This window comes from Tiliqua scincoides, chromosome 7, assembly GCF_035046505.1.
Source record: "Tiliqua scincoides isolate rTilSci1 chromosome 7, rTilSci1.hap2, whole genome shotgun sequence".
NCBI classification, from domain to species: Eukaryota; Metazoa; Chordata; class Lepidosauria; order Squamata; family Scincidae; genus Tiliqua; species Tiliqua scincoides.
The window spans coordinates 7,191,726-7,252,673 of NC_089827.1; the positions used below are offsets into that span (position 1 = coordinate 7,191,726).

The 60,948-nt window shown below is 45.2% G+C and overlaps 1 protein-coding gene and 1 pseudogene across 1 annotated transcript; both read right to left on the reverse strand.

The window, feature by feature from the left end:
• Positions 1–21,919: 21,919 nt before the first annotated feature.
• On the reverse strand, positions 21,920–55,156 carry IL17REL (interleukin 17 receptor E like). The gene is made up of 6 exons (XM_066633646.1): positions 55,061–55,156; positions 51,071–51,185; positions 44,985–45,124; positions 43,890–43,944; positions 42,128–42,291; positions 21,920–22,036 (listed from the first exon to the last, which is right to left on the reverse strand). Exons 1-6 carry the CDS (start codon positions 55,154–55,156, stop codon positions 21,920–21,922), a joined length of 687 nt encoding a protein of 228 aa, XP_066489743.1.
• LOC136658084 (5S ribosomal RNA) lies at positions 42,909–43,025 on the reverse strand (annotated as a pseudogene).
• Positions 55,157–60,948: the final 5,792 nt, after the last annotated feature.

Genomic DNA, 60,948 nt, shown 5'->3' on the forward strand with positions numbered 1-60,948 from the left:
TTAAAGCCAATGAACTGGTTTCTGACACCCAACAGTTTGAAGATACTGATTTAAAATATGGGTCTTGAGCATCAGAACCATAAATTTGTATATTTATAGGATATTTATGCCCTGATTCAAAAAACGTGCGCACGGTTTAACAACCATTCATTATGTTTGCAGTTTATGGGCAAGAGATAACAGTGCTTAAAAACATTTCTCTTACCGTATAAAATACTTGGGTTGGGTTGATCCGCTTGCCGGGATAGAACAAAGACATGTGTTTAATGCAGCTGAGGGGCTTTGGCATTTCTACCACTAGCTAGGTAAGGAATTACACCTATAAAAGAAGTATTTTATGCGTCGTTCTTCCAGAAGGTTGTAATTGTGTTACAGAATTGGTAATGGCTTCGATCAGCTTCTAGGGGGGAAGCTTGGCTGTGTAGCCAAGTGGATTCGGGTCCTTACGCTTGCGCAGAATTGTTCAGGGAAATTCCATCACTCGCCCGTCCGCCCTCCAGACAACATCCAGCCACTGCTTCCATTCTTCAAAGTTGTTTTTCTAGTTTTTGCCTTTTTCAACCACATGTTGTGCTTGAAGCCATTTTTTAACCATAAACTGTGGCCAGCCCACAAGAGATACAGGCATCCCCCTGGATCCGGGAGCGTGGTGGGAGGGCCTGTGGGTGGACTGGACCTGGCAGGGGAGTGGAACCAGCCTCAGCACCTTCGGCCAAATCCTAACCCCCTCCCAGCCACCAGGTTGCTTGGATTTGCACCAGCCATTCAACTGGAGCAGATTTGAGTAACCCCATAGTGTCACAAACAACACCCTTGGGGTAGGGAAGGACCAAGGGAGATTCCCAAGCCAACCAGGATTTAACCCTCCTCCGCCTACACCATCCTCCACAAACCCCCAAGAGCAATGTTTATTTATTTAGCTTACTCCAAGCCCCAGGCCCTATTAACATACATGTCCTTGGTTAATTATTGCACTCAATTTTCATGTAAAAGATTTTTATTATAGCTTTAAGGGAGCTTCAATTGCTCCAATAACATATTTACATGAATTACAGTAGCTTAAAAACAAGAAAAGATCATATCTAAAAAGAGGCTAAAATTACCATCTTACAGGTCTCTCAGCATTTCTTCCAGTATAAAAGATGTTAACCCCCGGCTCCCTTCCTCCTGCCGTGTGTTTTCAGGCACCCATGCCCAGGTTTTATTTTTTAAATTACTAATGCACTACACCTGGGTAACAAACACCCAACTTAATCCATTTTAAAGGGAAAGGGACTTGCCCCACCCCGTGACACATATGGGGTGACTGGTGCACAACATGAGGTAAGGGGATAAATATCCCCTTACTCTGAATTGTACCACAGCCATCTCCTAACCGGCACTGGATATGGGGCAGGCTGGTCTGCCTGCCTGTTCCAGCACAGGTTAGGATTGGGCTGTTAGTCCAACAATGTATTTCAGCAGTAGAACTTTTAAAGGAAAATGTATTTTATGTACATACCTTGCACACATGTACATATACACACACCCCTACATACCTACCTACATATATACATACACAAACAGTGGATTCTCTTTATCCGCAGGACTTGACCTCCCCACACCTCAGAAGTCCTTCCAGACATGACTGAAAAGCACATCCAGTTTGCAGGGGCACCTCCCCCACCCCTTGCAAATTTAATTATCCACAAATTCAGTATTTTGAATCCACAGGGGTTCTGGAATGGATCCCCTACAGAAACTAAGGGTCCACTATATAGATCAGTGATTTTCAACCAATGTGCCATGGTACACTGGTATGTCGTGATTGATCAGCAGGTTTGCAACAGGAGTTTGGGAGAGGATCATTTATTAGTAGGGCCATTGGGGGATAAGCTAAGCAGGGTCAGGCCTGGTTAGTACTTGGATGGGAGACCGCCTGGGAATGCCGGGTGCTGTAGGCTTATACCATAGTCTTTCGAGACTGAAGGTTGCCAACCAACTGGGGGATATGAGCCCCTAGCTGGCTGTGCCCTGTCAGTTATTCAACTGATGATGTGCCTTGACAATTTGAGCACCTTGTCAGTGTGATGTGAGATGAAAAAGGTTGAAAAATGCTAATAAGATAGATAGATAGATAGATAGATAGATGAGCAGTTGAATCTAGCTGTACAAGAATCCAACACAATACTAATAATAAATTCAAGAGCTTTCTAATTTCCAAGGGAAGAGAAACTTTCATAGCCACCCTGAGAAATAGAGGGTGTGAATACAGTTATGGTGAAATAATCAAACACCGTGGATATTTCAGGAAGCAAGTTATTTAATAAAACTGTCAGCACTGAATTGATTTTATGTCTCTCCAAACAGGGAGAACTGCACTTGCAAGATTTGACCAGGTATTGTGTGAATGTTCAGTCCAGAACACAAGGCAGTAACTTAACAATTATATGTTAACCCATTTCAGACCACAGCTGCGATACAAGGACTTCTGCAAGAGGGATCTGAAGGCCTTAGGAGTGGACCTCAACAAGTGGGAAACCCTGGCCTCTGAGCGGCCCGCTTCGAGGCAGGCTGTGCAGCATGGCCTTTCCCAGTTTGAAGAGACACTTGGCCAACAGTCTGAGGTTAAGAGGCAAAGAAGGAAGGCCCATAGCCAGGGAGACAGGCCAGGGACAGACTGCACTTGCTCCCAGTGTGGAAGGGATTGTCACTCCCAAATCGGCCTTTTCAGCCACACTAGACGCTGTTCCAGAACCACCTTTCAGAGCGCGATACCAGAGTCTTTCGAGACTGAAGGTTGCCAACTAACTTCTGCCCAGCCCACAGGTGTCCACATTCCATCCCTGTTGCACATATGCTACGCTGGGCAGAAATGGTTTAAGTCTTTGATGTATTTTTTATAAAATAGATGAGGTTGTAAAATGCAATGCGTTGGTGGCACTAATCTGGAAGCAAAACCAAGTAATTCCAAATTCCAAATCCAGAGAGAGATTCAGAGATAATTTCTTAAGCGTTCTTATTTAGAAATGATATAATTACGGTCATCATCATTTCAGCAACCGCAATTATATGTGTTATGCTGCGAAGTATACACTGGTTATAGTAGGAGTTGCTGCAATAGAGATATAAGTTGGCAACCTTCAGTCTCGGAAGACTATGGTATCGCGCTCTGGATGGTGGTTCTGGAACAGCGTCTAGTGTGGCTGAAAAGGCCGATTCGGGAGTGACAATCCCTTCCACACTGGGAGCAAGTATAGTGTGTCCCTGGTCTGTCTCCCTGGCTGTGGGCCTTCCTTCTTTGCCTCTTTGCCTCAGCCTGTTGGCCAAGTGTCTCTTCAAACTGGGAAAGGCCATGCTGCACAGCCTGCCTCGAAGCGGGCCGCTCAGAGGCCAGGGTTTCCCACCTGTTGAGGTCCACTTCTAAGGCCTTCAGATCCCTCTTGCAGATGTCCTTGTATCGCAGTTGTGGTCTACCTGTAGGGCGCTTTCCTTGCACAAGTTCTCCATAGAGGAGATCCTTTGGAATCCAGCCATCATCCATGCAATAGATCATCATCAATGCAATAGAGATATGGGCAGCCCAATATTAGTGGTAGTGCCGCTGGGTGCAGAAGAACCAAAAGGGTTACCGCTGCATCACGGAGAAGGGGACTTTTGTCTCCTTCCTCTGGGGAAAGCTCCAAGCCCCACAATGGGGCTTCTCAAGTCTATGCCGGTTATTTTGCAGGTGCAGAGTTAAGAGACTCTGGGTCGGGCCGGAAGAGACTCTATGTCCTGCCCCAATTCCTCCTCCCTTCTTGCCCTCCCCCAGCCCTAGAATGCCTCCCCCTGACCCTGAAGCCTTCACTGCCACTCAGAGCTCTTACCTAGCTCCAAGCAGCATCTAGCCAGCGCTGGCAGACCCTCCTTTCTGGATGCCGCAGGCATGCTTTACGGTATATTTGCAACATCCAGTGCCAGCGGTACGCTCGTACTGCTGGCGCTAAAGAGCTCAGGATTAGGCTCTTAAACTACCAGTTTGTCAGTTGAATTATTCCCTTATAAGCAGACCCCATAATTCTTTCCCCTCCTTAAAAAAAAAAAAACAAGTACTCCAGTGCAGCAGCTGAACAGCCAGCTTGAGCCCAGATGTGGGGTAAAAAAACATGTTGTGAGTTTGCCACTGTGTGCAAACTTCAATTCAGAGCATTGTTTTGTCAGACAGAAGAGACAGATATCAAAGCATTTCGCTTTAAGCTACTGATTGAGCAGAAGAAAACATGGAGGTTGACGGGGTGAGTTTAGCCAGGGGTGGTTCAAAATGCATAGCGAGCATCTAACCCAGAACACCCACACTGTGCAATGTACACAACTGCAATGCTCACAGATGGACACAAGAGGGTAGTATAACCCCAACTCTTGTTCAGTTCTCTTGTCGGTAGGCGAGTCCAAGTATCCTTCTGGAGCACACAGTTCAAGTTTCATCGGTCCAGGTGAAGCAGTCCTTGATGCTACAGGAATCGGGAATCACTAGAATCAGACCTTTATAGCTTTCCACAGTTGACAGTAGAAGACATTGGGAGTCCACAGTGTGCTCGATTGTCTTCCCCTCGATTGCTGCCAACACAGTTACAATTCAGGAAGGTCTTTGTGCATCCCTGGATCCCGGCGCCAGCACTGGGATGCTATCCCATCTTTAATTGCCCCGTCACGCCCCCTTCCTCTCCTCAGACTTAAACCAGCAAAATAGCTGGCAGGGATCCAAGGAGACCTATATCTAACCAGGTGGCAGGGCCTAGGAGAGGGGGTAAAAGGGGTAATTTGTACCCAGGCCCAGGGTCAAAAGGGGGGCCCGGGAGCTCAAGGGGGGGCCAGAAATTTGCTGGGATCTGATATTTTCCTATCTACTCAGACTTGTTGCCCGTAGGGGATGCTGGGAACACTACTGATGCCACATGGGTGGGTAGACCTGGGCTCCAAAGGCTTTTCCAGCTGTCTCTACCCTCCCCTCATCCTGCTTCACCCCTCCCTGCCCCTATTCTGCTCACCCGTCACCACCCTCCCCTGCTCTGTTTCACTCCCTCCTTTGCAAAGGGGCCCAAAAGAATCTTTTCACCCCCTGATAAAATTCCTCTTAGAGGCCCTGCTGGGCGGCATACTGACAAGTAAGTAAAAAAGTATCTTACTTACCTCTCTTTGGCCTTCTGGTCTCTCCCACCCCCAAATACAGCACGCAATGTATACTCCGTTGGTGCAGACGCATGCCACAGACTGGAGGGGAATAGGGTTGTTTGAGTAGCCACAGTATAGATTTGAGCATCTGCAGAGGCTGAGCCCATAGCTGGAGAGCCTGAGAGGACCTCCTGAACGTGACTGGGATTGGCTTCTGGTCAGGTCCTGGAGGTGTTCTGAGGTGCAGGGAGGCCACGCACAGCCTCATGTGCACCCATGTGCTTCAGAAGGCCTCCCGGACATGATGGGAAGTCACTTCCTGTTCACACCAACAACATCCTGTCACGTCCAGACAGTGACGTCGCTTGGGTTTGTGTCACCCGCTTGCAGGAGGCCAGTACGTTAGCCCTATGGTTAACCCCCTCTCATGCAGTGGGTGGGGCAACACTCCGGGTGGTGGGCATGATGATGTAGCATTGCCCGCGCCAGCTGTTTTTTTTTTGGCTATAACATTTAATAGAATAATTTCCACACGGTTTCTTTCATTGCATTTGGCCCGAAATTATACATCAACTGATGTACACCATGATGGTATTATTAAAAAATACCAAGATTTTAACAAGTGTGGCCAGTAGTGTTGTCACCCCCCCCCCTTGTGCACGTCACTCATAGGCTAACATTGAAGGTCATTTTAATATTTAACCCGTAAACCAAATTGAGGGATTTGGGGCTGACATGAGATGTCCCAAAGAGGCATGTCAACAGTAGACTTATTCTCAATTCCTTTCCTAATAACTCCAGCATAGAATTTGCAACCTCCTGATTTTAGAAATGGGTTATGTCAGAATGCCAGGTGCAAGGGAGAGCACCAGGATGAGGTCTCTTGTTATCTGGTGTGCTCCCTTGGGCATTTGGTGGGCCGCTGTGAGATACAGGAAGCTGGACTAGAGGGGCCTTTGGCCTGCTCCAGTGGGGCTGTTCTTATGTTCTTAACTACAATTCCCAGGAAGCCTTGCAGGTCTCTTGTTATCTGGTGTGCTCCCTTGGGCATTTGGTGGGCCGCTGTGAGATACAGGAAGCTGGACTAGATGGGCCTCTGGCCTGATCCAGTGGGGCTGTTCTTATGTTCTTAACTACAATTCCCAGGAAGCCTTGCAGGTCTCTTGTGATCTGGTGTGCTCCCTGGGGCATTTGGTGGGCCGCTGTGAGATACAGGAAGCTCGACTAGATGATCCAGTGGGGCTGTTCTTATGTTCTTATGCCTTCTTCACAGCTGCTACACACTGGTTCAACGTTTTCATTGAGCTATCCCACCACACCCCCCAAGATCTCTTTTCTAGTTTGAGCTGAGCAGGGGCTGAAGCTACACATGGCTTCCAGGACTACCAAACTATATATCCCATCATTGGTTCAACACACACCCCAATTGCTGTCTCCTCCCTAGCACTGTCTATAAGCCTGGCTAGATGATGCACTGTGTCTACAAGCTTTGCACCAGCCAGGCAAGACACCAGTCTGCACACCCACCACATCTCTCTAGCTCTACCTCTCTCTATTTTCTAACAATCAAATCATCCACTACTAGACCCTGTCCAACCTCGGCACAAGATGATATGCGTTCATCACCCAAGGAATGAGTCCCTTCTAAAGGCTCATTTCCCTCTTCCACAGAACGATGTCCTACTTACCTGAGACTTTCACTCTCCATGACAGCAGCAAAACTGTCAGGCCAGGGGTAGAAGGCCTCTATCATATCCCTGAAGGTCTCGTCCACACATCTCCCTAGTGCAGCCATTTTCAATGACTGTGCCGTGGCACATGGGTGTGCCGCAAGTGGTCCTCAGGTGTGCCACAGGAATTTGGGAGAAGGTCATTTATTAGTAGGGTAAATGGGGATGGGTGCGAACATAAGAACATAAGAACAGCCCCACTGGATCAGGCCATAGGCCCATCTAGTCCAGCATCCTGTATCTCACAGTGGCCCAACAAATGCCCCAGGGAGCACACCAGATAACAAGAGACCTCCATCCTGGTGCCCTCCCTTGCATCCGGCATTCTGACGTAGCCCATTTCTAAAATCAGGAGGTTGCACATACACATCATGGCTTGTAACCCATAATGGATTTTTCCTCCAGAAACTTGTCCAATCCCCTTTTAAAGGCGCCCAGGCCAGACGCCATCACCACATCCTGTGGCAAGGAGTTCCACAGACCAACCACATGCTGAGTAAAGAAATATTTTCTTTTCTCTGTCCTAACCCTCCCAACACTCAATTTTAGTGGATGTCCCCTGGTTCTGGTGTTATGCAAGATTGTAAAGAGCATCTCCCTATCCTCTCTGTCCAGCCCCTGCACAATTTTGTACGTCTCAATCATGTCCCCCCTCAGGTGCCTCTTTTCTAGGCTGAAGAGGCCCAAACGCCGTAGTCTTTCCTCATAAGGAAGGTGCCCCAGCCCCGTAATCATCTTAGTCGCTCTCTTTTGCACCTTTTCCATTTCCACTATGTCCTTTTTGAGATGCGGCGACCAGAACTGGACACAATACTCCAGGTGTGGCCTTACCATCGATTTGTACAACGGCATTATAATACTAGCCGTTTTGTTCTCAATACCTTTTCTAATGATCCCAAGCATAGAATTGGCCTTCTTCACTGCCGCCGCACACTGGGTCGACACTTTCATCGACTTGTCCACCACCACCCCGAGATCTCTCTCCTGATCTGCAGAGTCATGCATATGGTTCTCTAGTCAATGCTCTGGAAAGCACTACGCAAACACACACGTTAACTTTCTACCTTCATAACTAGTTCCTGTATCTGTTTATGTTTCCTTCCTCGGTACTTTCTAAAACTGAATCCGGTAAGCCAAGGACTTACCTGGATTAAGTGCCAGTAAGTCTAGGGAATTTTAAAAATAAAACAGCCATAAAATTGCCTGCAGTTTTCCGATGCATTGTCAATAGAGATAAAAAAAAAAAAAAGCTTGCAATGAGGAAATTCCCTAGAGCATGTTATCTAATAATAAACACACAACTGTCTTTGGAGTCAATAAGGCTGCAGCGTTTGTTTGAAGGCCCACTCAAATTGCTTCTTTATCACCCCCATGATTTATTACATACCAGAGAACATTTTCCGGCTTGGCAGCCACAGGTTTGAATAACCACAGACGCTGAGCCTGCAGCTGGAGGGCCACAGAGGACCTCCTGGATGCAACGTGAAGGCACTTCTGGGTTCCTGGTGCTGACCATTCACAGATTTTGTTATTGGCAGAATTCGGTATCCACGAGGGGGGATGTCCTGGAACGCATCCTTTACAGATCCTGAGGATGTACTGTACACATGATGTGAAGATCTACAATTAATGCTCATGGGCCTAACCTTTCCTTTGCGCATTGCAGCCAGACCTGCATATCAGGACTGTGGGAAGATGGCTTTAACCATGGCTGCCCAAAAATCCATTATGGGGTACAAGCCATGATGTGTATGTGCAACCTCCTGATTTTAGAAATGGGCTATGTCAGAATGCCAGATGCAAGGGAGGGCACCAGGATGAGATCTCTTGTTATCAGGTGTGTTCCCTGGGACATTTGGTGGGCCGCTGTGAGATACAGGAAGCTGGACTAGATGGGCCTATGGCCTGATCCAGTGGGGCTGTTCTTATGTTCTTAACTACAATTCCCAGGAGGCCTTGCAGGTCTCTTGTTATCTGGTGAGCTCCTCGGGGCATTTGGTGGGCCGCTGTGAGATACAGGAAGCTGGACTAGATGGGCCTATGGCCTGAGCCAGTGGGGCTGTTCTTATGTTCTTATGCCCACGTTGGGCTTCTATGGGATTTGCATGGCAGCTCCTTGCTCCAACCACCGCACTAGCCAATGGGGAACTAAATCTATAACAGCTAAGTCAACAATCAACTTTTTTTACCCCTACAGCAACTAGAAAATAGCAACAGTTGAACTGCATTTGCTGATATTGTTTTGGAAGGAGAAAAAATAAGTGACTAAATTTAGAGCAAACTTTTCCCACTCACTTCTAGAACATAAATATTTGTTCTTGGTCACCCCCACCCCCTATGTTATCATGTCATTATGTCACTCCCCTGCGTCCCCATGCCTCCCCCCTGGCCGGCTCCTGGAGCAGCTCCAATTTGGAGCCAAACAGAGCCAGGGGCAGGTGGGAAAGGCCCTTCAGCACTCCAGGAGTGCTCCTGCCAGAAGCTCCGTTATTTCCATGGAGCCACACCTGACACACATATCCAAAAGACTCCCAACTTGAGTAAATTGAGTCCCAGAAATGCACTGGGCAAGTCCCCACTAAACCCATTAAGACTCGTGCATGAGTCAGATCAAAGGAGGTGAGGACTCTGAACTTTGGTGGACTCTGGACTAGTTTTGGTGGATTCGCACATCCCTGCTTTTTCACACCACTCTTTACTCCTCGTCTCCTTCCAATTGCTCTGGAAGGAAAGCAGGGGCAGAAAAATAGCATGTGTTGATGGGGTGCCACTTGGTAGAGGAAAAAAAAAAAAAAACTATGACTTTTCACTTGCCCATCCCTTTTGCCTGCTCGGCTCTCAGAGATGGATGCCAAATTGCACACTGCTCTATCAGATAGGAAATATATGACTTACATCACTGTTGGGACTCCCATTCTTTTTCTTGGCCGGGCTCCTGGGACTTTATAGCAATCTGACTCTCAGAAATTAAAAACCCATTTTTGCATGGCCCACAGGTGTACACATTTGGTCCCAGTTGCATATATGCAACATTGGGCAGAAATGGCTTGAGAAAGTGAAACTTTCTACACATACAAAAGATGGCATACCGCTTTGGGTGTTGGACTTAAGACCTGGAAGATTCGGGTTCAAATCCTCACTCAGCCGTGAAGCTTTCCATTTCCAGGCAAGTGTAAATTTGTATTTGTGCTGCAACAAAGGAGTAGGACCTTTTTTGATTAAGATTTGGGGGGATGTTCATATTGGATCATTTGCCCACAGGAATCATGCAGGACCAACCATTTCCCCCAAAATTCCCCATCCCTATTGAAAAACCTCCTGGTCGAGATAACCCGGCACGTTTCAAGGGAAAGAAATTCCCCACCTACACAAGAAGAGAAAGTGCCAACAGGAAACTCTCTAGGCTAGAAAGAACTACTGATTTAAGAGAGTCTTACTGATTTAAGAAGATTACACCTTTCATAGAGCAGGCAATTCCTTTTCAGACCAGGCTACTGCAGAAGAACTCTTTATGTTTGTGACAAAGCAGCACATTACCATATACTAACGTTCTCAGTCAACCAGAGTACCGCAAGCAGCCCTTCAGTGTTGATACTCCTCCTATCATTCATAAAATACTCATAGAACCACTACTGATACAGTCCTATCATCCCCCAGCCTCACCCCACTGGCACAACTAGAGAAGGCTGCTTTATGGCAGTCACAATGACCCACTGGCAGGGAGGCCGAAGTGACTTCCCACACACCAGCAGACTCCTGAAGATACACCAGAGCATAAGAACATAAGAGCCTCGCTGGATCAGGCCAAAGGCCCGTCTAGTCCAGCTTCCTGTGTCTCAAAGTGGCCCACCAAATGCTTCAGGGAGCACACAAGATAGCACGACACAAGCTGCGTCCTGGTGCCCTCCCTTGCATCTGGCGTTCTGAGGTATCCTACTTCTAAAATCAGGATCTTGCCCATACCTATCATGACTTGTAACCCGTGATGGACTTTTCGGTGATGGAGCAAGTAAGCCTGGAAGGGAGGGGGGGTTGCAGGGAGGTGAGGGTTGAACAGGATAGGGATGGGCAGAACAGGAGAGGAATTGGGGCAATAGGGCAGATGGGTGGGGTGGAGGATGAATCAGGCAGCTGCTCCATGAGTAGAGGCCCCACAGCGGGATCCACAGGAGCGGCGGTCCCCACAAAAATGTTTTACATTGGGCCCCACCACTCCTGGGGCTGGCCTTGAGTACCAGCTCCATCCCACCACCTTGAAGCTGGTTGACAGAGGGAGGGGTGCCAATGCTCAAAAAAGCCATGAGGATCACACCGAACTGCAAGGAACCCAAAATACGTAGAAAGGATGAGAAGCACACAGAAAATATAGTGATTTTATGAAATAGCACTTTGGAAATGAGATGGTTGGAGAATGTTCCCAAGGGCAATAGTAGGCTCTGGCCTAGAATTATATCAGGTTTTAGGATTATTTCATCCTGTTTGTTTAAAACAAGAAAAAAAATCATGTACCATCTGACTGACTCTTTAAGTGTGAATAGGAATTGTTTACTGGAGGATATAAACTTTACTTCATTTGAGACAAAGCAAACATTTTGGGAGAGAATGTTGCTGATGATGTGCGGTTGATAGTACATGCAAATGACCTCGTGGCAGCTCAGTTCAGTATCAGTTTTGAACTCTTGTCCAAATTATTGGAAAGGAAACTCCAAAAATATTTACTAGACCCCCCCCCCATTAGCATTTGGAAGAAGAGGGGACAATGAAAGCGTCTAGTCTGAAATAAACTCACTGTGTAACTCTAGAAGAAGTCATGCTGGTTGCTTCTCCAGCACTGTCAATATCCTTTGGCTGTCTTCCTACGTCTGCGTGATTCCCAGCCACATGCGCCCACTGAAAGGGGCTGAGTTATCCCTGGAGGGTTTGCCTTTCCGAGGCAGTAAATACCTTGGTCCTGCAAACACTTCTGTGGGGACAGCCTAGGAGGCAGCTTCACATTCTCTGAGCGCTCAGAACTCCTGGGAGGGCAGACAAGCACTTGAGTTCTCCAAGCAGACATTCAAAATCCACATGGAACATTCCAGACTCATGCACTGAACAAGGTAGTTGGCATATCCCATGGGGGAAAACTCATGAATAAGGTAGTGGAATTGCCAGTGCAGGCATCATCCAGAGTGGGTGTAGACACCCCCCCACCATGTTGAGTGACCACCACCACCCCCTGTACTCACCTGGAATGACTCACAACCCCAGGAAGTGCTTCAGTGGCGACGCTATGATGTCATTGCATGCACCACCAAATTGCTTCCAGGGTGGCCATTTCTGGAGTTTGGGATCAGGAGGGCCCATCTGCCATGAGACACAGCATGGTACCCCACTCAGCAGAAGATCAAGTGGCACGCCCATCACCCCACCTCCCACAGCACATCACCTGGGGTGGACCACCCCATCCCCCACTTGCTACGCTACTGGAATAAGGAAACCAATGTGGGTTTTGCACCCAAACATGTGCTATGTTCATGGAAAACGCCGATTACCACATGGGTTTTTGCACATGGCCCTCTGTTCAGCGCTACTGCGACCATCAAAAACAGGCAGAAGAAGTACAGTGATGCCTCGCAAGACGAATGCCTCGCGCAACAAAAAACCCGCAAGACGAAAGCATTTTGCGATTTTTTGGTGACTCGCAAGACAAATTTTTCTATGGCCGTGCTTCGCAAGACAAATTTTTTTGCATTTTTTTTTTGTTTTGGTTTGTTTTAAATCGCACAACCGTTAATACCCAGGATGCATTGAAGTTTTGTGCTTGAAATTTTTGAAATCCTCTGTACAGTATGTATGCCTTTAAAGAGCACTTAATAAACACTTTGTAAACCAAATTTGACTTTGTTCTGACTTTTTTTGCCCGTAGGAACGCATTAATTAAATTTCAATGCATTCCTATGGGAAACCGCGCTTCGCAAGACGAAATTTTCGCAATACGAAACGACTCGCGGAACGAATTAATTTCGTCTTGCGAGGCATCACTGTAGTGCCTCTTCATCTAGAAAAACAGTGAAATTGTGCACAGGGTTTAGGCCCTGCCCAGATCTGCTGCCATTGCCAGAGGGCATGTATACAATGCACATCCCTCATGTATAGTCTGCAGAGGGGCAATGCCCCACATAATCCCATGCCTTGTCCTTCCTGTATATGATTTTTTACTTCCACAAAGCAAGCAAGAACAAGATACCATTTCCAACCTATTCATCTCCAAGTGTCTACAAAGAGCTCGCTGGATCAAGCCAGACTCCCAACGTGAAGTTGAAAACTGCCATGCGCCAAGCATTTTGTTTACCTCTATCAAAGGGCTTTTCTTCACAGCAGTCCCGGGGATTCTCAGAGGAGCACTGCCTGATCAGCTCAGAAGAGGAAGTGTCACTTCCGCACATCCACCCACACGAGAGATGACAGGCAGCCGTGGCATTTGCTCAGGTCTGGTGTTTGCCTGAGCTCATGCTGTTATCACCCTCTAATTCTCATTCAGTCTGGCAGCTGCCCACAGTACGCCAAGATGATCTGTCCATCTTTTGTAATCTAAATTGTACGCTGAAGAATTTCAGAGGGGGGCGGGTGACATAAGTAAATATACATGAACGTTGCTGTAAATGTCAGGTGTTTGCGGGAAAGGAGTGGGCACAGGTATCAAGCTGGCACTTGCAGTGATTTGCTAGCAGGAACTTCTGGATTTTGAACCTACCAAGTCCGCCATATTACCAGTTCGCCACCTCCTGAGCATTTTGCACAGATGTTAAACAGACGGGACCCTCATTTTCATGGCAGTTGTTCAATTCTATCTCATCCATGAACAGCGCAAGTGGCTATCAAAATCAGTCAGGGCCCAGACCCATTAAGAGACTCACAACTCATCCCGCTGATGCAATTGCACCACCAGAGAAAGCGCCATCATTCTCTAAGTCCCCTCCAGGTAAGGGAGCACTTGTTTCCTTGCCTGGAGGTCAGCCTGTGCTGCTGCAATGGTCTACTCAGACCTGCACCAGCTATTTTTCTAGTGCAAGTGCAGTGGACCTGGGAAGGTGTATCAAGGCCAGAAAGAGGGATAGGATATCAGCGGAGCTACTTTTACCGATATCACCCCCTTCCCAGCCTTGACACGCACTCCTCCCTACCCTGGGCCCTGCCCAGTTTCTCCCCCTTCCCTCCTCATTCTGCCCACCCACTGTCCACCCCTCAGACCAACTTAAAGGTGCTGGGACTTTTCTAGAGGCTGCTGGTGTTTTCCCACAGCACTGTTGGAACTCAGTGATTAATGGCCCAGCTCTATTCCCAGCTGGCCTGCAGGGCACAGTGGTATTGACACAGTCTCCATGGCATCTTGTGGGCCCACTGGGGACTATGGCACAATGCAAAGTTAAGGAAACAAAACTCTTACTTCCCTACTCTACTGTAGTCCTCAGGCTTGGATCTGCACCGGCTCTTCAGCTGGTGCAAGTCCTAGTGGACTTACCCAGAAGGCCGCGCAACAGGACGCCCAGGCAGACACAACTTCCCAGAGCATCCCTGTCCTCTGAACAAGGAGGACATTGCATGGCGGCCATGTGGAACCAAAAGATCTGCTCACTGGCAGATGGATCCACGCAGAAACTGGATCCAGCCCTTAGGCCGAGGTTTGCCCTCCCCTGTTCTAACCCACCAGTCTCTTCTCCTTCATCCTTCTTTTTCCATTCCATCCCCACGGTTCCTTTTCTAGTCCAAGTAGTGAAAGACAGAGGCTTCACATCACCAGGCAAGGAGGGAACAGGATTTGGCCATGCTACCTCAGGTCTTGGCCCGTCCTGAGTCTGTTTACTCTGCTTTGTTGTTCAGTCTTGAAATATTGAGCCAAAGGAATGTGGATTCCCCAGCCGTTCGTTTGCAGAAAGAGGCTAGCCTTTGCTGTCGAAAGGGCAAAAAGGTGACTCATTAAGTCAAATAATGCTTTGCATAAATTAAGGAAGCGATTGTCCTAATACCACCATGCCTTTCCCTTTGGAGACCAGCTCTGAGGACAAAATGTCAGCTGCCATTTGCTGACCCATTCTAGCACTTGAGTGTTGTTGTGTCAAATGTCACCCATAGTATTTCTGTGAAGTAATCTGTATAATTAGGGCTCAGGAGAATAATTAGAGTTGGCACGGACCATGGGGATAAAAAGCCCAGTTGTCAAGGGTGAGAAGGGAACTGCACTTTTGGGGGGGGGGGAATATCCCTACTTCCTCCTGCAAGACCAACACAAAAGGGAAGGGAGGAGATGAGGGTAATGTTGGCATTTTGAATTGGCTTATTCTGAAGAGACGAATGGATGGGCACTTGGAGCCAGAGAGAGTGTGGGGCACTGGCTGAAGCCTGGCACTTGTGCATGAAGTCTTGGTGTTGTGGATGCAGGAAGGGCGGGCACAGAGGAGGTGACCACAAATCAAAGGTTTGCCTCGCTTTCCCCAGTCAGTGTTTCCAGTTTATGCTGGTCTCAGAAGGTTCCCAGCCCAGAACAGCTGGGGATACAGGGCCAGTTGAGTCAAAGGGCCAGCAGGAGGCCAACATGTCACCCCTATGAAGCATCTCTTCCCATGCAGTGGGCAGGGCAATGCCCCGGATGGTGGCAGTGGTGATGAACCCTTGCTCTGCCCCTGCGGTTTTTTTGGCTATAACTTTTGATAGAATTGAGGTTTGTTTCACTGCGTTCTGCATGAAAGTACACATCAATTGATATATAACCTGTCATTATTCAAAAATACTTTAAAACATTTTGACCAGTAGTGGTGTCACCCTCCTCCGTGCAAGTCACCCAGTGTGGCCCACATCCCCCACACCCTCCTAGCAGCACCACTGCATAGTGCCAAATCCTATCCAACTTTGGTATGGAGGCCACTAATTTAAGAGAAAAATTTCCCTTTTCCTAGTTAATCAGCGCTGAAGGAAATATGTTTTGCGCATGTTCAGAAGCACATATCTCTTCCTTAACATGTTCCAAGGTTTCACCACGAAGACACTGATAGTTTCATCATCTGATGCGCTTCACAAACTGTCCCCTCACAAGCAATCAACTAAACCTAATGGGAGGTACCAGAAAATGTGACAGGCGTGAGTAATCACATAGGCCCTGCTGGACCGGAAAATATTGTCAACTGACCCACTGAAAAGTAGTTTCAGCAACTGAGCCCTGGGGAACACAAGAAGATCTGTTACAAATGATTGACAAAGAAATGTTCCGCTTTGATCCTCCACTGGGATGCGGTAAACAAGTTTGCCAGAAGTAAGCGGCATGTTTTTTCGACTGAGACTAACGATCATTTCAAATAATGGTGGGAACTGTCCAGGCACACAGACAAAAATCTTGTGTTTCTTAATGGAACGAGGGGCAATATACAGGTCAGTGCACCCATCCAAGGTTGCCACATAAAACGAGCATGGTAATTGGGGAGAAGATGTGGAATATTGTTTGCTCTCCAGACCACAGCAAATGTGGTCTCACATCATCTCACTAGGGGTTTGGTTTTAAAATACCAGCAGCTTGGATCTCTCTCCAGAACCAGAATGTAGAGTTTGGGGTGCTGAACTCTTTATTCCTGCACTGTTTTCTTGCCCAAAAAATCCCCTTCCCCCTCCCCAAAGAAGCTGTAGGCTCCCAAAGTGCAATTTTCTGCAATGGCAGCTTTGTAGTTAAATAGCCACTCGCTTGTGGGAGGGATTTTTCTGCAGGAACATGACAGAGAAAATGGATAAACACCTCCCTACCGTCACATTATGGTCCCAGGATAGTTCAGATGCCCACACAACTGCCCTTTTTAAGGAAAAAGAAGCTCCCAGCTAGACAATGAAGCATTTATTGTCACGTCTGGTCTGGCCCTCTGTTTTCTCCTCTGTAATATACAGGCGTGCCCCTGTATCCGCAGGGGATCCGTTCCACAGACATCACCCCTGCTGATCTGGAAACCGTTGATATGGGGGAAACCTGTTTCTGTGGCTCCCCCACATCCCCATGCGCCCCCCACGCACCCAACTTGGTTGAGAGACTTACCACAGTGAAAATGGCTTGCTTAACAGCCTGGACACTTGAAGAAGAAAAAAAAAAAACTAGATTGAGGTTAAGAGGAAGCAGTTAATTTCTGCTTCCTATTAATCTCTATCTAGTTTTTTTTTTTTTTTTATCACATGCCCAGGTTGCTGGGAACATTTCTATAAGCTTGTAAGCTTATACCAACCTTGTTAAACAGGCAGGGGGTATGTGGCAACAGCTGGAATAGTCTTTGGAGCCCAGGTCTACCAGTCTTCCCAATGCAGAGCTCAGGTCTACCTGCCTGCCCAGCATTGGCAGCTAGATACAGTAACATGGAAAACCAAACACCCTCCTAAGTCTCTCTAAAATCTTTCAAATATAGAAAATCATTGCAGGAGATAAGTAGAATTGTATTAGGCTCACTCTAGAATGGAAAGTGTCCTGTGTACACCAAAACTGACTTCTGCGGCAGCTGCGGTCCCACAGCTGTGTTGTGGAGCTCCTCTATACTCCTTCATGGGAAGTGGATCCACAAGCCAAAGAGCTACTGTAACAGATCTGTTTCTTCCCAGATGTGACACTGTTAAGGAATTTATCCATTCCTGGGCCTGGTGTGTACGAGTGGCCTGTGATATTATAATGCCGTTGTACAAATCGATGGTAAGGCCACACCTGGAGTATTGTGTCCAGTTCTGGTCGCCGCATCTCAAAAAAGACATAGTGGAAATGGAAAAGGTGCAAAAGAGAGCGACTAAGATGATTACGGGGCTGGGGCACCTTCCTTATGAGGAAAGGCTATGGTGTTTGGGCCTCTTCAGCCTAGAAAAGAGACGCCTGAGGGGGGACATGATTGAGACATACAAAATTATGCAGGGGATGGACAGAGTGGATAGGGAGATGCTCTTTACACTCTCGCATAACACCAGAACCAGGGGACATCCACTCAAATTGAGTGTTGGGAGAGTTAGAACAGACAAAAGAAAATATTTCTTTACCCAGCATGTGGTTGGTCTGTGGAACTCTTTGCCACAGGATGTGGTGATGGCATCTGGCCTGGACGCCTTTAAAAGGGGATTGGACAAGTTCCTGGAGGAAAAATCCATTACGGGTTACAATCCATGATGTGTATGTGCAACCTCCTGATTTTAGAAATGGGTTATGTCAGAATGCCAGATGCAAGGGAGGGCACCAGGATGAAGTCTCTTATCATCTGGTGTGCTTCCTGGGGCATTTGGTGGGCCGCTGTGAGATACAGGAAGCTGGACTAGATGGGCCTATGGCCTGATCCAGTGGGGCTGTTCTTATGTTCTTAAACTACAATTCCCAGGAGGCCTTGCAGGTCTTCTTGTTATCTGGTGTGCTCCCTGGGGCATTTGGTGGGCCGCTGTGAGATACAGGAAGCTGGACTAGATGGGCCTATGGCCTGATCCAGTGGGGCTGTTCTTATGTTCTTATGACAGTAGTCACTGCCATGTGCCCATGGTAATGCTCCCAGCATACCATTTGGGCAGTGAGTCTGGGTGAGATGGGAAAATGTAAGTTCCCAGGAAATTTCTGGGCCCCCTCCTTTGGCTCCTGGGCCACCCTTTTGACCCTGGGCCCATGTACAAATTACCCCCTTTACCACCCTCTCATAGGCCCTGGTCAAACATAAATTGCGCGTGCTACTCAACACATGCACAATATGTCCTGAGCATAGGGGTGAGGAAAAAATAAATGCAAGAGGACTTGTTTAGAAACTGGCTATCAGATTTCCTGGCGTGTCTCAAAGACCTGCATTCTTCTTCCAAAGAAGCCATTCAACATCTACTCTCTTGGGGAAAAAACCAGCACTCCGGTAAAGCTACTGAGAAACAGTGAATGGAAATACTGATCCATACAGCAATAGCTAGCCCAGGTCAGTCAATGCATTTCACAAATGCCCCCCGCCAACCTTCACCATGCGATTAACAGAATGGACTGGGAAGAGAGAGAAAAGGTATTCAGCATGAGCACACCTATCCAATCACAGGGGGCCAGGCCAACAATCAATGTATCACGAGAACTGGCCCACAGATGCAGTGGCTTTGCCACCATGGGTGCCACCCAAAGCAGGTGGCACACCCTTGTGGCATACAACACCCCCTTTGCTCACCCAAAGTGACATGCAGCACTCGGAAGTGGTTTAACAGTTATGCAAAGGCATCATCATGTGTGCCACATAATTCCTTCCATGGTGGTCATTTGGAGCCTGGGGGGGGGGGCGGAAGGCCTCCACACGGCAAGGGCTCAGGTAGCGCACCCTCACCCCCCCTTAAGGCACATCACCTCCGGCAGACCTCTTGCTCACTACGCTGCCATACAGATATTATCTACAGCTATTTGCTACTGAATGTGACGGCTCGTGGAGTTGCTGGAGGTTGAGGCACACGCATTTTAACATCCAAGCACGCTTCTTCAGACCATTCTGATGGCAATGTGCATTTCGACAGCATATGACCTCAATGTACACATTCCTCTGAAATGTGCCCTCCAAAAATGCAAAGACAAGATTTCATGCAGATGGAAAATGGTTTTTTTTTTTAAAGCCTGGCCTCCTATCCTTCTCTTTCCCTTTCATCTTTTCTGATGCCCTACATGAACAGCTCTCTGTGCAAATAAATGAATCCGGCATGGGTTCAAACACCACCATTTCTATGGCTTTTAACTCCTCCCCTTGTTCGACATCAGAAATCAGGAATGCCTGGCAAGGATCTGGACTGCCATGAAAAGAAAATAAATGACAGACATTTGGCACAGGCCATGGTATAATTTTCAGTTGTATATATAAATATCAGCAGTGATACATACATAACAAGGACATTTCACTATATCCTTTGGGTCTCCATAAAACATTAAGAACTCTAGATGGATGATCAAGAACAGGCCTCGATTGCCCCTTCTGGCTGGAACCAATGAAGGGTTGTTCTCAATTATATGAGTAAAAGGGGATAGATGCAATGACACCCTGCCAATGCAAATTTTTTTAACTCTCAAAGGGAAGATGGTGGCCAAGTGTTCTGTGTTGTCCTCTGGCAATTGCACCCACATGTTCTGACTCTTCAAAGGGACCCTGAATGAAACATCCTGATGGCACCCTATGCGAACTTGACCATGAAGGGCAGCTTTGTTGATGTGCCTTGCCTATCTCCTAATGGCATTACACCTTTAATATTAACTACAAGAAGCACACTGGATCTCAGCCGGCCTCTGCCTCCCACTTCTTATTTTAATTGTCCATGCTCCTGCAGACTCCTCTGCTGGCTACTGGTATCCAGTCATCCTGTCCCTTTATAGTATAGTGCATCCCCAGTATCTGCAGATCTGGCATCCATGGATTTGACTCACCACAGATGGCATGGATACTAGGGAAAAGCAATTTCTTGTTTGCTTATCAAATGGAAAGTGGCTTCCAGAGGCCTCCGGGAGGCCTTCTGCTCGTCTGCTGCTTGCTCATCAAACAGGAAGTGGCATGGATTCAGGTGTCCACAGATTTGCTTAGATACAGGGGTGGGTGGATTCCTGGAAGAGATACCTTGTGGATAATGAAGTTGCACTCCACTTCAGATTTGTACGGCCAATATGACAAATGGCAGTGACCATGGGTATCTATAGGAATCGTCATACTGTATTTGTTTGCATATGGTGACTTTTTTAAAAAAGTCATACATGGAAAGAAAGTTGCTTCTAGATGCTTCTGGGGCCATTCTAAAGACCCCAGAAGCCAGCCCAACCCCGTGACAACCTCTGGGGCCACCTAAGGACAACACCAACACCACACAAAGGTGAGGCTCACACAACGATGAAATCACAACAGGATTCAAAGAACGTAGTTAAATAACCTATACCTGTATAAGCACAAATATAATTACCAATGCTTGAACAACATATGCAGGATGGTCTGCTCCTTGGCTTCAAATGGCATGCCTACATCTTTAAATGCTCCAGTGACTGAGCAAGTTGGCAGCTTCTACCCCCAGCCTCCTGATCCTCGTGCCCATCTCCCTATCTAGTAGCCCATATTCTGTTACTAACAGGACTCTCATTTTATCTTGCAATAGGATTGCATAGAGGATGGATGACAGGACCCAGGGAGAAAGGGAAGTGTAATCATGGAGGCATTTTTCAGTGCCTCTAAGCAACTGATTCCCATGATCCACAGATCACAGGTGGTCCACAAGACCCTGAGAAGTGGTTTGCGAGGTCTCAGGAAGAAAAGATCACACTCAATCACTTCTAGTGAAAAGATCACTCAATCACCTCAATTCACGACGAGGCTCCCTGCAAAACATAGTGCTTTGTACACCCTCTATCTACACCAACCACATTCCATCTTTGGCTGCATTAGTCCAGCTGTCCAAAATAAAAATTTAAAAAAAAACTCTTAGAATTGTCCAAGGGTTAGATTTACCAGTCCATGGCAGGACTTCCTCAGTAATAAAAAAAAGTAACAGCTCCTAGGTAGAGGTGTTTGAAAATGGTGTTATTTGACTCAGAAGTAAACCCACTGGGTTCAGTAAGACTTGGGCTTACTCACCAGAAACAAAACACCTCTACTCATAAGAAAATAAAAACACTACAAACAAAACTGCACATTAACAAATAGATACAAAATCTCTTCCATTCAATAACTCTTGAGAAGACTTATTTGAGAATTGCAAAGAACGGCAGATTCTAACTGGGATGATCCTCAAGCAGTGGGATTTGGCATGTCAAAATCATCTGCTCCATGAGGTTCCTTAGGTACCCTTAACGCAGGAGAGTAACACTGTAGGAGGTGCTTTACCTCAGGTTCATCCCATAGTGCTGGTATAACCTTCCAAGGGCCACATGGGGGGAGGCCCTATGGTGAGGATAATAGCGCAACACTGGCCAGATCCAGGGACAGATCCTGTGGGCCAGACCCAAGCGATCTTCCTCACCTAAATGCTTGTGAGTTATGTTAAAACAGCACTGTGGGATGAACCTTCCTTAGCACATGCTCTAATGCAGGGACATGTCAAACTCATTTCATACAGCAGGCCGAGTCGCATTCCTGGCACCTGCTGAGGGCCGGAAATGACGGCACTAAGCAGACGATGGCCAGAAAGAAGCCCGTTCTTCTCACGTAGAAGCTCATTAGCTGCAAATGGCAGAGAGAAAAATGTGCACATCTCGATAGCACTTTCAAGATATGGGAGAGCCCAATTATTACGCAGGCCTGCCCTACAGCAGCGTCACTTTGCAGCTCAGCAACTGAGAGGTGCTCTGCAAAGTGACACCCCGGCAGAAGTGGCGCTGGTGAAAGGGTGGCCGGTGTGATAACTGGGCTCTCCCAGCACCTTGGCAGTGTCTCCTGCTCTCGCCCTCTTGGTCTGCCCCTAGCATCCCTCACTTTCTGACACCTCTCCCTCCCAGAGCCTCGGTAGAAGCAGCACTGCTGAAAGGGTGATGCTGGGGGATACCAGTTATCATAGGGGACCGGATAAAGAGCTTCTGGGGGGGGCACACCTGGCCTGCAAGCTTCATGTTTGACACCCCTGCTCTAATGTGTAAAAGGCACCATGGTTGATACAGAAGAAAACTGAATGGTTTTTTGTTGCCATTGCAAAGTCTTTTTTCCCCCATTTTTGTATTGAAATATCAGGCCAGAGTTTAGTCCTTCAAAAACTTTTCCCCTGTGGGCACAGTCTTTTTGAGGTCAGCAAGGAATAAGGACAACATGTGAGAATCATTCACGTAGGTAACAGATTTCAGGACAGCAGCAGTGATGCTGTAACCTAGAAGACTGCGGAGGAATCTGGAAGTATTTTGTGAAATCCTATTGCTTTTCTTCTTCCTCAGTGCAAAGAACAGATTCTCTTCATGCTGGAGAAAGGAGAAAAAAAAAAGGGAGACATGAGACTGGCTGAATTTTCTCAGTTTGTAAAGGTGATCATGACTTCTGACTTTATCAACCACTACTGCAGGATTGCAATCCTGTACACACTTAGCTGGGAATAAGTCTCAGGGCCCAATCCGGTACAGCTTAACAGTGCTGATTCAGCTGTGCCAATGGGGTGTGGGCACTGCATGGGGGGGGTCAGGTTTGTTCCCTTACCTTGGGGCTGTATCTACTCTGTAAAGTGGGATAGGATTGGGCCCTCTTTGACTTACAACTCATTTACTTAGGACTTACTACCGAGCAGACATGTATAAGACTGTGCTGTAGGTTTATCAGCTAACAGCTTGATATGCCAACATTAGCAGGTAGTGATAGTAGCACTTGGAATTTATGCGTTAAAATCAGGGGTTCCCAAAGTACATGTTGCTATGTTTTAGGGTATCATGGTACATGAGATCTCATGAGATCCAAGAAGCAGCACCCAAATTTCACATGATTTAGATGCTGCTATCTTGGATCTCATGAAATTTTGCAAGATTTGGGCACCACCATCTTGGATCCCACAAGATTTTGTGAGATCCAAGATGGTGGCACCCACCGGAGGCTGAGAGAAGAGGCTACGGGGGTGTTGTGACCCAAATAAGTTTGGGAACCACTGGTTTAGACCATAAAGACATAGAAAACATACTGGTTACACACAGAAAACATTATTTTTAAAATGTTTTCTTATTGTTACTTATCAAAATAATGACAAATTGCTTAGCAATTAACTATATTAAACAACCTACTACATGTATAGGTAAGAAGCTGGCTAAGCACAGAGCCCCAAAAGTAATAATCTATCAGTGCTGGCAAGCAGGAATACATTTGCTGTTAATTTGACTCATGGGAAATTTCCAAGTATTTATGTCTCATGTATAGATGAAGCAGTTCAACAAACAAACAAAGGCAGATATCTTTGGTTACATCCTCCCTAAAGACAGAATGCCTCTGGCTACATGTTTCCAAATTGATCATCCAAGAGAGCTGAATACATTTAATGGAAGTGGGAAGCTCCAAACTCTTAATTTTCCCGTTCACTGGGTTGTGCATGGAGGACAAAGTAGTAGATAGTTCAGGATAGGAATTCCTCAACAAGATTTCAGAATCCCCTCATGGATTAAGTTGCTGGTCAGATACATCCAAAATCCTCAGTTTCTAAAGCAGGGCCTCATGATGTCACAAGACCAGTGGCATCACTAGAGGGGTGTGAACAGTGAGGGGTGATACCACTAGTGGTCAAAATTGTGAAGATCTCAGTATTTTCAAATAATGACATCATGTTATATGTCATTCAATGTGGAATTTCATGCAGAATGGAATGAAACAAACAGCAACAAAATATCTGCATTCTATCACAAGTTATGACCAAATAATCAGAAATGTAAAACACAACTGCCTTATGTAACAAAAAGTGGGTTTCTTCAGTTCAAAACTGACCAATGAGACTGATTGTTCTGAGAGCCAATGAGGTGCTATTATGACATGGAACCAATAAAATGTTAATATAGGCCAGCTCTCGTTTCCATGTATCAGAACTGATACTAGAACTCTTACTCAGTTGGGCAAGTGTCATCAAGTTAGCTAGTGGTTTTTGTTGGTTAAAAAAAAACCAATTGATTGGTTGGAATGACCTGTACTATTATATATATATATATTAAAATAAAGTTAAGAGGGGTTATACCAACCCTAGTGTTGTCACTGCATGGAGATTGTGTAAATGATTTTGTAGTTTATTCTGTATGGTCTGGTACTGAAAGAGGTCCATCACATGGGTGATGAAATGAGCTCTCACATGGGGTGATGTAAAGTGAGGCCTCTGCACAAGACTGCTAACCCTTAAAATATAGGAGGGAATTCTCTGACTGGAGTGTTGGTACCTTGAGCACAGAAGCATGATAAGGAAGGCATTGGAGGGGCACCAAGAGTTCTGTGAATTTATACTATATTCTTTCCCTATGTGCCCAATGACTCCAGATTTGAACACTGGAGGAAAACAGCTGGGAATGCACTTAAGGCTCCATTACCCTAAACATGGGACAGTTTTGTTGACCACTTCTTGCCCCCAGAAGTTCAACATATGGACAGATTGTTCAGAAGTGCTATTATTCTCATGAAAGGGTGAGAATGTTCTCTCCATGCTATGAGAAGCTACAGCTGGCTCATTTTCTGCAGAACCACCTTCTGGTAAAAGCCTAAGGTTATTGTGAGCAGTTGGTAACCCTACCAACAACTCAGAAAATTTATTATTTCAGCAACCAGACTGTGTTCTATAACAGAAAATTGCACAACTGGGGGCTTTTTACTCCAGAAGTTTTTTTTGTTTTGTTTTTTTGTTTTTTTAGCAGCTGACAGGAATATACACATGTACTGGAGGAGAAGTCCATCACAGCTTATAAACCATGATGGGTATGTGCAACCTCCTGGTTTCAGAAGACCATGCACAAAGGAGTAGCAATATAAGCCCAGGATACAGTTATCTTGTTTTGTGCGTTCCCCAAGGTGGAACCTAGTGGGGTACTGCGAGATACAAGAAACTGGATGGGCCTTTGGCCTGATTCTGCAGGACTCTTCTTGGGTTCTTATACTCTAAAGCAGCAGCATTCAAATACCTAATGACCTCCAATGGTCATTTCTACAATTCCATTAATTCCCAAGAAAGCAACCGCAGCTCCATTTATTGCAGGAAAGAATTTGTTACGTTTTCACCCAATTACATATGCCACTCAATTCTCTGGGCACAGGCTACTGAATTCAGTGGGACTTGCGCCCAAGTAAGTATATAGATCGAGACAGAACTGTGTGTGGAAAAGTCTGCAATTTAAAGGATTGTGATCTAAAATCCTCCCAAGAGTCTTTTCAGACTGACAGTTCTAGGGAAAAGAGAGCAATCAGCGAGGAGGTAATTGGTGATTTATTTAACAAGCACAACTAAGGCAATTTTCTGATAGAGAACTGATGGAGTTCCCCCCCACACACACATTGTAAAATGTGAGTCTTCTCAACTGAAACAATGCTGTGAACTTTGAAATGTCCAACCTATCAATTATTACCTCTTTAACTCTATCTCAAATCTATCTATCAAAAGTTAAATGTTATCTATATGTTAAATTTTACAAAAGCAAAAGCTAGGGGGGAAGGTATATGCTTCAAATATGTCCCCCAAAATTGTGATTCCTAAAAATTAATAGAGGCTTTAAATATTTCACATAGGCAAAATTAGTTATGAGCAGGAAAAGTGGGGTCATTCTCTTTTCCTCATTTTTGCAGACTTTGGAAGCTACTTGGTCTGTGTTGAAGAAGCTGGCAAAAGAATGACAGATATGAAACCAGCAATATATATGCTGTCTGTAGATCTTTAAATGCAGCTTTTTCCAATTCCATGTGTCATATTGACATTTTGGTTGTCTTTTTGCTACTTGAAATTAATTTTGAAATTATATCCCATCTTTGAATGGAGTGCTCCAAGGTGGCAGACAACAGGGGAAAAAGAAAGATGCAAAATATGAAGTTCCATAATCATAAAATACAATTATAAAAAACACTTATTAAAGCAAAATGCATCCACAAAATCCCATAGCAACTAATTAAGAAGATCAGGCTGAAAATGTGATTATTTTGCACCGATCGCTAAATCAAATGCCTGAATTCATCACCTCTCATTTATGCGACTGTTTTAACACCAATTCATCAACAAGCACAATGGTCTTCTGGATGTCAAAAAGAACAGGTGCCCACCTCTGTGATCTGTTGTGTGACGCCTTTCTCTTTTCAAATTTCTTTCTGTGAAAAACTGCAAAAACAAATGCCATCAGTTAAAAATCTCTCACTCCAGTTACGTATTTGTTACATTTTTATTCTGCTCATCCTTCAGAGAACTCAGGGCAGCACAGATGGATCTCCCCCTGTCCCTCATTTGATCCTCACAATAAGTCTGCAAGCCAGTTAGATGGGGAGATATTGACTGGTGCAAGTCTGTCCAGTGAACTTCATGGCAGGGCAAAAATTTGGATCCGAGACACCATAGTCCTATTCCAACATGCTAACTACAGCACCAACCGGTTCTTCAGGGTTGTCTTTGGGGTGATTGGGCCAAGGGAGCGCAGTTGGGCCCTGTGCCTGATGGGGGCTCCCACTAGAGCAGTGAGCAGATCACCTGCAGCCTGCACTTCACTGGTCACCTCACATTCCAACATGGAATCCTTCATGTCAAGGCATCATGAGGCTGGTGCGGTGAGTGGTCAGAGGGCCCTCCTACCTTCCCCTGCTTCCAATTGGCCTGAAACTGCCCCCTCTGGAAGCAGTTGGCAGTGACAACAGCAAGTCACCGCCACCGACATTTGAACACCACACGTCCTCCAGGCACCGCAGCTTCTAAGGCCAGCCCTGTGGTTCCCAGTTTCATTCATGTTTCTCCCTTTCATGTATATCCTGCCTCTCTTCCATGCTAAGATTCCTGATGAGATTCCCAGGCTGTCTCTCATCCAGGCACTGACCTGGCCCAAACTTACTTCCTTTCTGCAAAGACGACTCTGTCACGTCTCCTTTGATCATACCTTGTTGCCATCTTTCTGACCCATTACAAACCCAGATAAACCAAACTGCCATCAGGTTTTGGAAGGACTGTATGACTGGGTCCTGAATGGCAATTAATTAGTTTGTGGAACTCTTTGCCACAAGAAGTAGTTATGGCATTTTGCCTGGATACCTTTAAGAGGGGGATTGGACAAATTTCTGGAGGAGAAGTTCATTATGGGTTACAAGTCATCGTAGGTATGTGCAAGCACTTAGTTTTAGAGGCAGGCTGCCTCTGATTACCAGATGCAAGGGAGGGCACCGGGACACAGATTGTGTCTGTTGTGTTGCGTGCTCCCTGGGGCATTTGGTGGGCCACTGTGAGATACAGGAAGCTGGACTAGATGGGCCTTTGGCATGATCCAGTGGGTCTCTTCTTATGCAAGTTCACTGAGCTGCCAGGAACGTGTGGTGGGTGGGGAGGCAGGGGCTCCCCCCCAGAGTTCTCCAAAAAGCGCTGCCTCCCTATGATACACCCAAGCACCCACAAGGACTCCGGTGGGGAGGCCCTACGTCACCTGCCTCCCCACAGACCGCTCATCCCTGCTATCTACAGCCTAAGGTCTTCTGGGCATGAGTCATGAAAATGCACTTGTATGATCTGAGTGAGTTCACCCATCCATGTACATCATGCAACTGCTAAACATCCATGACTGCTCGCATGTGGGGAAACAGTCATTTCAGATCATTGAGTACAGACAGTGTTTACTACTTCAAAGTACAAATACTTTTGGACAGAGAAAGCTTGTGTTTTGGCTGGGAGTGGTAATTTTGCTGAGCAATGGTTTATTGGGTGATGAAGTGCTCAAATTATGCAGGAAGAGGAAGGGAGGTCCTTAATGAAATCCACATCCCTACTTTGACTCTTCCCAATTTTAATCAAATCAAGCGCCTGCTCCCCCACCCCTGGAATCTTCTAAAAATCATCACTAAGACAATGCATGAGGGAGCCAGACTCTCTCTGGTCTTCCTGTAATATAAACATGGGGATGATTGACACAGTCCTGAATCACTCCATGAGTCACTTAATGAGGATTGGTTACATTTTTATTCCCTATGACAATTAAGTGCAAAAATCCAATAGGACAAACCTGGACACAATTTCACAGTTTACTATTTCTGGGAACCAGTTGCATTTCAAGTGACAATCAGAAGGTTGCTTCACATATTCTAGTAGGTGCTGAAAAGAGGATGCACATGTGACTTGAGCATCCTCCTTTGCTGTGGCCTCAGTGCCATGTGCCCTGAATTTGCATTCTTCCTCTCAAGGCAATGAGATCACAGCCGATGCACCTCTTCTCAGAAATGCCAAAAAAGACGCATGAATTCATTGTGCAGTTCCTGTAATTTGTAAAGCTGTCCTAACAGTGAACCACCTACTTCCTAGTATGGATGGAGATAGGTGTCACTGCCTGATACTTCCTCTAACTAAAGAGAAATTTACAGCAGGGAGGTGTTATCAGTCTGTGCCCACAATCCTTACCCTCTACTTCCTCATGTTCTATAGAAGATAGCTATTGCAACCGTCACAGGGAACCCAATAAAACCTACCATGAACACCACATCAACCAATCTAAAGCCCTAGCCAAATAAGGAATAAAATGATTGCAGAGCAATCAGAATGGAGAACACTTTCAACATCCAAAGCTGCTCCCTGTTATCAGTAGAGGTGGGGGAAAAACAGGTTTTATTTTGTCGTGGATTTTGGTGTTTTCCAAAAATTACATGAGTTTTGATTCAAAATTTACATTATAATTATAACTGCTTTAAAAGTGTTCTAGGTAGGAGATACAGTGTCAGCAGATGTAGCCATTAAATGTCATTACCCATGTACCCCAGCCATTAAATAATAAATAAAAACAAAATAAGTTTTTTAAAATGAAAAGTTCAGTGTTTTTTATTTTATCACAGTTTTCTCCTACTCTAGTTTTCAGAAGTATAATGCTGTCATTGTAATGCCCAAAAAAGAAATTGCATGGTGGGCAGACCCAATCCTAAGCTGCTCTAGCACAGCCAAGCTGCATGGCCTACGTCAGGGGTGTCCAAAGTTTTTGGCAGGAGGGCCACATCATCTCTCTGACACTGTGTCGGGGGCCGGGGGAAAAAAAGAATTTACATTTAAAATTTGAATAAATTTACATAAGTTTACAGAAATGAATATATTAAAGATGAACTTATATGAATGAATGAAGGTCTTGCAATAGCTCAAGGCCTATAAAAGGCCTTGCACAAAGCAAGGCTGGCCTTTCCTTTGCTGCTGCTACTGCATCACAGATGTGAAACAACAAGCAGTGGAAGGAGCCCTCATCCCACAGCTCACGCGAGAGGTCAAACAGTCACACTCACGCCGAGAGCAGTTGTGTCGGGCCAGTGTGGGCTCCAACAAATCTCCAGAGGGCCAGAGTCTCATTGGAGACCGTGGGCTCCCAGAGGGCCGCATTGAGAGACCTCGAGGGCCGCAAGTGGCCTCAGGACCGGGGTTTGGGCACCGCTGGCCTATGTTGTATTCAGCACAGATAAGGAGCAGGCTAGAGGTCTCCTCAGGGTAAGGGAAAGATATCCCCTTCCCCCGAGTTATGCTCCAGCCTGCCCAATGAGGTTAAATCTCTGGCACAAGTTCTGAGCAGCCCCATGTAGGGCATTCAGGTCCAGGAGGGAGAATAGGATGAGGCCTCCTCTACCGAGCCTTATCCAGCCCTTATCTGTCCTCCCCTGCCCTGAAATGCCCCCCTCCCTACCTCCAAGCCCTTGTACCACTCCGTGCTGCTCTTTTAGCAAACAAGAAGTTATTCATTATTGGTTGGCAACCTTCAGTCTAGAAAGACTATGGTATAAGCCTACAGCACCCAGTATTCCCAAGCGGTCTCCCATCCAAGTACTAACCAGGCCTGACCCTGCTTAGCTTCCAAGATCAGACGAGATCAGGAATGTGCAGGGTGACAGTTGCATAGTAAATAAAGCCGTTCTACACAACAATGCCCCCTTTTTTTTCATTCTCTCCTTCAATGGGAACTCATTCCATACAAAGTATTTCTATTTTCTTTTTTTTAATTTGTACCTGACAGAAGTTGATGCCCAAGAAGAGTCATCATAATGATAACTATGGCAAGTAGTGCAACTACAGATATCATACTTAAGGAACTTTCATGATGTTCTTGACTCCGAATAGAAGCGACTGGAAAAAAAAAAAAGAGTAGTGTTTATCCTCAGTAGGTACATTTGGAATAAGTCATCTTAATGCCGATTCTCTCTATTAGCATATTTGGTACAGTGGTTTCCTTGTTTCTTGTTGAATCCAAATAGCGGAAAATGTGAACTGCAGGGCTGATAGTCTCACCAGCCAAAATCACGAAACAGTTCTTATCAAACCACTTCCTTCTCTCTCTTTTGTTTCCTCTTCTGCTTTCCAAGTGATCCAGAAATAGATGCAACCTAATCTGCTAGCACATGGGAGGCATCTTGTACCCCTGAAGCCATACTGAACTGCCAAGGTTTCCCCATTCTCAAAAACACATTTTTCCCCCAATGTAACCAACCCACCAGTGAGTCATCACAGCTGCATGGATCTCTACAGATCAGTGCAAAAAGGCTCTGCTCTAACATTCAGTATCATAAGTAACTGCATTTGGGTACAGTTCACACTAGGAGGATCCCTAGATGCAAACACCTTCAGAATTCTTGGGATCATCACCATATTCACAGTCTTGCTGTGCTTGTATGATGGTCCATTAGTATAAGCCAGGGGTGTCCAAAGTTTCTGGCAGGAGGGCCACATCATCTCTCTGACACTGTGTTGGGGGCCAGGGAAAAAAAGAATTAATTTACATTTAAAATTTGAATAAATTTACATAAGTGAATATATTAAAGATGAACTCATATGAATGAATGAAGGTCTTGCAATAACTCAAGGCCTATAAAAGGTCTTGCAAAAAGCAAGGCTGGCCTTTCCTTTGCTGCCACTACTGCATCACAGATGTGAACCAGCAAGCAGTGGAGGAAGCCCGCATCCCACAGCTCACGCGAGAGGTCAAACAGTTGCCCTCACACTGAGAGCAGTTGCATTGGGCCAATGCGGGCTCCAACAAATCCCTGGAGGGCCAGAGGCTCATTGGAGACTAGGGGCTCCCTGAGGGCCACATTGAGAGGCCTCGAAGACTGCATTTGGCCCCAGGGCCGGGGTTTGGGCACCCCTGGTATAAGCCAATGCTGAGAGGCATCCCAAGGTATCCCATTGCACCCAGTGCAGCACTACCTTGTGGGTTCAGCATTCCAGAAGTTCAGCGGTGACTCAATCATGTCACCCCCAACCTTCTGCACTATCACATAGCTTTTAATGCAACAGGCCTGCCTCTGGAACACCTCCATTTGGCAATCTTTGGTCCTCTCTGGGCACAGTTGTTTCGTGTTCTCACAAGAAAGTGGCAAAATCACGATCAGTGGCAAGATCTGTCACAAGGCGGCTGGGCCCAGAGAGGGACCCATCTACCCATCACCATTATGGAGTTCTTGTTCATACGCATAGCACACCAGAGGCATCTGTTTCACAGGTAGCATCATGGGAACCCTGCCCAGTTGTGAACCAAGCAGTGGCCCGCCAGAGCTGATCACGTAAAACCTACTCTCAAGTGTCTTCATAATGGTCTCCTGAAACATCCAACTTGGCTGTGAACCCAAGGATACCGTAATCAACACTTACTGCAGGGCATGTCACAGATGTGCATGGAAATAGAATAATCCACATCAGTCCTCCATCCCTTGGAAAGGAAAAGAAAATTAAAGAATTATTTTACTCTGAAAACACTGCAGAACACTCAAGGAAGATTTGTTCCAAGCACATTTCCACAGATTCTTCTCTGGAAACATGCACATTGTTATGAAAATAACCTGTTTAAATCACATATGGAGCACTAGGGAAGGTTCATATTTTGTGTGAGAGGCAATAATTTGCAGGCTCTTGGCCTGGTTTATTTCCCTTTTCCTTTATTCAGCCTATAGATCACTGGTTCCCAACCTGCGGTCCGTGGACCACAAGTGGTCCGTAAGACCCTGAGAAGTGGTCCTCAAGGTCTCAGAAAAAAAAAGAGAGAGAGAGATCACTTCCAGCATCTTGCCAAGTGAGGGCTCCCTGATGGACCACCAGAGAGGACAGAGAAGGACCTGCAGCTGTAGCAACCCACAAATCTTCTCTATAAATAATAAATCTCTAATAAATTTTCTCTAATGATTACAAATTTAATTTTTTGTGTGCAGGGAGATGGGGTTGCATATGGTCCACGATGATCCAATTTTTGCCTCAGTGGTCCATGGGTTCCTAAAAGCTGAGAAACACTGCTATATATTTTGGCTCCTTACCTTGGGGCTACATTGGTGCTGAACAGTTGGATAGGATTTGGCCCTAAGACCCTTTTTCTCTGATCTCCTTTAATCAGGAGAGATCGCCACTAACTGCTAAGCGCCAATAAAAGTGGGAGCCAGTTCTCCAACGCTAACAGTAAAACTTGTATTCCTGTTGTACTGCTGCCTGGAGGAATGTTCACCCCAACTCAGAGCTGGCACACACATAGTGTGGTTGCTTGGAATAATTTGTCATGATTGCTGTCACAATGTGGTGAGTGGCCGATCAAATGATTTATTCTAAACTTCAGTAGGCCCTTCTGTATCCCACAGTGGTTCTGAGAAAAGTACTTAATCAGAGTCCCAAGTCAGTGTCCGTGAATAGCTAACTACATATGGAATGATACAACATGGCCTTCGCGTGGCAGGCATGACATAAGCACCAGCCCTTAGAGAATTATCTTGTACTCAAGTGACACCACACTTTCCTTTAGGACAGGGGTGGCCAACCTTTCAACTTTAGGGCTCCTGGACCTTTAATAACTGCATAGAAGAGGCAATTTCTGTGAGATGACAAGGTGCACCAGCTAAAATTGCCTCTTCTACACCATTATTAAAGGTCCAGGAGCCCTAAAAGTTGAAAGGTTGGCTACACTCATTTTCACAGTATAACAGTGTTTGTCAGTGGCATTGCTGGGGGGGGGGGTAGGCCACACCTTGTGACACCACTACTGGCCAAAATGTTTAAAATCTTGATATTTTCTAATACCATCATGTTATATATCAACTGATATGTAATTTCATGCAGTGAAACAAACCATGTTGAAAACTCTATCAAATGTTTTAGCCAAAAAGCCAGCAGGGGTGGGGCAATCACGTCCACAGTCTGGGGCATTGCCCCTTCCACTGCATGGGGGAGGTCCATCATAGGGACGACGTCCTGGTCTCCCACACCAGCAGATACAAACCGTAGTGATGCCACTGGTGTCTGTTTTCTTTCAAACCAAGGAGTAGCTTTTGTGGTGGGGGGGTGAAGTAGTCATCTAAGAAATTGCAGTAGATGTGAGTCTTTCCCTTACAATTCAAGGAATTGTAATACGGATCAAATATTTGTTACTAGTCTGGCTTTTGTAACATGGTTTTGTTTTGTATACGATTTGTAGCCTCTGTGGATACTAATCACTGAAAACAATACAGCAGTGAACCTGAAACTTAGCAACTGCTTCCTTAGATAAACCATGAAAAGACTAAAATGCTTTCACTACCCACTTAAAAATGGGCAGTAGAGGAGCAACGCGGGCCTCAAAAGGGAGAAGTTCCATAATTGGGGTACCAACACCAAAAAAGTCCCGTCCTGCATCACCAGCTGAGTGGACAGTGGAATGCAGAGCTGGTGATGAATACAGGGTGCAAGCAGGTTCATGTGAAGGAGATGGATCTTTGGGTACTAAGGTCCCAAACCACGTTCAATCTTTATAGTAATCAACAGCACATAAATGCTGGATATGTACAAAATGCAAATTAAGGTTTGAGATGCTTAACAAGCCGATAATGACCGGATCTCACAGAAGGAACTCTGGGTTTTTTCCATGCTCCTAGCTGCCAGAAAGCAGACAGTACAACTTTGGAAGAAATTAAAGTTGCATTTGCTAGGTTTTGACAACAGAAACAGAACATCCCTGTTCATACCTTTAGGGATACTGTCTGTGTGATCCAGCCAACTGAGCCTCTCTCAGCTGAAGCCTTAACACTTTTAGGAGGACAAAAACATTCCCCCCCCCCCAAATATTCTGTTTTAGTCTATAGCAGTAATCTCTTGAGGATGGGATCATAAAGTAGTGGATGGGGGAAATAGTATTTTTGCAGTCATCGGTCGTCAGAATTTCTTTTAGGACAATTTAAAGCATGGTTTGGGTTCACTGCAGCCTAGTCTATTCAAGATCAAGGATGCTTTTTGCAATCTCAGCTTTATCCTGGACAGAGACAGCAGGGAGGAGGCAAATAAGATATCTGCTCTGCTGGTAGTTATTTGTTGGCCTAGGGAACACCTTAAAAGCAAAAAAAAAAAAAAAACATACCCGAATGCAGATGTTTGAGCCGCATGTCTTTGCCGAAATGTTGACAGATGTTGTGTTCGAGCCACCCTAAAAAACACAAAGACCAAAAAAGGGGGGGGGAGATGAGATCAGTTCATATGGCTCAAGGCAATGGAGATGTACCTTCTACCATCTCCAAACACACACTTGTTTGTGCACCAATGAAGGTTTCATCTTTTACGGCAAGCCTAGGAGTTTCCTACGCTGAAATGCCCCATCCAGGACTCACTAAAATGGCAATAAGCCCTGCTGATTCAGTAAGATTCGTGCCACAATCCTAAACAGTCCCAAGTAAGATCCATTGAACAAAATGGGACTAACTTCTGAGTAAACGTGTCCAGGATTGTGCTATTATTTCTTTGTAGATGTGCTGGCGTTGCCGTGTAAGAGACATGTTCAACTCAGTAGCATAGCTGGAGAGGGAAGACTAAGTACTGCAGCTGCCACAACATGCCATTGAAGCAGCCCCTCTCGCTCACCATTGGATACGTTCCAGGCAGCAACAGAAGAGGAAATATGCAAGCCTTGATCATATTTTCATGATATGGGAGAGCCCAATCATTCCACTTGGCACCTTCTCAGCCATGTGGTTTTGGCCAAGGCATAACTTTGCAGCTCAGGTGCTCTCCAAAGTGATGGCTCAGCAGAAGCGGTGCCACTGAAAGGCCTATGTAATAATTGGGCTCTCCCAGCACCTCAGTGGCATCTCTCTCTCACAGTTTGCCCCTTCCCTTATAGTGTCCGAGACCCCCTTCCATCTCTCCCTCCTAGAGCCTCAGCAGATGCTGAAAGGGTGGCCCTGAGACAGCCCAATTATCACATGCTAGATAAAGAGCTTCCATGGGCCGTATCTGGCCTGCAGGTCTTATGTTTGATAATCCTGATCTAGGGAGAAATGTGGGTTTGTTTTTATAATAATAAGCACATACCAAAATCTTAACTCAGCTCTACTGGAAAAAACTGAGGGCGCAATCCTCTCCAACTTCCCAGGGCTGATGCAGCCACAATGTAGCCCCGAGGTAAGGGAACAGACATTCCCTTCCCATGTGGTGGCCTCCGTGACTGCCACCACCGGATGCGGTACGTGCCCCATGGGCACGGCTGCATCAGTGCTGGAAAGTTGGCCAGGATTGAGCCCTGTTTATGGAGCCCTGTGAATGGTAAACAATTAGTCTATGTCAAGTCTTCAACAAACCAAAGATGTGTGGTCCGTGCACCAAATTTACATGATTTCCCAATGTAATGCAGCTGAACAAGAACATATCCATTCCGTAATGACAACTGTGGTTTTTTTAATGTATTAAAAAAGCCACTAACTTCCCATTTCACAGTAAAGTTTGGCTACAATCCAGGAGTACTTAGTTCCTTGTTATTTAAAATATTTGGAGCCATTACGAATGCGTATGTTTAGATTTATGGCATACGCAGATGTTTCCCACTAACATCAATGGGTCCCTGGCTGGCATGCCACACTTTTTAACATGATTGCCTTAAAAAGGATCTGGCAGGGCATGCTGGATTCACGTAGGAACTTCCAAGAAACAAGGTTGCACAAACCGCGGAGAATGACTGTTGTATTCCTGTAGAGTCACATGAAGACTCAGTGTCGTTACGGACACAAACCGAGAACTGAGCCTCGGTGGGCGACGTAAAGGAAATCTGTAACTGTTCCTCTGTCACGTCCAGTCTCATGTTCCAAGCTGAAACAGAATGAAAAAAAATCTGTCTGGGTCTTACGTGATCCTCATGAATTTGCAATGCATTTGTCATTATCATTCCATACTGATTTGATTTGCAGCAGCTTTGTCACCAAAGGCTCAGATCTGATCACAAGCATCCCTACTTCACTGATTGTCAAAAACAATCCTTTGACATCTATCACTGTGGTCCTCTTTCTTACAAACAAATGACTGAAGCTACCTACTTGCCAACAATTTAATGTCTGAGCTGGGATTTGAACATCCTTCTTTGATCTTAGATTGCCTTACGCCATTTGCATGGCTTTTCAGCCAACAATTCTGTGCACCACCTTGAAGGCCGATTGCACCCGCAAGTAGCCCACCCGACCTGTGGGACTGGCATGCAATCTCTGAATCAATGCCTGCTGCTAATGGAGCCTAATCTCTGTGAGCAGTGAGCCATTGAATACCTTCAGACTCTTCATTTTAACATGAAATGGACTCCTCACTCATTACTAAATGGAATGTCAAGAGTGTCTATTCAGTCTATTGCACCTCTAGAACACATGCAGCTTGGGAGCATCTTTACCCAACGTGCATATGTCTTGCTTGTACAAACACTATAAGCAAGAAGCTTATAGCCCAAAAAGCAGCTAAACAGCCAGCAGCCTAAAGGGACTAAGTGCAAACATTCACTTCCTGTTTCCTGCTTCCTCTGCTCTAACAGGAAAAAAGTAGTGAGTGTTTGCACTTAGTCTCCCTTCTAGGCTGCAGGCCGCTGCTTGCCTGCTCATCAGACTAGAAGCTTATAGTGTTTGTACAAGCAAGACACCTTACCACTTTGTGCAAATGTAATCCACCTAAACAAAGCTAATGGGGTGGGGGCAGGGGGTGTGGTGATCAGTGGATTACCGGATCCAGGAGATGCCTGTACCAAGCTAGATGGACCAGTGGTCTGATTCAGATAAGGCAGCTTTCCATATTCCTAATTTACTTCAACTACCAGTAGCCCATTTGATGGCCGCACTTGGCTCATGAAGGAGGGTTCACCCATCCTTTTCCCTTCGCTGGACTGAACCAAAGCAGCGGTGTAGCTAGAAGGGGTGCAAAGCACTAAGTTTGACAGGGTGCCTCATCACAGCATGCAAGCAGCCCCTCCCCCTCGAAGCAAATGCCTCCGTTTTGCTCCCACCACCCAGGATGGCTCCTAAGGAAAGGGGCTGCTTACATGCTGTGGTTGAGGTTCCAGCAAAACTTAGTGCTTTGTACCCCCTCTAGCTACGCCACTGATTCTAGAAATCCTATGTTTTTTGTTTTAATCTTAAATAGCCGCTGTGGGGTGTATCCTAACTTTGTGTTATATGAAGAACAGTATCTTCTGTTCACAGAAGAAGCTTTTCTTCATGGGAACACAACAGGAGGAACCCACCTACACAAGTAACTATCTTCGTGTTGACAGACTGACCTGTAGCTCGGTAAACCTGCTACTGGGAACTGCTCTTAGAGAAGAGGTTTTGCGTTACATTGTGAAACAAAAATACTGCGGTTCAAAGGATGCAATTTCACATGAATCATGGTCCTCAAGCCTGTACTTTTAAAAACACAAACCCCCACAACAGGTGGTATGCTGTGCAATATGCGTGCTAAACCAATTAAGCAATTATGAATGAAAAAAAAAGAGAGAGAGAGAGTTAAGGAGCATTTTACCTTGCGAATTGCCATACGCAAAGGGGCACCTAACCGAAGAACCAAGCTTAGTTTTAAACTGCAATAGTTAAGAAAAGACAATATCATTACATTGGATTTTTTTGAAACAATCTGACTTTTCAGAACAGCAAGGCAAAAATTTAGTAGAGGCTTATCTCTGCTAGCTTAGCTCCCTGTCGTATACGATATTGCATATTGGTGCCATTGAACCAGAACGACAGTGGCGCATATATGATTAATCAAGCCAATTAAATGTTCCCTTCGTGATATGATAAGGTAACTAACCCTTACTCCAGTAGCATAGCTGGGGGGGCAAAACAGTAAATGCTGCAAGCACTGCAGCGCACTGTGTAAGTGGCCCTTCCCATCAGGGTCATATGAACTCATGGCTGGGCCCATAGGATTTCAGGTATTTCAAACGTCCTCTGGCACTTCAATCTTTCACCCCGCTACAGCCGACAGCCTGACCCCGGTACAGTAAGTACTAGACCACAGTACACAGCTCTGTATCCATTTTGAGGGCCCTCTGTTGAGTTCTACTCAATTTTTTGCTTTAATAAAAAACAGTGCCACAGGAAAAAAAAAGTGATGGACCCCCTAGTCCCTGCAGGTTCCTAGGCTTCAGCCTAATCAGCCTTATGAATAATATGACCCTGTCTTCCATTTGCCGTCTAAGCCACTCCAAGCAGTGAAGGCAACACACAACCAAGTGCCGTCTCCTACATGTTGCCATCACTGCCTAGAACGGCTCTGCAGTAAGTGGGAGGGGCTGCTTTCACAGCATTTATCATTTGGTCCCCCCTCCAGTTAAGCTACTGTCCTTACTCAGACAAGTTTCCTAATCAAAAACTCATTCCCAAACCAGAAACAAACAGGACCTGATCCACAGAACTAAAACAAATTAGGGCTGGACAGATCTTCCCAACAAGCTAAATAATTCAAGTAATAGACGCATTGTAAGATCATTGCTTTCTGAACTGCTTCTCAAACTATCGATGCATCACTGAAGACAGCACTGTTACTTTACCACCTGTTTAACACAGCTAAGAGCACAGAGTAAATGACAAAGAAATCCCATGGTTTGCCTATGCAAGAGGCCCAACTATATGCTTGCCATTTTCTTCTCTTCTATGCATGGTAATTTAGCAAATTTGTAGGGAAGAAAAGGTGAAACGAAGGAGAAAGGTGCTTTTTGGGGGGAGGGGCTGCCTGAATGTTGCAAAATCCCATAATTCAACATCTAGGTTGTGATAATTGTGTATAATTGTAAGCAGTAGGAAAAAATGGATTTGGAAGGAGATAACATACCTTCATGCAAAGTCCTGGATGTGCATCGACACGAGAATATTTTACCTGTTTGCAAACAGAGTAATCAGTCAGATAGTGACAGCCTCTAAAAAAGACCGAGTGGCACAAACACTTACTAACCTTCAAAAATGATTGTTTAAAACTGCATGCATTACTGTACTAATTGAAACTGAAACCATTATTTATTGGAAGCCCTGTGCAGGTGACATCTCATGTACGATTAACCCATTGGCGGGAAGTCAAAATCACGTCTGTTGGTATCACTTCCAGATTTCCCTGGGCACCCATTCAAATTGCCCTGGAGAGAGCCTAGACACATACAGCTTATCTGCTTACAGATTCTGTTTAGAAGGTTGAATGAACACACAGAGGTTGTGTTCTCTGTTCTGACTCTCTCTCTTTCCCCATACAGGCATTATACACCTGTGATCTAGTCAGACATTGCAACTACTACACCACATTGGTTTGTAACCAATTTCAGAAAAATCTTGAACCTTCTTCACACATTAAAAGAATTCCTGCATGGAAATGATACAGTGGTTCCCAAATGTTTTACTATCAGTTCAGTTCAGTAAGACCTTTATTGGCATTAAATACAGAGAAAGAACAAAACAAAAATATACAAAGACAACACAACATAGACATCAGTCTTTTCCTCACACACTGCCCAGAGTCCCAGAGCTCTGCCTGGTTATTACCCCAGATAAAAAGGAAGCGACCTTATCAAGGGTCTCAGAGTCAAGTGTGGAAAGGAGAGACTGAAGCATGATTGAGTCCTTCCAACCCTGCATCCTAGCTAACAATGGGCCTAGATATTTCTTGCGTGAAGCATCATGTAGCGGGCAGTAGAAAAAGGTATGTGTTATAGTCTCAATACAATCCCTAATACACTTGCATTTCCTCTCCGAGTAGGGAATACCACTGAACCTGCCCGTTAACAAGGCTGATGGAAGAGCGTTACATCTTGCAAGTGTAAATGCTCTCCGAGCCTGCGGGCACTCCAGGTGATAAAAGAAGGAGGCCGGTTTCCCAAAACCGAATGGAACATGGAGATAGAGTAGAGAGCATGTGGTTCTGGCAGGACTAAACAGCTCTTGTTGTTCAATATCAAGAATTCTTTCTTTGATGATTCTGTAAGCAGCATCACAGCCAATCATGCCTAGCTCTGCAGTGTCCAGCCCTATTGACTTAAATTTAGTTAGAAGATCAGTGATCTCTAATGGCAGGACTGAATCCGACAATAATTGGTGCATTAGACCAGAGGAGGTAGGGTTAAATAAAATCCTAAATGTTTGAGTACTATAACATGACAGGTGGGTCACAACCTGATGCTCAATGCTTTGCCCACAAAGCTTTTCTGGAAGCCCCTAGAGCAGGGGTGCTCACACTTTTTTGGCTCGAGAGCTACTTTGAAACCCAGCAAGGCCCGGAGATCTACCAGGGGGGAAGGAAGCGTCTGACAGACACCCCCCTTTAATGTATGGAGCCCCTGCTGGAGTCTAGTCAGTTTCGTCAGTTTTGTTGCTGCATGCCTGAAGAGCAGCTAAAGTGTCAGTTTCAGTGTCAGTTTAGTGTCAGCTAAATATGTCAGTTTCGTCTAGTCACTAGACGAAACTGACATATTAACAGTTTGGAGAGACAGGGCTCCGCGATCTACTCATTTTGCCTTGCGATCTACCGGTAGATCGCGATCCACCTATTGAGCACCCCTGCCCTAGAGGCTGCTTCTGGGTTGAGCTGGGCCCACAACCCTCTCCACGGGCCTCTGAACACATCCCAGAAGTGACTGGAAGTCACGGGCATAAACAGGAAGTCATTTCTGGTCACCTCCAGGAGGCATTCTGGGGCCCAATGGAGTGTGTCGTGAGCCCAGCACAAACCAGAAGCAGCCTCCAGGGGTTCCCAGAAAGGTCTTGCCAGTGAAGCATTGAGCATCAGGTCACACTGCACATAGGATCACAACCCACTGGTGTGCGATTTGTGACCCACAGTTTGGGAAACACTGAATTAAACATAAATGTTATAATATGTGAAGCGCACCTAAACTGGCATAAGTCAGGAGCCAGAGTGGCATAGTGGTTACACAGCTGGATTAGGACTGGGAAGATCCAGTACTCTGATTAGGACAGGGAAGATTGAATGCTCAGCCATGAAGTTTGTTGCATGACCTGGATCAATCATGCTATCTCCAAGCCTCAACTACCTCACAAGATTTTCAGTCTTTTTCAGCTCAAGGCACATTGACAAGGCACTAACATGGTCAAACACACCATCAGTTTTTTGACAGTTGACAAGACACACAGCACTGCCGGCCAGGGGCTCACATCACAAGGGCCCTACTAACAAATGACACTCTCCCAAACTCCTGCGGCCCCCCTGAGGATCATTCAAGGCGCACCAATGTGCTATGGCGCTATGGTTGAATATCGGTGCTTTACAGTGTTGCCCAGAGTTGCATAAACGGAACTGAACTAATGTTTCTCCAGTGCGCAAAATTGTTCCATAAAGGCATCAGTGGTGGTGACAAAAATTGAGCACCAAGTCCCTCTTCCCTGCACACTGATGCAGAGTCACTGATGACTCCAACCACAAACATTTTCTTCAGTCCTTACTTTCTCCACAGCTGTATACGAAGTGTTCTGAAGATCTTCACATGGACCCATAGTTTCCAATCGCTGGCAAAGGCTGACAGTGACATGAACTGGACAGGAAGCTTCCCAGGCCAGAGTTTGTGTGATGGAGTTATAAATAATGTTATCCCACAGAGCCTGGGTGTCTAAAAACAATCATATGAAGAAAACAAAGAAAATATGAAACATAGTCCTCTTAGGGTAACCATGGTTAAGAATATGGGATACGGCTTGCCAAAGCAAAGAAAGCCATAGAATCTAATGTTTACCATGCCTCCTGCTTACTCATATATACCAATCTATTCTGTGCATAGAACAGTACATCCTGTTCTCCTTTTACAAGCATAAAGAGAACCCTGTATTAGAGATGAGGACATATCCATTACGCGCATTATTGATGTAAATGAGTGGCTTACAAGAACTCTTAACCAACATCAAACAAGCCAAAAGAGCAGCCTAAAAGCAACAATTGTTTCTGAATAATTAGCATACCAGCATGTTTGCTAAACAGACCAAAAAAAAAAAGGAGAACTTAATTTATTTTACCAGTTGGGGAAACTGTAGATAGTGGACAGACTGCAAAAATAAATCACTTGCAGAAATGGGAGTGGAACTGGTTTTAACGAAAATTAAAGCTTTTAAATAAGACATCTTCATAGTTCCTTTTCCTGTTATTTTAGGGTTTAGATGTGGTTGCTCAGTGCAGCCTTGGTATAAGTCATTTCTTGGTTGGCAACCTTCAGTCTCGAAAGACTATGGTATAAGCCTACAGCACCCAGTATTCCCAGGCGGTCTCCCATCCAAGTACTAACCAGGCCTGACCCTGCTTAGCTTCCAAGATCAGATGAGATTGGGCATGTGCAGGGTACCAGTTGCTATCATTTCTTGATATGAGCAATATTTACGATGACCACTGCCTGCCCTTGGCAGAGATTGCTGCTCTTGCTTTCTTGATCAGGTTGGGGAAAGAGAGAAGAGTTCTCAAAGGGTGCTTCTTCCCCAGCGCTGCCACAGAGCTGAAAGAGAGATGCATCCCCCCCACCCCTTTCTATTTCCCCAACCTGGTCAAGGGATGCCCTAGGAGACAGACCTGTGGGACAGGGAGAAGAGTGTGTGTATGGCCCAGGAGGGTCAGGTTCTGACGGCCCAAGGGTCCTCAAACCCACTCACTGAGCAAGCTTTGTACTAGCTCAGCATAACTACAGTGGACCCGCCTTATCTGTAGGCTTAGCATCAGTGGATTTGAATATCCGTGAATGCCGAGTCCAAGTCCGGAGGGCCTCAGAGGACCTTTCGGACGAATCTGGCGGTCACTCCAGTCACATCTGGGAAGTGTTCCAAGGCACAGGAGGCCGCACACAACCTCCAGAGGGCCTGGTGCAGCTCCCAGGCAAGTAACTGTGGTGCCACTCTGGTCCACCGCCTGCAGATTTCATTATCCGCAAAATTTGGTATCCACAGGAGGTCCTGGAATGAATCCCCAACAGATACTGAGCGCCAATTGTAGTTTAACTAATCCAGAAATTCAAATTCAAATCAGATGAAGAAACCAATGAGATAATCTATAGTTTATACAGTCTACTGGCCCATACAGTCTCCTCCTTCCACCTTAGCTTCTGATGCCAAGAGCCAAGAGCTCTCACTAAACTCTGGCCAAAGTAATGCTATTTTAGCATCCGTTCTGACTCTGGTTTCTGAAATGGCATATCGACCCATCAAAATGCAGAAAGCATGTTTCACTTGCCGTTTTTAAATGGACACAACTGCATTCTCCGTGCATCTGAAACTGCTGGCCATGCCTACAATTAAAAATGTCTCCATTAGTTAAAATGTGCTCTTCGTTTCAAACATACTTTTTGAAGTATGTTTGAAGTCACTTTTCACTTTTCAAGTTCAAGTCACTTTTTTTCATGTGCTGTCCATGGCCCAGCAGTGATCTCACACTGCTCAAGCAAGTCACAAAAAGTCACCTTTATTTCCCCCCCCCCCTTAGCATTGAAAATAGTATGGGAAAACTTTTTGCAACAATTAGTTTTTGTTTCCTGTTGAAGGACTTTTGCCCTTCGATGCGCCTTTCAAAGAGGGACAGCGTTTTGTGCCAGATTATGTGTTTAAACCATGTTGAAAATATTTACCTCAATGCATAGACATGGCAGCAAATTGGTATACTGTAAAGAAATGGTTTTCATCAAGTCCTTCCTTGGAACCTGAAATTATGAAACAGCAAGGGGTAAGTCTACCATTTCAGTCAAGTAAATGGCTTTTGAGAGAGATCTACATGGACTGGAGTCCCCAGACACTTCATAAGCTTTTATACAACACATCAAACTGGCTCAAGGTGACTCTGGAACACTGTTTTCACATTGCTTAATGGTTCCAAGTGTGATACCAATAAAGGTTTCTGAATCTGAATGGGTCCAAGTGCCCATGGCTGATCCAGTTTCATTCCAAAGTCATTTGAAAGCAACATGGCAGAGGCAACATTGCCTTTAATAGAGGTATTTATTTCAAGTCAATTAAAAGATACTTAGGATCAGACCTCCTTTGTATCAAGTTCCCTTCAATGGGACACAGAAGAACAAAAACAGGAAGTAGAGAGCCCAATGTAACACCAACTCTGAGGCAACAGAACACAAGTTCTGTTGTCTGAAACAGCAGATGGGATTGGATTGTGTTTTGCTAAGTCAAGGGTCTCTAAACATTCCAGCCCTAGGGACCCATCATATAATCTTAACATGGTATCAAGGGCTGGATGTGGCCTGCAGGCCGGGGTTTGGAGACCCCTGTGCTGAGTGGACCACTTCCAAGAAACATTTCAAAAGATGTACTAAGCACTTACCAAAGTGACCGGCGCCACATCCTCACACACAAACCACTGATGACATAGACGAACATAATAATCCGTATCTTGATCTGTATTAGAAATATTCACCAATATGGTTTTTCTTGCGGTGATCACGTCATAAGTCATTTTTCCAGCTGAAATGTTAAAAAAAAAAATCTAATTGTATTAACAATGATTTTTGCTTGCATGTTCTGGTTAAACATCAAAGGCCTGAAACCCCTGAATTCAGTGTGAATTATTGATATATGACCAAGGTGGACTTGGATCCCCATGCTAGCCTTGTGTATGACATTGGATTTTAATCAGCACGATCTCCTTTTCCAATTCATGATGGCTCAAGGCCCAATCCTATCCAATTTTCCAGTACTGGCACAGTTGTGCCACTGGGGTGCGCGCTGCATCTTGTGGTAGAGGGGCAGTCACTGGGGCCTTCTCAAGGTATGGGAGCATGTGTTCCCTTAACACAAGACTGCATTGTGGCTACACCAGAGACGGAAAGCTGGATAGGATTGGGCCCTCAGTCATGCATAACTGTGATCTGGTTCATGAAACTATGCTTTTTCACAGAGTACCCAGCAGTTTTGTTAGAAGACTCTTGACCAGACAGGCTTCCCCTTTTCATGAAACGCTTTGTTCTGGCTTCAGTTCTTGTCTCTGCCTCAATATCCTTGTTTCTCACCCAACCACATGTTGCTTCACTCCCCGCCAAACCCCTTAATCTCAAAACCAAACCACAAACATTTTGAAATAATTAAAGCAGATTTATGCATTTACGTTTTGATCACAGAATCTGGAGAGGGAGGTAGAATGAGGGAGGGAGCATGGATTCCAGCAGCACCAGCACATGCTAGGATCCTATTCCCATTCCCTCTCTATTTCCCATTCCCTTATTCTCCAGCAAAATGGCTGGCTCAGATCCAAGGGATCCTATTTTGGTAGACCCAGCTTGCCCCAGGGTAAGGGGAAGATGCATCAAAATGCCCCAACGATGTAGTACATGTGCACATGAAGCTCTATGTTATCTGCAGCTTTTTATCTAGTGTTATATTTTCCATGTATTTCAAACTATTTGCAAACTGCTGTTACCCGTATGATTGGTAGAATTCAGAAACAAGGGTAGTGTTCGACATTAAGTGCATTAAAGTTAGATCTCCTGGACCTCAGCTTACCAGAACAGTCTGGAACATTTTTTTGAACATCACTGTTTCTGCAATCTGCAGGAGGACAAAATATATATATTTTAGCATAGAAAACCAGTCAAACATGCAGGAGTGAGGGGACATTTTACCGTGTCATTTTAAAAATTAGCACAAACTAGGTTTAGGTATTAATTTTCAAAGTGCGCCATTTCAAAAATATGTAAACCAAAACTGTAAAACGAGAGGTGTCTTGGAAAACAGATGCTTGCTAAATAGACACACTGGGAATTGTTACCTCTTCCACACTCTTTATAGAAGTCACCATTGCTTTCCAGGAGTATTTTCTAGTTTTATTTACATTTATAGGAACAATTGGCCGTGGTTCAGCAGTTTAGATTTACATTACCGACCATGCACGAATGCTTTTTCTTAGAGATGGTAGCGCTCCATAGAAAAAGGTCCATGTGCAAAAAAAAAAATCACATGCAAAGCAATGCATACTATCTTGGAGATACATCCATCCTTTCTTCCACTCAGAATGATCACTAACAGCAAGAACCGAAGTGGAATATTTCAGGCAAAATTTGTCCGGAGTGTGTTGACAGACTAAACATGAGGCTACTAGTATAACATGGCTTGATGGGGCAAGTTTGATTCATAAATAGCATGGAAGGGAAATATGAAAATTGTGGCTAGACTTTGGTACTTTGCGTCCACTGTAGTTTTGATGCCGATTATCTCCCCCTGTTAGTAGGCAAAACAAAACAAAAAACAAAAAAACTTTCACAGGCTTTTAACGAACAGCTTATTCCCCCAATTAAAACAGTCCATGCTTCGGCCACACAGGATCAAAGCCACCGCAAATCCTAAGGCATCCCACCCTTGCCACAGTCCACACACACATCCCACATGTTATTTATGAATAGAGACACATTATCATGTTACACAATTAAATGCACAACACCCTTTAGACAAATTTTGCCTGAAACATTCCTCCTCAGCCCTTAACAGTTTGAGCCAGTTGTACCACTTAAGAGGAGATGAAACCATGTCATGAGCTGGCCAGACTTGGAAAGTCTGTCAGAGTCCAGAACTCTGGATTACGGTATGATGTGCATCTTGGCACAAAAGGTCCATTCAGACTTAATGGCAAACATATGACTGTGACTCAGGATCTGGTACAAAGCACACATGGTTCGACTCATATCTCAATCAATCTGCTTTCGAGGGCTTTTCCCCCCCACCCCTTCTGCCTAGCTGAAACTATTGATTATTTCCTTGTCTGCCATTGTAGGCCAAGAGCAAATTTGCAGTATGTATTTTGACTTTTTTTTTTTTTTAAGAGAACATAAGAACATAAGAACAGCCCCACTGGATCAGGCCATAGGCCCATCTAGTTCAGCTTCCTGTATCTCACAGCGCCCCACCAAATGCCCCAGGGAGCACACCAGATAACAAGAGACCTCATCCTGGTGCCCTCCCTTGCATCTGGCATTCTGACATAACCCATTTCTAAAATCAGGAGGTTGCGCATACACATCATGGCTTGTAACCCGTAATGGATTTTTCCTCTTCCAGAAACTTGTCCAATCCCCTTTTAAAGGCGTCTAGGCTAGACGCCAGCACCACATCCTGTGGCAAGGAGTTCCACAGACCAACCACACGCTGAGTAAAGAAATATTTTCTTTTGTCTGTCCTAACCCGCCCAACACTCAATTTTAGTGGATGTCCCCTGGTTCTGGTATTATGTGAGAGTGTAAAGAGCATCTCCCTATCCACTCTGTCCATCCCCTGCATAATTTTGTATGTCTCAATCATGTACCCCCTCAGGCATCTCTTTTCTAGGCTGAAGAGGCCCAAACGCCGTAGCCTTTCCTCATAAGGAAGGTGCCCCAGCCCCGTAATCATCTTAGTCGCTCTCTTTTGCACCTTTTCCATTTCCACTATGTCTTTTTTGAGATGCGGCAACCAGAACTGGACACAATAGTCCAATATTGTGTCAATAGACACAACAGAAGCACAATCGAAAACTGTGCTTCCCAAAAGCCTGTATGACAGGGGCATTTTTCTGATAGAATACAATGCAAATCAATCTAGGATTAAACGACTATGCTAAGTATTTCAGTGTTCTACATTTCAGGCAGAATGTAATGGAACCTATAAAGAACTTGCCATTTTTATAACCACTTTATTTATTCATTCAGGGTTTCTATAATAAAAATAAAATCCTAACAAAATTTAGTATGTGCAATACCATTAAGTCTCCTCTCTCCAATACAGCTTCATCATCTACTACTTCATGAGGTCCATTTAGATTGGCTAGGCTTCAAAGTGTTTTCAGCAGGGCATGGGAAACCGACTAGCATGGAAATCAAAAGACTATCTGATTTAAACATTTATGTTCTTGTGATGTGACAGCATAACTTTTAAGCCTTACTCGTCCATTTTTCATATGTGGGCAAACTAGATGATTTCCAGAATCTTGCCATGCTATTTTGGCTGCTCATAACTGCTGACTTTTTACAAGAAACCTATTGCACTTTATTCAGCTGCCACCTGCAATAAATGTTTAAGGTGCCTTCCTCATTACACAACCCAACAATTCCCCAGATTTCTTGATAACCATATCCCAGTTTTCTTGATCCCAGGGGCACTCCCACTACCTGTGAGAAGAGGAACCAATCTTCCCACTTTCCTGCCTGTTCCGTATTGATCATTACTTCTGTGTAATTCTGGCTGGGTGACTGTACCACGCAGCCATTCATTTTAATTGTGTTTCTTGGAAATAGATAAATTCTTATTGACATGCATTACTAAGTAGGACAATGAAATGGAAAATACTTCCTGAAAAGAAAAAGACAGTGGGTGATTCAGCTGCTGACTTGGAATGAGATTGCTAAATGACACTTCTGGTTCTACCCTTCAGTGGTGTTTTACTGGAAACCAGTGGTACATAAGAACACATTAGCAAGTGACCTTGGAGCTGATGTCACCAAAGGTGTGAAAAGGAACAGTCAGTGTAATTTTATCCATGTGCACAGTCTGGTCGCATTTCTGAAGGTCAGAGCTGCCAGCATTTCTGTGGTTAATTAACAACCCAATTCTATACAACAGAGCATAGCTGCATTCTGGGGGGGGGGGGGCCCTGGACCAGAAAACCTACAAGAGGTGAGTTTACCTACCTCTTGGTAGTCTTCTGGTCTGCTATGGGCCTCCTCGGACCAACACCAGCTATTTTGCTGCCATAAGACCAATGAGAGGAAGGGGGTGGGTCCATGTCAGGAAAGGGGGATAGGATCCAACCTGCACAAAGACTGCCAAGATCCTTCCTTTCCCCCTCCTGTCAAAAGGATGAATTTGAATTGAGGACAGAGATTCTTACTCCACTGTATTGACCCTATACCAGAAGTCCTCAGGTTGGTGGCAAAAGACAATACATTCTGCACACATTCAGCTCGAACAGTGTCTTGGCATTGGCTTGGAGCCAGAGGTGGCACATGGCACTCTTTCAGATGTTGTTGCTGCTACATTACAGGACGTTGAACATGCCCACTGAGAACTTCTGCCAATACAAGGAAGACCATGGGGTAGACAAAGGACTGAACACCATGTTAAAATAAGAGCAAACTGGCAGAGCTCATTTGTATACAACCAGACGACAACGGTTTAACGAAACTCCATTCATGTAACTCCAATCTACAAACCAGGACAGCAAAACCATCTCAAAACCTAAACAAAGAGTGAAAACACATAGCCCACATAGTGAAAACCAGCCAACATAGTCACTGAAGAACTCATAGGGCCCTTAGGGTCATGATTAGGTAATACAGACATCCTCCCAATATCCACGGATCCAGTATCTGCGGATTCATTTATCCGCGGATCGGGGAGGCGTACCCATTATAGTACATTTGCTTTTCCTTTAGTAGCACTTGAAGTGTTTCTTGCTTAACCAAGCAATATCCTTGCTTCACTGGATAATGCAATATGCAGGCAACCAGCCTGCACGCTAGACGGATTAACTGAGAATTAACAGGAAGCAGGAACTGTCCTGCTTCCTGTTAACGTTCTGTTAGTCTCCTCCCTGTAGCATGCAGGCCCTGCATGTTGTGTTCTACAGTGAAGCAAGTATGTTACTTGGTTAAGCAAGAAATACTCCTGCTTCAAGAGCTAGTCGTTATGGGCAGGAGGGGATGGGGACTGCTATTTATAGAGGGTTCCCTCATATCCATGGTTGCTGTATCGGGGGGGGGGGGCAGAATGGAACCCCCACAGATACAGGAGGATGCCTGAGTAGATGGTTGCAGCTTATGACTCCAGTTTTTGGCAAGCAGCTAGAACAGCCATTTTCAACCACTGTGCCGTGGCACACTAGTGTGCCGCAAGTGGTCCACAGGTATGCCACAAGAATTTGGGGGAAGATCATTTATTAGTAGGGCCTATAGGGATGTGAGCCCCCCACTGGCAGCATGGTGTGCCTTGTCAGTTGTCAAAAGCCTGAGGGTGTGCCTTGACAATTTTAGTGCCTTGTCAGTGTGCCACGAGATGAAAAGGTTGAAGATTGCTAGTCTAGAATAAATAGGGCAATATGTGCTGCAGCCAGTACAAAAGCTGCAGGCTCAATATGAACACACCCTGCCCCCCTACCCTCTGGCAAGGGGCTGTGGCACAACATGTGTTTTGCATGCTGGAGATCCCAGGTTCAGTTTGCAACATCACCAGACAGGGCTGTGAAAACCCAATCTGAAGCCCTTGGGAGAGAAACTGGCAGAGAGCATCAACCACACTGAACAAGCTGGACCAGGGCATACTTTCTAGTAAGTGTTTTTTGCACTGCGGTCCTCACCGGGGAAGACTGCCAATTTCCTGGTCAGTGTGACTCTTCATTGGAACATAAACATCAAGCCCAAGATCGGCACTTTTCTAAATATAGATTCCTACCTTCGACATAATATGCTTGACTCAGATTGACTCCACAGTAATTTGGAATGGTCCTCATGGTCACATGGACATGTTGCCCGGCGTTGACTTCAAAGCAGTTAAACTGCACTTTAACCTGTTTGCAATATAGATGGAAAACAGAAGAGGTTATTCAGTGAATTCCTGATCATCCAGGAGTGGGAGAATCAGAAGAAGAGAACACGATTAGACACCAATTCAGATTTGTTTGCTTTGTCCAGACTTGTAAGGACTACCTGTCTTGCGCTTAGTGTGTTTTATCAACATGAGACATGTACAAAAGAAAGGGCGCACCAGCAGATTTTTCCAAGACCATCACGCTACTGTTTTCAAATTCCTAGCACTGCCCCATTTCAAGGAATGCGTGGGTGGGGTGTCAACTTTAAATAGATCAGTGGGATTATCACCAATTGCTCCAATCCAGCACTCCTTTTGGGAGGGCAGGGGTGCCCCTAGACCCAACAGTCCTTCATCCACAAGCCTTCTCGTGAGAAGGCAGCTCAAACTCCCTCCAGTGAAGTCAGTGGGACTTCCCACATGATGAGGAAGTAGAATACAAGGCAGTGTGCATGAAGCTTTGGATTAAATGAGTTTTTAAATAGGTTTTGGGTTACACAATAAATAAGCACCATGCGCAGAAGTGAATGGCTAGTCTTTTTTATGTTGACGGAGTGAATCGAGGACAACAGATGTCTCCTCATGCAAGTTTAGAATTTCCAAAAAATGAGCAAGCACTGGGGACAATTCAACTGTGTTTATAGGAACCAGCTGTGTGTTGCAACTATTGGCTCTGACTGTGCAAGCCCACCTCCCATAAAGATCAAGAGATGCATCTAGTCTGTTCTATGGGGTGGCCAATGAGCATCCATCTGTACAACTGCATAGGCATTGGTTATTTACCCAGAACACTGCCTCCACAAGTGGATTCGCCAGTTGGATTGGGGTTGCTATCACCGGCATAATGCGGGTGGCAAAGGGGGTACACTTCCCCGGGTACCATGCTTAGAGAGGAATTGTCGAGAAACCTCCCAGGTGTGATTGAAAGTGCCTTCCAGTCACATCCAGGAGATCTTCTGAGGCCTGGGGAGACCACATGTGGCATTCTTGATCTTCAGAAGGCCTCTAAAAGGCAACAACCAGAAATGCCTTTCTTAGCCCCAGTAGAGCATATGGGGGTCAGGGACAAATCCATGGAGGAGCCATGGGTACATGGTCCCCCATAAACTGATGCTATGCCTGGAAGAGGTGGAATGGGAGCCCAGCTCTGCCAGGCAGATAGATCTGGACTAAAAGTCCGAACAGGAGCCCAGGTTTATCCACTCAGCAAACCTTGGCCAAAGAGGCCAGTTCAGTCTGGAGCCAAGTCTACCCAGTTGGTAGATCTGGGCTGCAAGTCTAGATAGAACCCCAGGTCTACCAGCCCAGCAAACCTCAGCCACAGAGGACATCAAGTTCAACCCAGAGCCGAGGTCTACCTACCTGGTTGACATGGGTTCTGGAGCTGGTAGTACTCATGGCCACCTCTCAAACACAGACACTGGATCTGCCCCTGATGGAGGTATGGGTGAGGGGGTGTTCAAGTTTTGGCCCAGGATGCCAAGTGCCCTAGTTATGCCACTATATCACATTAGGATTCTCAAAAGAGATTTCATTCAACTGCTTCTTGTAAATATAAGTATAAATACTACTCAAGTATGTTGCCAAATAAGCATTTCAAGGAATACGATGTTTTGGAACTGCCACTTCTAAAATAAGGGAAGTGTATCACATTCTAGGGAATTGTGGTTGTGCAAGGTATTAAGTGGTTTCTCGTGGGCTGTTTCCCCCCCCCCAGTCTTTGTAAATGAAGACATCTGGGAACAGCAGCATGAAATAACCTCAGATCACATGCACACAACCATTATGGCGCTTTCATAACATCTCTATAAGCAACAGTGTCTCTGAAAGAGCCGTCACATTCTATCAGTATGGTAACAATTAAAATCCAAGGGCTTGATTTGAAGTTTGTTAGTGCTGGGGGATCATTTTTAAATCTTTTCAGCCTCACTTGGGGCTCTTAGCCAATATAAGTACTATTTGGCCTAATAGTCACAACACAGGAATTGCCCAAGGTCTCCAAACACCACACTAACCCAGAATTTCATCCATTTTGCCAGAATATCTTCTCCACCTTCTTTCCCAAACCACATGTTTGCTGATTAACAGGAAAATGGATGGGGTACATCTGCAGGGAAGATTCAGCAGGCAGATGGAGAGGTGCTTTGATTTTTCTTGCCTGCAATCCTTCCCCACCCCCCAAGTCTTTTTACCCCAGCCAACTTATTACCAGACAGAAGGCCAGCTATGGGTGGGACGGGACTAGGAAAGGACAGGAAAGGGGAGGGGATGGAAGGACAGACAGATGCTCTTTTCCCTCTCATACAACACCAGAACCAGAGGACATCCACTATTATTATTTATATACCACTTTTCAACTAAAAATTCACAAAGCAGTTTACAGAAAAAAAATCAAATAACTAATGGCTCCCTGTCCCAAAAGGGCTCACAATCTAAAAAGATGCAACACCAGCAGACAGCCACTAGAAAAGACACTGCTGGGGTGAGGTGGGCCAGTTACTCTCCCCCTACTAAATAAGAGGAGCACCCTCTTGAAAAAGTGCCTCTTAACTAGTTAGCAGGGGTCAGTGCAAATTGAGTGTTGGGAGAGTTAGGACAGACAAAAGAAAATATTTCTTTACTCAGTGTGTGGTTGGTTGTGGAACAGCTTGCCACAGGATGCGGTGATGGCATCTTGCCTAGATGCCTTTAAAAGGGGATTGGATAAACTTCTGGAAGAGGAAAAATCCATCACGGGTTACAAGCCATGACATGTGTGCGCAACTTCCTGATTTTAGAAATGGGCTATGTCAGAATGCCAGATGCAAGGGAGGGCACCAGAATGCAGGTCTCTTGTTGTCTTGTGTGCTCCCTGGGGCATTTGGTGGGGCGCTGTGAGATACAGGAAGCGGCCTATGGATTGATCCAGCAGGGCTGTTCTTATAAAAAAAAGATTCGGAGTGATTATGCGTGGGAATCTGTGAGAGGTAGAGGGGTTACGTTCCCCACAAATGCCCTGTCCTAGTCTATGTTACCATTAGGAGACAAAAATAGGGTTGGAAACCTTTTACCTTGTAACATGCAACTGTCCAAAGCAACCAAAGTGAAAAACTGTTCTGAACCCAAATCCAAAAGCAGTATAGCTTTGAGGGGGGCAAAACAGTAGTGCAGGAACTGCAATATGCCATGTAAACAGCCCTTCCCCACCCCCCAAGTCTTTTTACCCCAGCCAACTTATTACCAGACAGAAGGTAATGGCTCACTGTGAGAGCCATTCCGGGCAGTGCCAGCAATGTGCCGGTGATGCGAGTGGGAGGGATTGCTTAAATGGGGTGTTGTGGTACCTACACTAACCATTTGCCCCCCTCTAGCTATGTTACCGCCCGAGTTTTTCATTGCAAAACCCCCCAATACTCAAGCCACTGACTATACCGTCTCTGAATACACGTGTATCCAAGAGCAAACCTACATGTGACAGTATAGAATTCCCAGTTAGACATTATTCCTGGAGATTAGAATTCCCAATTTTTTTTAGCTTTCCTGAGGGCTTTTTTGGGCAGGGAAAACTGTAACTCTCACTGCATTCACCCTTTGATGGTACTCAAAATTAACATTTTCAAGTAAATTAGTGCAGATAACTGGTTAATTGAAGACATTCAGTGTTATCCTGCTTCCAAGAAGCAGCTTTAGGGGAGAGGATGATTTGCATTGGGGCAACAGGGCTGGGGAAGAGGGGATTAAACTCATTCCTCCTACATTGATCTCTCCCCCCCCTTGAATCATTTCCCCCACCCCACAGCTGCTATTAGTTGCAGAAAGAAAAACATACAGGCACATTTTGTGGTAATGGCCACAACAACAATATCCAGTTTTTACCTTCCTTCCAGCAAGTTTGACGTGTGTGTCCCTGGAAATCTTCACATTCACACACTGAGACTTCTGGGTGTCCATCAAGAGTGAACAAATTTCCATTCCACTGATATCTTCTGAAAATAAATTTAGAAAAACCTGCAAGTGTTGGGCCATGCTACAATTAAGAAAGAAGTTATATATTGGGGAGGATAACAACCATATCCGATTGAAAATATGGTCCTTTCTCACATTTTTATACCGCCCTTTCTCCAAAAAGCTCAGGGTGGTGTACACAGCTGCTCCCCTCCTTTGGTCCTCACAACAACCCTGTGAGGTAGGTGAGGCTGAGAGAAAGTGACCGGCCCAAGGTCACCCAGAAAGCTTTGTGGCTGAGGGGGGGTTATGAACCTGGATCTTCCAGGTCTAAGTCCACTTCCCAAACCACTACACCACCCTGGCTCCACAAGGGGTCTACATCCTTCTACAGGGGGCCCCCCATATCCATGGATCCCATATGCACTGATTCACTTATCCGTGGATTAGATCTACAGGGCCACCACGTGTCCCCTCCAGAGAGTCTTCTGAGCCCAGCAAAGGTCACGCGCATTCACCCATTGCAGGGCTCAGAAGACCCTCTAAATGCAAGGAGAGCAGAGCTCCCCTCGCTTCCAAAGGATGAGGGGGTATTCCCTGGTATCCACAGGTTCGCTTAACTAAGGGGGGTTCCAGAACAGAACCCCCACGGATACCAGAGCACACCTGTATAAGGATAAAAGCAACATTAGGAAAAAACCACAAAAATGAAGGTAAAAGGCCATCTTTATTGGAAAGCAAAGCTCAGTGAATTCTATGTACCATGACATTCACAGTTAGGAAGAGAATCAGACTGAAAGAAAATTTGAGATGCTTTAAACACATCAATGTATTAATATTGCTTTACTCAGATGCTTACTACAATAGGGCAAATTACTATGATGTCAAATAGAAGCAATAACCTCAAAACAATGTAGCCCTTACTAGGGTCTCTCCGTTTTTTGTTGTTTTTTGCACCACCAGGCAGAAATTCAGTTGGTAAAGCTTTTCTAATCCTTGCATCTGCATGCCAGGAAAAGTGGCACCCATGAACCAATATGTATATTATTAACCATGTATTTAGCTATTCAAACTGCCTTGCTAACTACTTTCTGTTGGAAAGCGCCATAGTTAAGAACAGAATGTGCCCAACGGAGGCATCGACAGGACTACTGAACTGCATCGCATTGCGGTACTAGGAACATCAAACACTATGCGGAGATATCTCACTAGTACTTAAACTCTTGGGTAGAGTTCAAACTAGTGAGCACCCAAAAATTCCAGTCCAAACATCTAGTGGGCTGTGACACCACTAATAAAGGCTTTTGCATAGAATAGGCACCTCTAAACTCCGCCCTGTGGACCAGATCCAGTGCACCAGAATAATCAATCTGGGTGTGACACAGAGGTGACAAAGCCTTACCGTTCCACCCTGCAGCCACCATTCTTCACACCAGATTGTTGCAGAGCTTTGCACCAAGGAGCTGCTTCCCTGGGAAATTGGGGCACAGATCTTTCTGGGGCGATATGCAGTAGAAGCAGCTCCCCATACGAGGCTCTGCAACCATCCGGCACAATGAAAGGTGACTATGGGGCAGAATGGTAAGGTTTCACCAGTACCACACCAGGAATGATTATTTCGGTGGAACTCAGGCCATGGTTTGGAGACCACTGGTGTAGAACAAGCCTGTTTATAACTCCAAATCCATATCGCATCTTTGACTTACCCTCAAGCTGTAGCGTCCCCTTAACACTCAAGTAAAGAGAACAGCTGCCTCCCTCTATGCATTTCATGGCAGTCCAGAGCTTCATGCTTTTCAAGATGGTAGCAGGAAGAGCGCCAGGAGCATGATGGCAGAAGCTGTTAAAAATACCAGCTGTGAATATCAAAGAAAAGTGTATGTATAAATGTGAAAAAAATAAAGCTCAATAACCAGTATTTTAAAGCACATAAGAAACACTTCAGAGCTTTATTTTACCAGGTGATAGGATAAAGGACAGGATACAAGCCCTGCCAAAAGCCAGGATGACCAAATTGACACAATCCAGGAGCCAGTTTACCTCAGTGAGATCACAAGTACACTCAAGTTAAGGTATCAGCAAAGCCAGTATCATTTTTAAGTCATAAATGGCTTAGGTATAAGCAGTGGGATAAAAATGGGGGGCCAGGGGGTCCATAGGCCCTGCATGCCAAGCTGCAGGAAGGGGTTGACAGAGGCCGCCTCCCAATTTTATAAGTCTATGCGTTCTTGAATAATACCATCATGTTGATATATCAGTCAATGTGCAATTTCATGCAGAATGCAATGAAAAAACTGCAGTGAAATCTCTATTCTATCAAACATTATAGCCAGAAAAATACAACTGCCTTATGTAACAAAAAGTAGATTGTACTGGGAATAAATAGCTTGGTGTAAGCACTTCAGAAAACCAAATGTATTCTTCATAAGTGTACTAAGTTTTGCCTTTCTTCTATATCAGGGGTGCCCAAACCCCGGCCTTGGGGCCACTTGCAGCCCTCAAGGCCTCTCTACGCGGCCCTCAGGGAGCCCCTAGTCTCCAATGAGCCTCTGGCCCTCTGGAGAGTTGTTGGAGCCCACACTGGCCCGACGCAACTGCTCTCAGCGTGAGGGCAACTGTTTGGCCTCTTGAGTGAGCTGTGGGATGAGGGCTCCCTCCACTGCTTGTTGTTTCATATCTGTGATGCAGCAGCAGCAGCAAAGGAAAAACCAGCCTTGCTTTGTGCAAGGCCTTTTATAGGCCTTGAGCGAATGCAAGACCTTCATTCATTCATATAAGTTCATCTTTTATATATTCATTTATGTAAATTTATTCAAATTTGAAATGTAAATTAATTCGGCCCCCAACATGGTGTCAGAGAGATGATGTGGCCCTCCTGCCAAAAACTTTGGACACCCCTGTTCTATATTACAACAAAACTGCTTTTGTATCCATGATAGACAATAAGCCCACAGCATATTATCTTGGTGGGCTTTCCTTCCCCGTTTTGTTTTGGGTTATGATCTCGAACGTTCACTACATATGTGAAACCTATTATATAAAGAGTTCAATAAAAGGAAGTGTTCACTGTCTGCGCTTCTTCTCTGGTCATTATCATTCTTCATTCCATAACATGACTATTACTGAAAATAATTATGCCACCGGGGATGGTGCCAAAAATTTATGGGCACAAATGACCTTTGTACACCACTGGGTATCTATCCATAGATAAGCAAATCTGTGGATGACAAACCCACAGATAAGGAGGGCCCATGGTACTTAACTATAATCAGTCAAGGGCAGATTGCTTGATTTGCAAAAGAAGGTAGTATCTCTTCACTACTACCACTAATTGCAGAACCTTTGTTTTAAAATTTCAAAGTGGCCTCTAAATTTAAATGACACGTGCTCACAGCCACCACAGATTCTGGGTCCTCTCTTGGCTTCTTCCACTGTGTTGTTTAGTCTTCCTAATTTGGGGTGTGGGATGCAGTTCATCTGAATTGCTAAAAGGTAGGTTTAGCAGCACACTTAGGGTAGCACTTTTATCAAATCTCTCTCTCCATGATAAGGGAGATGAATGGACAAAGAGAGAGACCAGGATGTGCATGGGCCATGAGTGAGCATGCTGTTAGCACACAAGGCCAGCTTGGGTTCTAGAAGTTCATTCAAGCAGGCCCCATATTTAAAGCTAAAATGCTTATATTGTATTATTTCCTGTCCAACGTGTCAGTGCAAAATCAGCGCTATCAGTCCAACAGGAAGTCAGTTGCTCTGGCTACCTTGTGGAGGAGGGGACTAGTTTGATAGGAGGGGACTAGTTTCCTAAGGAAATGTCAAGCCCTCTGGTTACTTACTGGGTCATTACTAGATCCAGTATTCCAATTCCCACAAGGCAAAACTACTGCAAAACTGGGATGAAATGGGCATTTTTACATAAGGGAACACCATAGGCTTTCAAAGGTTTCTGATTGAAGACAATGCTAATGTGTATATGGCAATCATTTCTGTTCCACTCTTCCTAGACCATAAGATACTCTGGCACAAGTCTTTACACAATGATTCTGTTTAAGGAACTGCATCCTACTAGATAACTACTACTCAGCAACCTACAGGACAGCCAAGCATTTGCTGCACAAAGGGCCTTATGTGATCCACCAGCATAAAGCCCAGGTAGGATTGGGACCTTAGTTATTTAGGTGTTTTGCTCTGTAAAGAACGATTAAATAAAAGGTTATACTTACTGGAAGTTTGGGTTTTGCAAAGAAATCCCTGGGGAAAAAAAAATTAAAGTGTTATATATCTGGTTCCACAGCATTTTATTCCATATAGGGAATTATACATTATATATTGACAACGGTCACACATTTTCAGTAGGAAATTCACTCTAGCAATCGAATCCTGCAAAAACATTTACAGGCGTGCATCACTTTGTCATGTTTTGACCAATGACAGGTCAAATTCAAGTATGCGTCACATAACCTTCCACTTAATAACGGACTGCATCTATGACAGTGGTCAAAGCATAAAGAGGATGCACCTCCACGTGTGGCCATTAGCTTTTTCCATCTTTGTGATGGCAACATGGGCATTTCTTATTTTCTCTCCGCCTACACTGAAGACGCAATGTGGAGGCCATTGCCTGCATGCTACAGGGAGATAAACAATGTTAACAGGAAGCAGGATGACTTGCTTCCTATTAACCGTAGCCTGCAGGCAAGCAGCCTGCACGGTGCTTCTTCAAGAAATGCCTGTTCTTCCATAGCAAGGACAGAAAGAGGTAATGGCCACAAGTGGGAGAGAGGTCCCCATATCCACAGATAATTGAAACCATGGATATGGGATCCATATGGCCAAGTGGGGGAGAAGAGCTTCTATTTTTTAGAGCATCCCCATATCTGCAGTTTCTGCATCCACAGGGAGTCTGTGGAATGGATTCCCCCCCCCCCCAAATACTGGAGGCAAACCAATGTGGATTTATAAACCACATTGAAGAATTTGAATATTGTGACTTTAATACAAATTCCTGTTTGGAGTCATGCTTAAGTTGTGTTACATGTTTAGGAAAAATTATGAATCTGATGGCACCGAGTACCAGTACATGCCAGCATGGGTTTTTTTATGGGAGAAACAGTGGATGATGATGATGACGACGACTAGGTATTTATTTACTGCCTTTCTGGTCATCGGACTACTCCTCTGACTTTATTCAAGGCGGTTTATATATGCAGGCGTTCCTAAATCCCTCAAGGGGATTTTTACAATCATAGAGGTTCTCTCTTTCAAGAACCACAACAACCACACAACAAGATACCAAGGAAGAAGCTCAAGGCTTGTCTGAAAATGTGAGAAAGTCTTCAATCAACTCGCAGAAATTAGCTGTCCCAAGAAAATAAAAACACTGAAACATTTAAACGGCGAATGAGCATGGCAGGAGCTTGAAACACCTGCTACAAGCAAGTGTTTTTAATAGAAATTACTGATAGTGTTGCAAGTGTTTTGTTTCTTTCCTTAGTTCAGTCACATGTTTTTCAGAAAATAATTCCCGCTGAGTGATTGAAAGGAAACTTCCTCACATTTAAGAGTGTGTACGTTCATCACAGCTTGAATATAGTATACATTACACTGTATATAGACTGCCACTCCCTTAATGCCTGTTGCACAAACTTCTACAAAGACTGTCCCAAGGGGGGGAACCCTAGAAGGATACCTTCCAGGTGTGTGACTTGGTTGCTGTTCTCCCTCATGCAGTGGTCATTTGCACAATCAAAACAGATCTATGTGCAGAACTCAACTTTGCACATGGAGTGTATTTTTTGTCCTAGGGCAGTGGCTCCCAA

Excerpts from the sequence above, each read along its gene's own strand:
- IL17REL (XM_066633646.1), bottom strand. The coding sequence starts at position 55,156 with ATGGAAATTTGTTCACTCTTGATGGACACCCAGAAGTCTCAGTGTGTG. Across the intron at positions 51,186-55,060 it reads TCAAACTTGCTGGAAGGAAG|GTTAAAGTGCAGTTTAACTG; the intron begins GTAAAAACTGGA and ends TATTGCAAACAG. Across the intron at positions 45,125-51,070 it reads TCAAGCATATTATGTCGAAG|CTGGAAAAATGACTTATGAC; the intron begins GTAGGAATCTAT and ends TTAACATTTCAG.